Source organism: Lichenostomus cassidix, chromosome 1, assembly GCF_008360975.1.
Source record: "Lichenostomus cassidix isolate B80296 chromosome 1, HeHo_3.0, whole genome shotgun sequence".
NCBI lineage: Eukaryota > Metazoa > Chordata > Aves > Passeriformes > Meliphagidae > Lichenostomus > Lichenostomus cassidix.
In genome coordinates, this window is record NC_139479.1 from 33,833,733 (window position 1) to 33,905,821 (window position 72,089).

The following is a 72,089-nucleotide window of genomic DNA, read 5'->3' on the forward strand; positions in this document are numbered from 1 at the left end:
CTTCACACTTGCCAACCCTGATTTTCCAAACATTTGTGCTATCCCTCCTACTTTTGGGTGTGTTGCATATACCCTAAGCATCACTTTAGAGGAGCAATACTCTGGTTGGTATCAATGTAGACTTCAGGTTATTTTAAACACTTTGAACTGGAAAAAAGGACAAAAAGTGACGAGTTGAATTCGGAATGATCTCTGGCCCTCTCATGTATCAGCATATATGTAGCCAGACAGATGCTGAACCCAAAATGGAACACAATCAGCCTAGGGAATGTTTATCAAAGCACAGCATCACCAGCCTGTTGAGGGAGGTGATTGTCCTGCTTTTCTCTGTGCTGCTGTGGTCTTACCTTATGTCCTGAGTGTCACAATGTGAGAGACTTGAAGTTCTTAGAGAACATCCAAAGGAGGGCTAAAAAGATGGGGAAGCGGGGAAGAGGGGAAGCTGCAGGAGGAGTGGCTGAGGTCACTTATTCAGTTCAGCCCAGAGAAGAGTAGACTCAGGGGAGACCTCCTTCCAGTCTACAACTTCCTTGAGAGGAGTAAAGGAGGGGAAGCACTGATCTCTTCTCTCTGACGACCAAGAATAGGGCCCGGTGGAATGGCTTGAAATTGTGTCAGGGGAGGTCTAGGTTGCATATTAGATAAAGGTTTTTCACCCAGAGGGTGGTTGAGCACTGGAACAGCTCCCCAGGGAAGTGGTTGCAACACCAGCCTGACCGAGTTCAAGAAGCATTTGGACAGCACTCCTGGGCACATAGTATGACTCTTGGGAATGGCGCTGTGTAGGGCCAGGAATTGGACTCAATGATCCTTGTGGGTCCCTTCCAACTTGAGATGGTTCAATGATTCCATGACTACTGACCCTGACTGTCCCTGCCCAGCTTCCCCCAATGCCCTGCTCCAGGCTGGGGGTGGGACAGGCTCTGACTGCTAGGCTCCTTCAGAAATGCATAGAAATTAAAAGAATAGATGTATTGGTGCACCTATTGGGCAAGGAGAAGGATTCAAGTTAGCCAACACTTCACAACATTTCATTAAAGTATTTCTACTTTTAAAAGTTGTGTGAAGGGGTTATGACAATGCCAATGCCAACTTTATATATATATATATATATATATATATATATATATATATATATACACACATATATTTATACTGAAGTAAAAGGAAAAAAAATGAATGGATATGCAAAGAAGAAAACCCTCAATCTTCAAAATGCATGGGAAAAATAAGAGACTTAATACTATAGAGAAATCTAAAAAATCCACAACAACGAGAAGCAGATTAATTTTATTTCATAACTTGAATTCCTTGCCCTCTTCTATGTTTGGAAGTTTTTCACACATGGCAGGTAAAAACAAGGGAATGAATCTTGAAACATGGGCTTTTTATTTTTCTTTTATTACTATCATTATATATAAAAAAAATTAAAGCATATTCATAGATTAAATTTCTATACAATAATTACAAAAACAAAACCAAACACAAACTCCCTTCCCAACCCTGAAAACAAACAGAAGCATTTACATTCTTGTCTTTTCAGTAAAATTACAATAAACACAGAGTAATGCTTACAAGTAAGCAAGTTGCCCAGGGCCTATATTCGCCAAACAGAAGGCAATATGGACATGAACTTCTCAATAACCTCACAAATTGCAATGTACATTTATGTTTATATATTTATATGCTTACATATATGGATATCAACTCACACCCACTGATCAAGGAGGTTAGAAGTCATTATTCTTATGATGCCCCAGAAGAATATGTTTCCAGGATCAAAGAACAGTGTGATGGACCACTTCTAAAAATAATTTATTCTCTTCCTCTTTAATAAAAACCCTCCAAGGCTTCACAGTACATACCATCAGACTCAAAGGATTGCAGTGGCTGGGTTCATTTTTGTTCCTTTCTCAAGGAACAATCCCGCTGACCCAAACAGGAGTCTGAGCTAACTAGAGTCTAGTTAGTGAAATGGCATGAAGTGTACTTGAACAAGGCATCCTTCCTGTTCCTTTTCAAACATTGCCAGGAGAGAGATGAAGCATTTTGAAGAGTTGCATGAGGCTGGAAAGAACATTTTCAGTCAGTTGTGAGCATCTTTTCTCTCTTGCAAAAGAAGCAATCCACTATTTTTCAAAATACAGCAGGTGATGGTCAAAGTGCAAGTTTTCTGCCCTTTTGGCTCTGTTTTGTCAGTTACAGTTCAGGCACTTTGCAGCATATTTGAGAAGGGGCTGTGCACTTGAGGACCATGTTCAAGGTAAAACAGAGTGAAAGTGTGCATTAGTAGTAGGAGAAGTAAAGAGTTTCATTGTAAAAATATTTCCATGTTAAAAAAAAGGGAAGAGATTTCAGTATAAACTTCAAAAAAATTTCTGCCACAACAAAATGTGGGAAACAGTTAAATAATTGAGATAATGAGAAAGCTGCTATCATATGAAAGTAAATAGTGAAGGGTAGCTTCCAGGCAAATTGATGGGAGACTTTAGGTGGCTTACATATCTCCAAGGTTGGCCTTGTATGCAGAAAAAGTGCAGATCAATTAAAACTAACATTGTGAAATACCAGAAAACATTCAATGTTCTCATTGGCTTGTGAATGGTAGTTCTAGGTCCACTCACATTTATTCTGCTCCAAAAACTGACAATACTTTAGCAGAAGATAGGAGATTCAAACATCTCACAGTGTATTTTGTGGTTTTCGACCCTCTATTGTGAAGAAATTCATTGTGATTAGTGGTAGAAAATTGGTTTTTTATCCATGAGATACACAAAGAAAAATGGCAGATTTTAAGGGCCTTGGGTGTTGCCTATTACTTAGGCACAAGAGCTCAGGAATCAGTGCAGCATGTAAGGTCTGAGTCAACTATCCACAATGCTGCAGACAGCCTCCTCCTCAGTGATGGATGGAGTTACAGTGCAGAAAAAATACAGTGTAGGTTTGTCTTGCTAGTGAGGGGAGCTTGACTGGTGTTCTCAAGTGGTTTGTGGCTCTCTTCTGTCAGTGAGAGACAAATGTAGGTAAAAAGCTGTAAACACTACAGGAAAAGCTTTTTGTCTGTCCCCAGTGCATGTTCTGTAGCAGTTGTCTTTCCAAGCACACAGGCAGTTGTTGAGATGAGAGGAATTAAACATGTCACAGTGTATGCAAACAAGCTGTAGAAGGATGTTTCTGAGATAGGTTCCAAACACAGGACTGTACAATTCACCTGCCATAAATTATTTCCAGGATGTTTGGTACAGCTCCCATTCTCAAGCCTTATTTTCCTTTTTCTCTTCTTTCTGTTTGCCTGCCTGAAATAAGTTCGTTTCTGATATCTGGCCATAGGGACAAATTTTCAGCAGGTTTCTGCTGGCATAGAATCACTCTCCAGTCTGTGGTTGAATTTTCATTTATCCAGCTGAAAATCTGATTTATGTCCACACCATCTCTGTAAGGAAGAAAAACTCACTCCCTGGGCACTGTGTAAAGCTAAATTCTCAGCTGGGGGGGATGGTTCTTCCACGTGTAGCCTAGAGTGAGTTAATGAAAATTACTTGTTGATACCAACCACATACAAGCAGCATTGGTACTATAATATGTTAATGTGGGAAAGTCTGTTTCCTTAAAAAAAACTGCTCCCCACAGTCCTGAGAAATTAATAACTTCAAGAAATGGTGAAGTATTTGCAAATGTTTGTTGTAGCTTTCCTTTCATTGTATGAGATATTTTGCTATATAAAATTGAAATAAATATGAGTCAATCTAACCTTTTCAAGTGTCAGTGTAGTTTGACTCTGATAGGCAGTTAGGTAAGTGTTGTGGTGAATTCACAGTGGCTGTGCATTACGCATTAATGGTAAAATGTCATGCTACTTTTATTCATTCTTTTATAAAAATACAACAAGAGAGAAGGAAATATAATAAAAAAACAAAACAAAAGCTTAGTATATTGCTTAGAAAATCAACTCCCTTACTCCCAAACCAGCTTCAGTGTATGCTTTAATTAATGTACAGTAATATTTCACATTCAGTAAGAACAAGTCTTTGGTTAACTGCGATACAACCTGAGAGTAACTTTTGTTCTGCACCTATCCCTTGGTCTTATGCAGCAAGGCTACTCCCAGGCTAACCCTGCTGGGGTTGCTTCAGTGCCTTCTTGAATAAACTCAGTTCTATTAGCACTTTAGCACTTCCATTTCTAACCACAAAATGCTGAAGTACAATATAAGTGTGGCTTGGGTTCTGTCAATGGAGCAAGGTATTTTGAGCGTGGCCATTTAAAATGAAGTGTTTTCTGTGTCTACCCATGAGCTTCACAGGTGTTTTTCTTCTGGGAATATCTAAAGCTAAAAAACACTTTCCTGCCTTTGCAAATTGACCTTTACTCCCTCTAACCCATCCATAGGCCCACTTGACATCGATCTGGCTGACATGGTCCTACCAGAGAATACACTTTCCCTTCTGTTTTCCAAGCTGTCACTGAGCAGTACCCTAGGGCGAAACACTTGCATGAATTTCTGGTAAAATTCTTTTGATGCAAAATAATAAATGAAGGGATCTATGCAGTTATTGAAGCAACTGAGGCACAAGCTGAGCTTGTAGGCAGGATACAAACTGCTGTTGTAAAATAGGCGGATGATCATATGCGCAAGTAGGATAAAGTTATTGGGGGCGAAGCAAGTGATGAAGCACAGAAGGACAATTGTTGCCAGGTATATGGATCTAGTCTTCTGCCTATTACCATATCTGCTTGATGTCTGAATGAGCTTCCTAATGATACCAATGTAGCATCCAACTGTTATAACAAAAGGGATCAGGAAGAGCATGACGAACAATGTGAGGAGAAAGGCTACCCAAGCTGCAAAGCTGGGCAGCATATCCCATTTTAGGACATCAAAACAGGTTATAATTCCTAATTCTTTCACTTCGTAGGTCAGATCTGTAGTTTCTAGTGGGTAGAAGGCTAGTAGCAAGCAAATCCACATAGCTAGGCAGGCAGCCAAGGCGTATCTTTTTCTTCTCCACTTGATCAACTTCATGGGGTGTACCACACCCATGTACCGCTCCATGCTGATAAAGGTCACGGTCAGTATGGAAGAATACATGTTGGAGTAGAACATCACTGTCACAAGGCTGCAAAGGGTCTTACCAAATTTCCAGTGATTTCTTTGGATGTGATAAGAAATCTGGAAGGGAAAACAGCTGGCCAGCATAAGGTCTGTGATGCTTAAGTTGATCATGAAGATAACAGAAGGTGTTTTGGGTTTGATGTGCCAGCAGAGCACCCAAAGGGAGAACAAATTGCCAGGGATGCTGATAAGAGCCACCACTGTATACACAATTGGGAGGGTGATGGAGACAGTTTCATTCTGGAGCATTGCCAGCGTCAAAGCATCCAGGTGGGATACGTTTTTAACCATTATTCCCAAGTGGGTTGTTGATGCCTGTAAGCCAGCTGGATCATATCATGAACACTTGGCTTGAAAACCTAGAGGAGAAATGTCAAGTGAGAAAAGCAATATGTCAAAACAGAAATTAAGAACATAAATTCTCTATTAATCATCTTGGAACAGCTACTTTTTCCCTGCTATATGGCTTTCTGATACTTAGAATCATAGAATAATAGAATTATTAAGGCTGGAAAAGACATCCAAGATAATGGATTGCAACATTTGACCAAACACCACCGTGTCAATTAAATCATAGCACTAATGCCATGTGCAGATTTTTATTGAATATTTCCAGGGATGGTGACTCCACTACTCCCTGCACCCTGTTCCAACGCTTAACTATCCTCTCAGTGAAGAAATTCTTCCTGATGTCCAATCTGAACTTTCTCTGGTGCATCTTAGGCCATTTCTTCTTGCCCTGTCACTGGTTGCCTGGGAGAGGAGGCTGACCCCCACCTAGCTACAGCCTCCTTTCAGGTGCTTACAGAGGTCTCCCCTGAGCCTCCTTTTCTCCAGGCTTAACAGCCCCAACTCCCTCAGCTGCTTCTCATAACACTTGTGCTTCAGACCCTTCGCCAGCTCCTTTGCCCTTCCCTGGATATGCATTCCAGCAGCTCTTTCTTGTAGTGAGGGGCACAGAATTGAGCACAGCACTTGAAATGTGGTCTCATCAGTACTGAGTACAGGGGAACAATCACAGCTTTGGTCCTGCTGGCCCTACTGTTTTTGGTACAGGCCAGGATGCCATTGGCCTTCTTGGCCACTTGGGCACATGCTGGCTCAGGTTCAGCAGTTGTTAACCAGCACCCCTGGGTTCTTTTCCACTGGGCAGCTTCCCAGCCACTCTACCCTCAGCTTGCAGTGCGGCCTGAGGTTCTTGTGACTCAAGTGCAGGACTTGGCATTTTGCCTTATCGAGCCTTACACCATTGACCTTGGCCCATCAATCCCTCCCATCCAGATTGCTCTGCAGTCTATTTGTTGTCACATCTCCTATGTAACTGTAACATAAAGAAATCACATATCACAAGTTGAAATTAAATTGATGTCTGCATGAGAACACTACTCCACATAGTCTCCATGAGTTAAAGCCATTGTGTCTATTCTAGATGTCATGATCTTGATTTCTGTAATGCACAGTATCTTCTGACTTTGTCCCCCCAAATAAATAGTGATCCATTTCAAGTAAGGGCTGGATTTTAATTTTTTTTTCATTTGTTTTCAACGTAGGGGAAGGAAAACATGCATTCAATTACTCGTTATATTTATAATATAAACAGAATATAAGGAAAAAAACATGAGAACTGGGGAGAGATTGCAGTTGCTTGGACTGGTTTACAGGCTGGAGAAGCCCTCTTCTACCAAGAAGAAAAGCTATTGAGCTTCAGTTTCTGCAAAATATAAGTTATTTTAAAATGTTCTGTTCGCAGCTGTCGTATTTGCATCATCTGTAATTCTGCAAAATTAGTTTCAGTTTTGCAGTCTGCAGAGCACAGCCATGCTTTCACTGTTTGTCTTACATAGATCTTTCTTGTCAGATGAAATAGCTCATGGTTTACCCTATTTATTTTAAGCAGTGTAGTAGCATTCAGCAGCTGCAGGCAAGAACCCACGCCTCAATGTGCTACATGTGTGCTTCCTTTTGTTAAGCTGCAAGTACAGGGAGGCAGTTTCATTAAAGTACGGGGTTGAAAAAGTCAAGAAATGGCAACAATTTCCCAGAAAGGCGGAGAACGGATCTAGAGTAGGTTCTGTGAAGAGTGACAATAAGCACTGAAGAAGTGCTAAGCTAAGTCAGCCAATAACTGTGAGCACATCTCTGCTGTGTAGTAATAGGCAGAGAGTGGTTTCAGGCACACTCCTGCTTGTGGACTCTCATCACCTGCACCATTTATTCCAAGCGCCTTGTTGCAAGACAGCCCTGGGGTAGAAAGTTAGATTAAAAAAGCATAGGTTTTAGTTGGTGTCACTTAATCTCATATCTAGTTTAAAAAGTCCTTTAATTTGTGTGGTCATGAGCACTGTAACTGGTCAGTCCCTCAAAGAGCCCAGCCCACGGTGCTGGGAACCTCTAGAGCTGGACATAACCATTCTGACAAAACTGTGCTTTCTGAGAGAAGCTCTGACTCAGAAACTTGTTTTTAACAACAAAACCATTGATGGTTCCTGAGACCTGGCAAATGTGAAGTCTCTACTGGAGGCTGCAGTGCAGTAAAGAGATAATCAACTCAGAAAAACCTGAGTGCAGATCCAGAGAAAGGTAGAGGTACAGAAGCAAGCAGCTTGGTGGGGGCTTATTGAGGTTCTTTCTTGATCTGATCTATTTGACATAGTGCTTCGAATGTCAGCTAAAACTATTCAGAAGTGATGAGAGTCAGTATCAAGCAAGTGATATTGACTAATGTTGCTTCCAGCTGAGTTGTTGGAAGCCTAGAAAGAGGAACAAGAAAATAGGAATTGCAAAGAAGTCAGAGATGTACATATATCATGCACATGAGAGAGAGCAAGCATGTTTCAAGTTGTGATCATCAGATGGGCACAATTTCAAAAAGCCCTTTGAGCCAAAACCATTGATATGAACTTCAGTTCTTGTCAGGGGAGATATAAGAAGAATTAAATGAATTCTTCATTTTTCAGGATAACTTGAAAAAGCAGTCACTGTCACATAACTCTTGGAAAAAAAGCCTTAATACTCCATTTGAACTAATCTTCTGTCTGTGACTTACCATATCAAATACTTACTCATGAAGTATATTGCCTCAAAAATCCTTCTCAAGTAGCACCCCTTTGTGCCTAACAACTCTGTGCTTCTCAAAACAAACAGAAGATTGTTGTCTATATCAGAGTATCCACAGAGCTCTAATAATATACCTTTGCAAGTGAAAGATATTTGCTATCACAGGCCCCTAGATACTATTTCTATGGAAATTATAGGTACTTGGTAGGTACCTATAGGTGGTAGGAGTATAGGTGAAAATTTTCATTAAATCTGTCACACTGGTCATAAAGCTATCAAATATGTATCACATTTTGGTTTGTGTTAATCTCAAATGTACTTTCTTCTATACTTGTTTTTTCTGAGAGTACATCTTGATAAGAATTAGATAAAAATGCACACATATGTGCTGACGAACGCAAAACAGTGTTAGCATTCATGGCATGGCTAAAGGCAAATTTTATGCACTCATGGAACATTACTATTGGTAAAATGTGCCTCCAAATGTAGGCACTTCTTGAATTGGAGATGAAAGACACCAGACTTTGTAGTTAGGTGTCTGGAAGAGCTCTCCAAAAAGGGTCGGTCTCCTTGACATGGTTTTCAGTAATAGAGATGTCCATCACAATGAGCAAAAGAAGAATGATGTGGTGGCTCCTTTAGAGTCTTCTTCAGGGGAGAAGAGGGCATGCAAAAACACATAAGACTATGTTGCGTGTCATTCTTGAGGGCATATAGCCTCCTGGGGAAATGCGGAGTACTGAGAATCCTCCTCCCAATTTTGTCTTTTTTTTTACCAGATTCTCTCAGACTCTAATACTAATACTGAATTCCTTGTCAGGAAGGCCTGGACTAGAAGAAACTCCTGCTCTGATTCACCCTTACTGGTAATGATTTGCTTTTTAAATGCCCAGGTGTGTGGGTTTGGCTGGGATAGGGTTAGTTTTCTTCACAGTGGCTCGTATGAGACTGTGTTTTAGATTTGTGCTGAACACAGAGAGATATTTTTGTTATTGCTGAGCAGGGCTTACACAGAGTCATTACACTGCTTTTTGTAATGCCACACGGGCAAGGAAGTTGGGGATACACAAAAACCTGGGAGGAGACACAGACAGACAGACAGACAGGTGACCCAAAAGGACCAAAGGGATATTCCATACTTTGCTACATCATTACCAGTATACAAAGTAGAGGGAAGAAGGAGGAAGGGGGGACCATTTGGAGTGATGGTGTTTGTCTTCCCAAGTAACCCTTTCATGTGATGGGGACCTGCTTTCCTGGAGATGGCTGAACACCTGCCTGCCCATGGAAAATAGCAAATTAATTCCTTGTTTTGCTTTCTTTGCTTGTGTGCACAGCTTTTGTTTTCCCTATTACTTGTCTTTAGCTCAACCCATGAGTTTTCTTTGTTTTCCCCTTTCAGATCTTTCCCCAGTCCTGCCTAGTGGGGAGCAAGCGACTGTGTGGGGCTTAGCTACTGCCTGGAGTGAAACTGCAACACCCACTTAAGTGGCTGGAACCACAATCTACCTTTTCAATGTGCTTTACTGCTCCAATTATTGCATCTGCTGGGGTTTAGTTAATGCTGTGTTTACATTTTCATCTTGTTCAGGGTAACTTTGTCCCTCCCTCACTGTGCCCGCAGTCTCTGTCTGTCTCTTGTGGTTTAATTTGAAAATGTAATACATCAAGACAGAAAAGAATCTCTCTTTAGAGGTTTAGAATTAGAGTCCTCTTACATTTTATGAGTTGTTTCCTTTCAATTTCAGTTTTCCAACACAATTAGAATCAGTGAAGCTTGCATGGATTTTAAAACATCCACCCTAAGATATGGTTTCATAAGCATAATCTGTGAAGATATAGTTCTGTTACATAAATTTCCCAGTTAGAAATACATGGTTTTTCTTTATTTTTGGGTGAGCTGTATTTAAAATACAACAGACCAATGGACATACAGATAGACTGAAACAAAAACTCAGTAAGGATTCTTCAACTGACATGATTCAGTCTTACTGGCATTTACATCAGTCCTCAAGCTTCTGTCATAGAAGGAGAAATGTTAAGCTTCTCTGCTTGCCTTATTTCTGAAACATTCAGTGGATGGATGTATATTAATATCATATTAAGTACTAAGCACCTACAGCCTCTGGAGTAATACTGAATCCATGTAGGATTTTTTTTGCTACTTTTTGTACTCACTGGCTCATGGCACTCTGCACTGATAACTCACTTGGAAATTCAGTGGCATCAGGTTTTCATCCAAGCTGTAACCATAAGGTAAGGTGATGGCTGCTTAATGGTTTTTTGACAGGAATATTGATTTCTTTCCCTTCAATTGACAAAAGGTGATAAATAAAACATTAAAGAGTGTACTGAAAATCAAACAGTAAAAAATCACAAGATTTCTGTGTTATTTCTTTGCTAGGGAAGAGTAACGGTAGAGATGGCTCTACTTTTAGAGAACTGCTAAATCAAGCTGATGTGTTTTCCCTCTTACATCTATTATCTTCCTGTTGTCAATGTCAAGTGCACTTGTGAAAAAGACTGAAAAGCCTGTGAGTAAAATCAAAATGGGAATTGCCAATTTATAAAAACTTTTGAGATTTGTTTTGAGATTTGAGATGGAAAAATACATCTTAAAATATATCATGCAGCAGAAAGCTTTTCAAAACCTATTGTGTTTCATAATTTTTGGTTCCCTACCTGTCAAAGCACTACTGCATGGGGTAAAAAAGTTCTTATTTCATAAATTCTTTGATATTATTACACTTTTTGAAAGATGCCCTTCTAGTTGAAGAGTGTAGGATGGCACGTTTCAGATTACTGGAAAAACAAGCTGAAATGCAATTTCAACTCAATTGCAAATAGATTTAGAATGAAGCAAAGTGAAAGCACAGCTTTTATTGTAAGCACTTTAAAAATCCTATGAATAATTTTTCATCAATACAAGTGTAGCTGAAGAATGTATTTTGTTTTTTCTTAGAAGACTGCTTTTAAGAATATTTTTATTTTACATTATTTTTTACTTACTCTGTTTAATACTATTACAAGGCAGTAACAAGAGCTAAAGGGTTAGGATAATTTATGCCTACCTTGATTGTAGATAAAACTGGAGAAAAATTAGGGATTTGCAGTGCTGAGTGTTTCTGCTGGGTATTTAACCCCTCCTGGACTGTCTGAATTACTACTGAGATGACAGAAGCAAATACAAGCACATAAAACAAATGCTTAACTTCTATTGTAGACTGAGTGTGAGGAGAAGAAGGAGTTAGGAAGGCAAGAAGCCAAGAGCCAGTAATCTTGAACTATGGGAAAATGACAAACAGTTTGATATTTAGCTAGAGTAAGGGGTTTTAATATGAGGAACAAGAAGAAAAAGTGCCCTTTTGTAACACATCTCAAGTACTGTTCCTAAAGCATCATTCATGCGATTCAGAGAGTCACTTCTGCAAATGTTCAAGTTCACCAAACTGAGGAATGTAAATGACTCCACCTCTGATTGTGTGTTTCCTAAACTGAACGTGGGCCTTACGGAAAGAGGCTGCAGGTTTTGTCTTGATGGTTCTTTCTCACCCCTGCGATAAACTTACATGCAAATTTTAACTTGCGGGGTTACATATCTACATCTCTTAAAGCCAAGAGTTTGGTTCACTCAGTGAAGATATGAACCTACGTCTTCTAAGAAAATTCTTCGTATTTGGGCTTCCTTGTTCTTTCAGCTGATTTTTTTCCCTATTTTGCTCTGAGTATCATTATTACAAAGGTCAGAAACCATTGCCAAGCCTGTAGTTATGTTATAACAAAGGCATTATTTGATGTTTTAGCTTACCTTCTTTTAAGAAGAAATACATTTGGGAAATGAGACTTCTAGCCTCTGTGCATTTCTGTATGCAAGTATTACTGAGCAAAGAGAACAAAACTGAAAGCATCTAACTAGCTGTGATATTCCTGACCTGCCATGCCATTTAGCTTTATAAAAATACAACTGTTCTTTATTTCTTGTTTTTCACCAAAGATCACTCAGATAAAGGACATAAATAAACAATATATATACCTTCACTGAAAAAGCTGACATATTTTTTACAATGAAAACCATACACTATAATCATTATATTAATCAAAAACTCTTGCAGAGACAAACTTCAGTCCTTATCTTAGTAAACACAGTCAAAGTAAACCCTATGGTGGTTATAGCTCTGACCTCAAACAGTCAGGGCAAGGTAAAACAATAATGTCTGCTCTCCACAAGGATTTCACATTGAGAGGTAAAAAACCCTCTATTTTTTCAGCAAGAAAATACAGGAGCATGACCAGCTTTCATGTAGTGGAGTGGTGCATACCTGTTAGAGCTTGTTACCTGTATCAAACTATAGAAAAACAACTTTATTCAAAAGTGAGAAAAAATAATCCTGTCATTTCTGCCTACTAGTGAGTGCTTCTGTTCTCCAGCTTGACAGAGTGCAAGTGGGCAGTTTCCAAGATTGAACCAAAAAATTCTTACTGTGAAATTTAAATATAGAGATGAGAGGAAAAGAAACTCCACAAGCAAATAACGCACCAAATCTTCAGAACTAGCTAAGTAGTAAAATTAAATGTACATATCAGCTTTCAAATTTCCTGTGTCTGCTCTGGACTACACAGTTTTGCTGATAGTTGAATTTTGGTTCACTTGAATCTTCACCTTTCTAGCCATAAGTCAGCAAACTCAGGATTCTGTGCTGGTGTTAGCAACATTCACTCTAATTTAGGCAAGATTTGCATAAACACAGCCACTGTCATCCATGTCAATGAGACAGTTCAGAGCAAAATTCATCAATGTGGGCTTTAAAAGGGTTATTTCTGCAGTAGTCAGGTTCTTGGAATAGTAACTCTGTGGGTCAGTATTGACAAAAACCTCTCAGAATCTTAAGTATGATTTTACAGTTCAAATGCTAGTTAGATTACAAAATAAAGCAGTTTGCAGTTTTCTTTATCAGTGCGCAAGTCAGCTTATAAAAATACTATGAGCAAAGCCTTAGGTCAGTTGAAACCCAAGTTGTGTAACTCCACTGATAGATTTTGTAGGCTGGTTTAAATTTCAGTCAGAGTAAGCATCCTAAACTGGATTTAAAGAGATTCCAATTTAGGCGCTAATATTATATATATGTTGGCTTTCCTACATAATCAGACTTTGTAAGTTTAATTTTTGGAAGACTGATATTTTAAAAAGGACTAGCAAAGCTAATGCAACAGAAGAGGTCATCAGAACAGCTCTGGAATTCATTCTATAGGACCTAGAGTCCTCTGTGATCACTGCCCATATGCACACTCATATTTCACAACAGCACAAGGTAACTTGCCTCTGGGTGAAACAATGCTGTCTTGCATGGCGAGGAAGAGCCATGAAAGCAGTTCCTGAAACTGCTGATTCCTGGCAGGCAACCTTCACTTAAACAGACCACAGTGTTTGTCAGATTGTGCACAGCCATGAACAACCTGCTTGTGAACCTCCTTTTATCTGCTCTGGCAGACATCCTGCATAGTGTGGAGTTATCTTGTGCCAGAGGGCCCTCCTGCAGGTACCTTGGCCTTGACTTATGGCAAGGTGTTGAAGACATATGTTTTTATAGGACTTTGACCACAGGAAGAGTCAGATCTAGCTGAAATTTAAATAACACATGAACTGATTTCCTTTATAACTTTAAATTTTTAAATATTTTCTGTGTCCAGGATTGAGTGACAATGGCTTTTGGTCAGCAACTACTTCCCTCTACAAGTAATTGCCTCATATAGCTGTTGCAAGAGTCAGAGGAAAAAGTGTAATCGATCATTTCCTTTCTGACCTCAAATTCCAGGAAAAGATTTCAACAGTTTATTGGCACAAGGCATTTGAGGTAGACAATGATTCCTGAGAGAGAGTCCCTCAATCTTCAGAAAACTTGATGGTCTTACACTGAATCTGTATGGTCCAACTGGCATTTTACAGCAAACAAATATATATACATATACATACATATAAACATATGTGTGTGTATATATATTCTATTTGAAATCTCTACTTTCTATCTTTTCATCTCTCAGTTCTGTGAAGCTCTGTTCAAGTGTTTCCTCTCCTGTTCAGTCCACAAAGGAATTGAGGTAAAGCTGCCTGCGTGCTCTTAAAGATTATCTTTAGAGATTAAAAAAAAAGAAAAGATTAAAAAAAAAAAATAGAAAAAAAAAAGAAAGAGCCTCAGACGTTGTTTTTTCCTCATACTCGCGCTAAGACTATGACAATCAATTTAGCTCATGATGGATCCCATAAACAGGACAGGCCACCAAGTTTTGCATACGTACCTGAAAGGATAATTTGGTATGATATTTGGGAAATGTTTTGAGCAAAGAATGTAGGGTAATTCAAACATCTGTATAATGTACTGGGGCCAGAAATTGGAAGCAGTATTGTTAGGGGTGTATCAAATAACTTGGCTGAGCATGTAACTCTTCAGATGGGCCTTCTTCCACTGCCTCCACTAGTTGTTCTCACAACATTCAAAATGTCTTTCTACTTCCTAGACAAACAGACATGTCCCAAAAAGTCTGTGATCCATAACAACTGGTGACTTGTAAAAATACAGGATGAATTTTTGTTCCTCCTATTAAGAAAGATCTGTATGAATATGCAAAACTCTTTCCACAGTAGTAGTAGTAAGTGGCAGGATTTGGGTATAGTTGGTACTTTTCCTGCCTGGTCTTTGCTACAGCTATGGATTTGCCATCCATAGAAATCTAAGTACCTATTTCAGGGTGAGTTGGAAAGTGTGTACTGTACTGGGCGGATCTCCAGTGACTGCAACATTCACATACGTAGTCACTTCCACAGTAGATGCAGGTGTTTGAAGCTGATTCCAGCCTGTTTTAAACATCCTGTTGATTCAGATCCTGATTTCCTGGAGGCCCATGAATGCCTGGATTCTGTCAAAATCTGAACTAGTTCACTAAAACAGAATTGACCCCTTTTACACTTGGACCACTCAGCTGCTACTTTAAAATGACCAGGTCAGCTTCTCTGTAAAAATGAGCTGGCACAGAATAGGATCAAATGCATCATTTTACCTGTATCTGTTTCCTTCCACCTGTGTGTCAAAACCTACAGTCAGTTTTACATGATCATGAGGACTCAGAATAAGAATTATTTTGTTTTCTGTTGGTCCTGTTGCAGTTCTTGCTCAGCACATATAAGTAAACATTTACTGACAGGCCATACCAGAATGACCTCTCTGCTCTCTCCCCAGGTGCCTTCTGCAATGCTCTGGCAGTGAACTCTTGCAGACTGGGCATTCTCCTGGCTCTCATGTCAGTTTGAAGTAATTCTCACATCAGCGCTGCGCTAGTGAAAACAGTCTTGGCTGAAAAATATGAGACCAGGGGCTCTGTAGGAGCTAAACTGATGTGCACTGTGCAGCTTTCTTGCATATCTTATTCTCTGCTCCTGAAAAGGCAAGAGGAGGTAGATATACAGAAAGAATGGGCCTTGCTTCCTGTCAAACTGTATCTCTTACTGGAAGGCTTTGATTAAAAAATGGACTGCTGGAGGCTCTTTCATATGACTGGAGTTGATATTGTGTCCAGTGATTCCCCTGTACCTCCTGTCCACACCCACTGAAAATAGCTGACTGCATATATTTCAAGAGGAGAAGTGTGCCTGGGCTGACAAAGGACCAGGAGATCACAATGTATGCAGCCCAAGGCAGTGGGAAACATGAGTTCATTCCCTAGCACTTTGGACAATGCTTCCTTTCCAGCTTGGCCTGAAGGGGCTGGTGGTTGGGGCTCACCTCATCTCCATCTCCAGTACAAAAGATGTTGCACTATCACAATTGTTTCCTTGGCCCAGTTTATTTTCCTATGTGTTGTCACAGCTCAGAATGTGCACTCTGAATTGGACTACTGAGCTATATATGAGCTGTATTTTCCTGGAGTGATGTTCAGTTGCTCACATACATGGTCTTATAGGTGGTTGTGGCTCTCTGCTAGACAAAGTTTCTTCATTTTTCAACACTGCCATCAACAATCAATAATATTCAAGCTACAGTCAGGGGGTACCCTGGCTGATCCTCCCTTTTAATTATGATTATATCATCTATGGAGGCCCAATGGCATGACCAGGATACATTTATTGCAGGAGCAGTCCTGTAGGTCTGGTATTCATGCAGCTTGGAACACAGTCTGAGGCAGCTCTGTGTGTGGTATGCACAGCACCTTGGAGCTCTTTTCTTGGTAGGTGGAAGCCAGCTCATTGTTTCCAAGCTTGTGCAAAAATCACTGTTCACATGCTGAAAGAACTGAAAATTAGCTTCTCTGCAAAAGCTCACAGCTTATGTTGAACATCAATACCTGCAGCTGTGTTGCTTGTGGCTGGCACAGGGCACAATGTGCATTCACAAGTGCTTGAGCACTGTGGAGCACATGTACCCAAAGGCACAGTGCACAGGTAACAGAAACCTCAGAAACAGCAAACTACAGGAGCAAATATGACCTAGTTTTAAAAGCAGTGTTGTACATGCACAGATGGAGAAGTAAAGAGCCAACATAATTATTACTTTCTCCCTGACTTAACACTTTTTTCTTGACTTCTCTTCAGCTTGGTAATTTGATACCAGTTAGAGGTATGACTGGTGACATACAAGAAGCAGAGATTATAAAATGGGGAAAAAAGGAAAAAAAACATTTCTAAGAAGAGCTTCACCTCTATTTCAGTTTCTTTGTGACTACTTGAGATACCATGGTAATGCAAAGAGTTACAACAAGAATAGCACCCTGAAACCACATCTGCTTAATTCCTGTCAATATCCTCGAGTGCAGGTGAGACAGCAAGTCAAAATTCAGCTTTTCAGCTGAACCCAACTGCAAGTGCCAAAGTGTTCAGGGTTTGGTCTTCTTCTCCAGTCCTCTCTGCACTTAAATAACTTAAATGCATACATAAGAAAGAAACTGGATTCTCTCCTTGCCTAACATACTCTTTCTGCTTTGAGATGTATGTAACTGCCCTATGGTCAGATATATGCTGATAGATTATTATAATAAATGCTACCTATGAAATAATCACAGGCCGAAGCCAAACATGTTCTGCAGCTGGTTTTGTTGGGGAAGCCAGTCTCCAAAATCCATTAGAACAGCTTCTTTTTGGCATTATTTGAGTTCCTCTTTATTGCTAGCAAAATGCCTTGATATATCTTTATTTTGGCTGCTATGCAAATCATTACTGGAATCTTGCTGTCTTGAGAAAAAATGCCACTGAAGACACTGTGCATTGAAGGGTGGTATTTATTAACCTGTGAACTAAAAATTAGTGCCTTATCTATAATTTTTATGACCTTGCCATTTAGCTCCAACTGAATAGAGCTAGTTTTGTGAATTCCATTTGCCAACACTTTGTATCTCAAAATCACTTCTACTACATATATCTTGTGATCTGCTATTTTTAAGCATATGGGCAAACAAACACATTCTTGCAATGTAAGCAGAGGTGTGGATCCATATCTCATCAGCCACTCTGTGTACTTGATCACACTCATACAGGCAGAGGAGGCTGCATACCCCTCTTGGATGAACTTCTGCAAAACAGCTCCAAGTTACCATGGGAGAAAGTGTATATTCATTACTATACCATAGGACATAGTTTACTGCAGTCGATATATTACCACCTTACACCCTACTTTTTCTCTGCCATGAGTTGTCTGCACGTGGACACAGCACTGCAGATGTGACCTCCCCAGGGCTGAGAGGAGGGGCAGGATCACCTCTCGGGACCTGCTGGCAATGGTTTTCCTAATGCACCCCAGGACAGCATTAGGACACATTCTTGCCCCCAGGACACACTGCTGGCTCATGGAGACCTTTTTGTCCACCAGAACCCCCAAGTCCTTCTCCACAGAGCTGCTTTCTAGCAGGGGAGCCCCCAGCCTGTGCTGGTGCCCAGGGTTATTCCTCCCCAGGTGCAGGACCCTACATTTGCCTTTGTTGAATTTCATTAGGTTCATCTCTGTCCACCCACCCAGCCTGTCCAGGTCTCTTAGACTCACAGTACAGCACTCTGGTGTATCAGCCACTCCTCCCATCACAAACTTGCTGAGGCTGCAGTCTGTCCCTTCATCCAGGTCATGGATGATAAGTTGAACAAGATTGTACCCAGTACTGACCCCTGGGGAGCACCCCTAACTATAGGCTGCCAACTGGACTCTGCTTTAAGGCAATTTTCATGACTGGTGCAGTTATGCTCCAATAAGATACTTAGAGGAGTAGGAGACAGTACTTTGAAGACAAAATTTGGGTTGTTATGAGCTCTAGAGATCTCTAAGTGATGTCCTCTGAAATATTACCACATTCCTGCAGTTTTAGTGTGTAACTTGACAACAGATGCATAGAAAAATTTTATAGGTGCACTTAAGAATAAAGGAAATGTTTGGTGCAGATGGTGCCATCAGGAAAATATGGTTTGACCTAAACTAAAATAGGGCAAGGTTTCTGTTACTAAAAATAAAGGTTACAGTTTTTAAACTAAAAATTAGAGCCAACTGGGACAGAAAGGCATATAGATCAGGATGACACGTATTTAGTAGTGGGAATGTTGTTAAATCCTCCACAGTCTAAGAAAAAAGGACAGGAAAAGGTGTTAATAAAGTCCAGGAAGGAACCGGACAAACAGTTCCTCCATGTGAAGTGCGTGAAGCACATCACATAAAACAGCCACAAAAAAACCAAGATACCTAAAAACCCAATTAAATGAAAAATGTAAAAATGCTGAGGCTGATTGCCCTTGTTTTCAGCTGGGAATCTAACCTACTTTAGGCATCTGAGAAGTGTGATCAAAGAATGTGACTGTTAGGAATTGTGTGGTCAAGGCATGCACTGATACAGCCCTGCCAAAACTGGCCATGCCACTGGAGGATCAGTACTGTTGCATTACTTGAACCTTTGTGTCACATCCAGGAAACGATTCAGCTGCATCAACACATGAGAATTTCCATGAGCTGAAGGCTGTGACTGGAGGACTGCATCATCAATCACATAACAAGGATGGTAAATGTGGCAGTGATGTTTTTGGGATAGAAAAATCAGTTGTGAGAACAAACAATACAGAAATAACAAAACCTTTCAACTACCTGTAACCAAACTGGGAAAATGCACTGTGGTGTGATGTGTGTCTTCAGGCACATCAAATGTGATTCCTTGTGGAAACCAGCTGTTCAAGATCCAGTGGGGAGCTCCTCACAAGATGAGGATTAGCAGCTTTCAGCTCAGGCCTCTGTCATCTGAGTCTCCACAGCAGCAGGAGCACTGACCTGGGGTCTCCTCCTTCCCATTTAAGACACTAAAGAGCTTTGCCCTATTGACCATTGCAAAAAAATGTCTACAGCTTCAACGGCTTAACTGAGACTGTTAGCAAATGGCAAGCTTGAAACCTGGGCTCTCATGAGGGCTTCCCTATTGAAAGGTTTTGGTTCCCTTTTTCACTCTCTTGTAGTACTATAGGTCGTGAAGGAGAATTGCTGCTGGAAGCTCCTTTGCTGGCAGACACCTGATGCCGGGGCAGTGGCTGAGATGTGATCCCAGCCACCACAGCAGCCACCTTCTCTTCTGAAACCCCAAGGATGCCCTCAGCTACCTGGGAGTAGAGATAGGATGGTGCTTCTGAAAATGCAGCCTGCTCCCCAGCTCACAATGAAGAAAGATCAGCACCCGCTACTTTCTCACTTCTCTTTCTGAGAGTAGTGGAGGTTATCTATTTTTTGCTATTACTTCGTTCCCAGCTCTGTTTCAGGACTCCTTGCTAGTGCTTGCTCGTGAAATGTTCAGGGGCTCAGAGTCATCTCGGGGTTTTCCCACAGAACTGCCAAGACTATGCACTCCCCAGCCCTGCTGAAATCCCCTGGAACCTGGGCACACTTTCTACACACGCATGTGGTGTCCAGCCACCATCTGCATGTGGCATCAGCTTGGCAGTGCAGAGGCCTGGTGGGACATGTGAGATGAAGTCACCCGTGGTGGTGACACCCGCAGAGCACTGCAGCCTGTGGGGTGGGGTTAATGTGGTTTAGCAAGCAAATGATGGAAAAGGCCAATGTTTTGAAGCTCTTTCAGGGAACTGAAAGAAACAGGCCTGAGTCCTTTTTATTTTAACATCTCAGAAAGACTTTTATAAAAACCTAAAGGCAATGTACATTTCAGGAGAGCAACTTTAGCATGCTTTCTTTTTCTCTGTTTTTTTGTCTGTCTTAGATTGCCTTGTCATTGTACAGATATACAATGAGAGAGAAAGAAAGCAAAAGCAGAGTTCTCAGCTTTCAAATAAACCCATTTTCTTGAGGATTGTGGTTTAATAAAGATTGTGCATTACATTTTCATAAAAGAGCCTGGAAAGCAAAATAAATTCACACAATCTCTTCTAGCCCTGTCCATCCATCCATGCAGGTAAGCAAACCATAGTGCCAACTATACTGAAGATAAGAGTGCAGTGATAAAAGATGTTTCACCACACAACGTGGGGAAAGTTTTTTTACAAGTTAGGCCTAGCTGATCAGTGTATGTTCCTCTTTCAATTCTCTGAAACTCTTAAAAAAAAAAAACAACTTTCAAAAGCAGTTTCCTCAGTTCAGCCCTCCCTCCACTCCCACACCATCTCTATTGATGCTTCTAAGATGTACTATAAACTACATGTAAAAGTTGTGTTTGTACTGTGTGGGCTGATAATTTTTAAAGCATTCTGTTACAGCACAATGTAAACTAACCTACACAAAACTCTCAAAGCTTGTCATTCTGTTTTGTTTACCTGTTTCTGTAATGTAAAAGAAATCTATCCCTTTTTTTTTACCAAGAAAAGTAGAAAGAAAAGACACCTAGCAATTCATCAGCTTGAACCTATTCCTTCTTTTTAAAGATTATACAATCACAACAGGAAATATTTTGAAATGGTCACACTAATCACAAGACAAAGTACTTTTTAGTCTGAACATGTGTTTATACTAGTCTTCTATTTTTAGATCACATCACATGCCATCTCCTTGCCATTGTCATTCATGTTAATGGTAGTCTTTGCTGGTTTTTCACTTGTTTCTTTACACACGTGGCGCAAAACAATATTTGAAAAATACTCTAATTTTGGCTTAAGACCTCAAAAGGAATTAGACATCCAAATATTTCAGGGATCAGTCCTTAGCACCAGCATTCCTGATTAGTTTCCCCACACCCTTCCACAAAAGCAAAAGCAAAAGCGAACACAAACTTGTCTCCTGCTGCCAAAATTGTCAATGAGAACGTAGCAACAATACTTTGACCAATATGTCAGTGGCCTCTCCACAATGGCATGATATACAAAACAATATGACTTTCTAGATTAGAGTAGGGAGCCACCTTATTGAACACGCCCATGTAAAAAGATGGCTCTTACACTCCAAGAGCACTTCTAAAGTGCTGAGATGGACTGAAGGCAACATTCACAATGAGCTTCTGATTATTGCTCCTGCAGAGAGCCATGTCAATGAGATGAAAATGTTAATAACTTCTTTGTACCACTTTGTGATAAAGCAACCTGGCAATTACAAGAGGTAGATTATTAAGAATCAGATCTCTTCTGAGGGTTGTCTGGATTGTCAAGGTTTGGTAAGACTATAGGTGAGTTCTTGAGGATGACAAGCAGATCATCTTCAATTCCAGTGCTCTCTCTATCACTTGCCTTTTGAAAATTCACTTTCCTACTCTGATATAATATTTTCTTTAAATAATACTAATATATTTTCACACCTTGGTGACCTTGCTGCTGATAGTTCAAGAAATATTAGTGTCTTGCTTTGTAAATGCCACAAGACTTATAAGGAAAGCATTAAAAGTGGCTTTTGAAACGGAATACTTCCTTGTACTTTAACTGATGATGCCCAAATAATGAGACCTCCTAAATAAAGTATCAAAATAAAAAAAGTATTTCTTTTGAGGGAATGGATTTTTTTCTGCATGAATTATAATAATGTAATAATATCCTAAGAGGAAAAATCTCCACAAACTTTAAGGTATAATAAAATTTTCTGGTTCTCAAATCACTGAATACCTAATATTACAGAATCAGTGTATTATGTTGTATGCTGGATTTCTGATGTCTCGTTCTGGTCCTTAGTGAAGCAACAGTTCAGCTGAAAACCAGGTAAATGACTTTCTTTAGAAACTGCATGTAAAAAGAGATTGTGGTTAGTTTCGCTCAATCACAAAAAAAAAAAAAAAGAGAGAGAGAGAGAGAGGGAGAGAGACAGGAGACCACAGAGAAAGCCCAGTGTACCACCATCCACACCTACTCTGCCTCGGGTTTTAGAAACATAATTTTCTACACCTGCTTGCCTAGGAGTGTCCATGGCCCCATCTGAGTTGTCCCCACCTCACTGGCTCACAATTAGGGATTTTACCATGGGATCCACAAAACCAGGACACTGAGCAGCAAGAAAGCTAGGCAGAAACAGGAAACACCTTGCTCTCTGAGAAAGCTTCAGCTTTTGACACTTTGTGGAGGGTTTCAAGGAGAGCTCAAGATACAACCATGTATTACCATTGAAATTTCTGCTGCAGTGAGATTTTTGCATTCATCTTATCTCATGAAACCCAGAAGTATCTAAACCAGTAAGAAGAGTACTGTTTACACTTCCTAAATATCACACAATGGGGATGTGGGAGATATGAATTTATTTCTCTCTTCAGAGTGATGAAATTTAAATCTACACCTCCCACCAAGCAATAGAATTTTCTATTAGTAACTTCATATAAAATATATAAATTACATTGAAATGGGAACTGCATTTTGGATTTCTTCTCCTTTCAAGTACTAGACAAACACTACAGTTTGTTTTTCTCACCCATGGAATTTATATCCCAGTGTATCTTGCTTAAACTCCTTGAGAACAAATATCCTGTCCCAGCAGAGAAGAAAGACATTCAACAGAGAAAAGCTATCTGGCTCAACTCCGAATTTTTGGACCATTGTCCCAGGCAGAGTAGTCTGGATATGAGGTACTTGTTGGAAGTGTGTGAGGGTGAGTCTTGCATGTGGGTGTGATGCCTTCACTGCAAATCACCTGGCTAAGTGTTCATGTATCTTTCCCCTGAGACAGGCAGGGGTGAAGTAGGTCTGTTTCTTGTTGAACAAACATTTCTCATTTGCTGGGTTGTTTAGATGGATGATCACACGATTATGAGCCTCAGCTCACAGGGGTATAGGTATCTACTTGCTCTATGTCTTGCTACGATTCTTTACCTATTCCCCCTTCCTGGCTGGAATGGGAGAAGGACAGTATAAAGATTCTGTACTTTCACTGACTACATTTTCCTGCCAAGGGGGGAAATTACACAGGAAAATACCTAGGAAGCCAGGCCAGAGAAAAGGACTTCAGTGAGAATGAAAGCTGTGCTCATAGAGCTACAGTATGGCTCAGGCTGACCTCAGAGCAGCGACCAACCCAATGTTTTATTTTAACAGAACAACGCTCACAGATCATACATGGAGGAGTTTACACACACCTTCTTGCCCCAGCATCAGACCTCAGCTATCTCTTGTGACATCCTGTCATTGCTGGCATGACTAACTCCTATCAGTGGGTATGGGGGTGCATCACTGGAAGGACAGGGTTTGGAGAAAGCAGCAGATGATCAGTTAATTTTCACTGGTGACAGTGGTGACAATATGATGCTATCTGTGATGTAGGCTGTCAAAATAAAACTCTGTTAGAAGAATGAATGAGAAGACTATAAGATTTTCAGTGGTCAGAGTCTGACACCACCTCTGCCCCAACTCCTAGCACGCTGTTGTCAAGTCTTCAACCCTATCTTGCTGTTCTGATGAAAAGCTAACTTAAAATTTGCTTGGTTTTCACACTCCCAGTTGGTTGGGAAGATGCACAGATCTACTTCTATTCATAGTCTGCAAATGAAGAAGAAAAGCACAAGCAGATATTCTATATTAAAGAGTTAAGAGGAAGGGAGGAGAAATGAGGAAGTAGTGGTTGAAACAATCTGCTTTTAAGCAAAGAAAAAAGTTAAGAAAGACTTGATAACATTTTAAACGGTGTATAAACAACACAGAAGAGCCCCAACTAGGTGTTTTTCTTTTTTTCCTGGGGGTGTGGGTGTTCATAACTAATGGAAACTGCAACAAGAACTTCAGAAATGGAAACAATGCACTTTTAGCCAAAAAAACAAGCTCAGTTTTCTCACCTACCCAGATCGAAACATGAAGTGAAGAGATTATTTCTAATAAGGAGAATAGAGGTTGGTTTCCAAACCCTTTCAGTCTAGGGTAGAACCCTTTTTTCTATCAAGTTATTTAATTTGAGATTGAGTTGATCAAAACTATTTAAAACAGAGCAAGAACATTGAAACCCTTTGTGGGGTTTGTCACAAAGGACAGCTGGACTGTCAGTGTCAAAAAGTTAAATACAAACTTGTCGCTGTTGAGCAGCTAGCAGAGTAATGAATGCACCAGTTCTCAGTGGCAAGAAGGAATGACCTTTATTGTTTTGATTTCATCACATACATAGAGTTCTCAAAAGTCACCCAGATTGGTCAGTCAGAAGCCTTCCCCCAGGCCTGATTGGCCAGGCCTGCACTGCCCAAGTTCTGGGACACTGTTCCAACAACATCCAAACTTTATCTTTATTTATAAAACACAAGAAAATTTCTCATGGGAAAAACCTGTGCTAGCCACACAAACTGATTTTCAAAGAACATGAACATAGTCCGTAATTCTGATACGAAAATGCTCTAATGGCTTTTAAAAAATTGTACTATATTTGGCTTTTTCTCCACTGGGGAAATATTCTTGTCATCTGTCACGATTGACAGTAGTCATTCAGCAGCAGTATCATCCTTGTAGCCCTAACATATATATATATATATAAAAAATCTTAAGTCACTGTGTCTTGCAAATATATTCAAAAAATTTTTCAACTGTCTGTATGTAGGCCATTGCCAAAATCTGTGGCATAATTACTCACCAGTGTGAGTAGTTCTGGAAAGGATTTGGATTAGGGATGGTTTAGGAGTAATTAATTTCATAAGTGAAATAATTGTGAATAAAGTAAATATAAAAAGAAATAGATATAATTGAAAACATTTAATCTTGATCTTCAGAACTATTTAGAAGTTTAATTGCTGCAAGCTTAACTTTCTGTTTCTATATAATCCCATTTAACACTGTGCACGAAACAATAAGGCAGTGAGTAACAGTCTGCAAGATGTTTATTTACCAGCACTACTGTGAGCTATTTATCTTCAATGCCTTTGATGGCTACACATCAAGAGACTTAAGCTTTGGCTCAGATCTCCAAAAAGGAAATAAGTCCCCACAAGTCTCTACAGCACATTTCTCTGGAGGAGGAGGAGAGCATTAAGACATCAATGTTCAGGCAGAAAGCTCAGCCTGACTCTATTGTCTTCCTCCCAGTAAAAAGTGAAAGGGCACAATGGCACTGGGCTGCAGAAATGGAAGGCAGGGCTCAGGGCTCTGTGGAGCACAGTGGGGATAATGGAGATAACCTGCACCAAGATGCTGGGCCAGGCAATTCTTTCTATGAGTCAGTCAATAAATGCTGCTCTCAGAAACAGTGAAGGCTGCTTGGGTTTAGAAGCAAAAGACTTGGTATTTCAGTACACTTTCAGTGCGCTTTCTTACCAAACAAATGAAGTCTGTGGATGAGCATGTAGCCTCATCTGTAGGGGAAGGATGTGATATGGGAGAATCCAGAAGGGAATATGGGAGTCCTGGGTAACTATCAGCAAGAACAGGTATCAAGCACTTTCACCTGTTCACTTTATCATTAACATAGAAGCAAGAATATAAATTACACCCAAAGAACTACTGAGCCCAGCTGCTGTCCAGCTTTGTTTGAAAAGGATCTTTGGTCTATATACATGGGTCTGTATTTCCCCTCTCTCCCTCAATAAATGTGAATTGGTTGATAAAGGGTGAAGGTCCCAAGATTAACTAAGTTTCTGAGCATCGCATAAATTATTTGGCCAACTCGATGAAAACTTGGAATTTAGACATTTAAAATTCCACCTAATGTTTTTTAGTTCCTTTCCCTGATTACTGTGACTGCATATGGTTTTCTGTGTGTCATGGCCAAAACAGCTCAGGAGAAGGTTGTCGATGTGTGCAATGGCAATAATGACAATCTTTAAGTCACAGATCTGTAGTAAGAAAGTAAACCAGTGTTTTCCAGTGCCCACAGAGCTGCTGCCCCCACACATGTTGGTGTTATCTTCCCTTACAGGAGAATGCCACTGTGAGTCTCATCCAAACTGTTCAAAATGCCTTTCACTTGTCCCTTTTTTCATGCTGGAGTCAAAGCAAGAAAAGTGTGGCTCAGAATAGAAGCCAAAGTATTTCTTGTGGTTACAAATACCAGTCTGCAAATCCTACGTGAAATCCTGCTTGACCCAACATGTGACAGACCCAATTTATGAATGGACCAAGACAATGTGAATACATTTATCTTCCATTGAAGGAAGTGAAAGCATTTACATTCAGTTCTCTTGGGCTACAGGAGGACACTAAAATATCTTTAATATAGAAGCATGGCTTTATTTCTAACACCTGGCACGCTTTGAGTTTCCGGCCAATTCTTTGTGAACAAACCCATACTTATTTTTTTCAGATTTACTAGAAAAGTTTAAGCTGATGATCTATAGAAGGTGTGAACTTTTTTTACTTTGCTGTGGCAGGTGGGGCTAGGGGAGCGTTTACAGGTCCTGTAGCATGTTAGTGTGAACAAAAAAAATGGTTGGTAATGGCAAGCTGCAACACTGTAGTTTTTATTTCAAACTTGAGGATGTCAAATCTCCAGGTGACCACATTCCCTTTCGAAGCAGGCAAAGATTTTCAGTTTTGGGCCCCTTGCTACATGAAAGACATTGAGGTGCTGGAGAGTGTACAGAGAAGGACAATGGAGCTAGTGAGGAGTCTGGAGCACAAATCCTCCTTGGAACAGCTGAGACAGCTGGGGGTGTTGAGTCTGAAGAAAAGGGGGGATGTTGCTGCTCTCTACAGCCACCCGAAAAGAGGTTGTTGCCACATGGGGGTTTGGCCTCTTCTTCTGGTAACAGCTGATAGGACAAGAGGGAATGGTCTCAAGGTGCACCAGGGGAGGTTTAGATTGAAAACTAGAAAAATTCCTTCACTGGAAAGGTTGTCAGGCATTGGAACAGGCTGCCCAGGGGAATGGTGGAGTTACCATAGCTGAAGGTATTTAAAAGATGTGACACTTTGGGACATGGTTTAGCGGCAGACTTGATAGTGCTGGGTTAAGGGTTGGACTTAAAGACATTAAGGGTCTTTTCCAGCCTAAATAATTCTGTTTCTGACTACCTATTTTTCCTTCTAAACTCCTGACTACACTAGTCCCAAAGACAACCTAGAGCAGTCAGAAGAATAGATACAACCTATTGTGCCTATTCAGTTCTTAAAGGAACTGATATTTCTGTAGTACAGTTTCTGTCTTTCTGCTCTCCTGCTGCTAAGTGGCATATAGCAATAGCCTTTCCACATGCTGGTGTTCCACATATAACAAAGTGATTCCCAGGCACTGCTGGGAGAGTTTACAGCTGGTTTTTGCAGTACTGCAGCAGCAAAAACTCGGAGGTGCTGAGAATCCACCCCTCTCAGGGGAAACATTTCCAAGCCCAGGGTAGACCAGCCATTTATGTTGCTGATATCCATATTGGCTAAGATCTCTGCCCTTCCCATATGGGCGTAATTGTGTACTCAACCCACAGACATTAGCAGAAATAGACATATGAGTTGAACAAACCTATCGGCCTACTGTAACATGTAAAACTGTGCCATGTCCTGTTAGTTGCTCAGAGAACTGATGTTGGTGGAAAACTTTTCATCTAAAAAGCTGGAAAAATAACTTTCACAAGTATATATGGTTTTAAATGTCAAACATTTACCATACATTTAACCTGAAACACCTCAGTGGTGAGTTTTTGAGGTTATGTTATCCACCAAGACCAGATTTTAAGATTATATACATGCAAGCTGAGAATTGCTGAGGCTGCAAAAGCCAGACACATAGCAGGAAACTTCCTTTTTCCTTCTCTTAGAGGTGTTAAAGATATGTTTACACTACAGGGGAGAAAGGCATGACCAAGAAGGCACATCTTCATGTGAAAGAGTCGGTCCTGGTGATTTTCTTTGACAGGGATATACAGATTTAGGTCACAAATTGGGCTGAGAGGAAGAGATGTTGTATGCAATGTGCAAGGCAGTGTTTAGTCCAGCTTAAGGGCTTCATTTTGCTTCTGTTTAACTCAGTCTCACATACATTTGCTAGCAGTCAACTTCTGTTAGCTGCAATCATGGATAGAAAGCAAACTTTTCAATTATGTGTTTCTAAACACACCAACAGCTCTGATCAGTGCACTGAGGATTTAAACACTGTGTAGCTGAGATCACCAGCTTTGTAGAGACATGTGATTGAGGGGAGTGGAAGATGTCCCTAATGAACATGTTTTGTCTTTTCCTTCCATGTTAAGAAGCTCACAATGCTCATTTACCTCAGGAAGGTTACTGTTCTAGCAGCCTGAACAAATAAACAGCTGAGGGGCTTGGGAGCCAGAATTTCATCAGCAGGTTCTCCTGGTTGCTTTTAGTTGAATGATCCTACCAGTGAAGTGGTGGAAGTCAACAAGCTGAAGACAGGAAACCAGCCCAGCTGCCAAGAAACTCAACAAGTCACAGGCTGGAAAATGGACAAGTTTAAGCTTGCCCTTTTCCACTTGGTCTCTGTTGGAACCAATGCCTTCCCAGTAATTTTCCAAAGGCAATAAACCCTATCAGAAAAATTTAGACTTTTTTCTCCTGCTTGTTCAATGAAGGACAGTATGCCTGATGTATGATGCACTGTTCAAACTCTTGTCCTAGATACTAAATTAACAAGTGATTTTTGGTCATTTTTATGGCATCTAGTGTTGTAGCATGAAAGTACTTCAGAAAGACCTACAAATTTCTTATTTGCAGACATCCTCTAATATGAAGATTATTTAACCCCATATTACAATGAGGAAAGTGAGGAATGGAGGCCCTGAGTTGCCTAGGACCTGATTTCTAAGATCATTTGGCATTACATAAAATATTACTGTTTCAAAGCCACATTTCTATTGAGCATACCTGGATTTGTGAGTACTCAATACTCTGCAAGTCAGATCCAGATATCTTTAAATAAGCATTTGAAAAGTAGGAACTCAGAGTTGGTGCCTGTTTCAGAAAGCTTAACCCCTTGAAGCCAGATCTGAAACAGAATTTCAAGCTCTGTAAGATAAGCATCACATTGCTGGAAGGATGAAGGCAGCAATGAAGACTTAGGTGTCTCAGAATGGAATCTGAAATAACCAGCAAAATTATAAGGAACAGTGTGAACTTGGCACTCTTCACATGCCACATGCATAGGTTACCCAGGGCAGATGAAGGATGAGCCTTGAACACATGAAAAGTAGAGGCAAAAAAAAATAGTGAGTCTCACAGAACATCCTCTCTCTCACAGGAAAATGACAGGACGACCTGAGCCTTGAATCTCTTTGACAAAGTTCCTTCTATTAAAATTCCCTGTTGACTTTTCTTTCTGGGGACTAAATATAATTTGCTACAATTTTTAAAGATGGTTGATACAAGAAAAACACTTCTCTTCCCTGTCTGAATGATAAAGTAGTGGTTAATTTCAGGAAATACACACCTTAAGCTGCATCCCAAATCTGACCACGGGACGACTTATCTGAGCAGGAGATCACTTTAGCCACAAAGCTTCTGGGTAACACCCATATTTCACATCAGAGATGCACACTAATAACTCAGGGAAAGATGAAAACGCCATGAAGGAGGGCAAGAGATTCCATAGCCTAGTGACAGAGGCAGACATCAAGTGTAAGTGGACATGGGCTGGAATCTAGTCACTAGATTGGCTTTTGGAGCTATCCAGTGAGTACTGTGATACTGTGTCTCTGCAGATGAGACCAGAGATAAGAAGTCTTTAGCCTTCTAACTGAATGGCATTTTGGGCTTCTGCCCTCCTTTGTCCTCTTTTGCTTGCTCTTCCAGCTTCTACTGGCCAGGGGCAATTCAGCCCAGACCATAATTCTAGTGTACTACCCAGCTGGCAAGGAAGGAGGTGGATAAGCCTTTAAATACTTTCCAAAGACAGAATTAAATGTGCATGCTCTTTTTCCTAGGAGTGTGCTCTAGAGGAGGCATTACACTATTTCCTATTCTTTAATCTTTTGAAAGAAAGTACTTGTATTTGTAAAGAAGGAACATAGTCTTACTGGTGTGCTTTACACATTCTCCTACTGGCACCAGGCTAGCTCTCTCAGTCCTGTCAAAATCTATTTGTTCTGTAACTGCTAATGGATATCTTCTCTATACTTGTCCTGAAGTACATTAAGTACTGCTATTTTATGTTATAAGAAGCAACTACTATGGTATAGTTCCCCAGCAGTCACAGGCTGCATCAGAATTTTCTGTTAGGAGCTGAAGCTTGGAAGTTCGATCACAGCTCCATTTCAGGTATTTCACGTGTTCTTTTCTTAAGGAGGGGATCTTTTCTCAGCATCACAAAAGCTTTTCTCAGCATCTAGTTTCAGGTAGAATCAGTGGCAGAATCGTATTTCCCAGAACATCGCTCAGTCACTAAAATCACAAGGCTGCTTTGCCTTTTCCTGTAGTTCTACATCTCAGTCAGCATGTGTCCTCCAGCAGCAAGTAGGTGAGAGCAGAAAAATGAGACAGGAAATGGTCTCCCACTAAACAGGTTCTTCACTGATTTTTTAATTTTTTCTGAAGTATTATTCTGTAATACTCACACTTGGAGCTCTGAGGAATATGCCACCTGCACAAGGGATATTTTACTACATGTAAAGTAATTTCAATATTAGTAAATTTAACACTGTCAGGACAATGGCTCAGACCATGAAATTCAATTGCTTGGGCTGTTACAGTTCTGTCTCGCACCAACTAATGCTCCCTCAAACAATTCTGAGGCACAATCAACTTCTTATATGGTTCAGGAGTTATGAAAGACAAAAGACCATCCCAAAAAGAAGTCTGGATGCAGCCATCATGCTACAGAGGCTGAAAACAGTTATTACAGGTGTGTCAAATAAGCTAAAGATCAGGATATGGCTGGTCCCAGCAAATTAATGAAGTGCAAAGTTACTACTGGGTAAAAACATTCTCTGTCTAGCCCACTAGAGGGTGCAGATACCCGTGCTGTCTTCAAGATTTACTTTTAGGTTACTGACACCTGGATATTTCAGGGGCTTCTCCAGAGTATGAGATGAAAAGAGCTGAAAGAATCACACCTGGCTGTTCTCTACAAATCCACTTTCAGCATCAGCAGCATGTAATCCAAAGTCTGTCTTCCTTCTGTATCTGATGTCCAGATACCACCCTCTGTCCTCATCTGCCTCAAGACTGTACTACCAGTTTTTCTCTCTTTTTTTTTTTGGTCTCATCCTCACCATTTCAGTGCTTACTTATCCACAGTTTCCTACCCTGTCTCTTCCCACTGCCTGTGTTTCAGGGGGATTTCCCTTTGATGCCTGCATTGCTTAACAAGGTGAAGTGACAAGAGTTCAAAAGAGGCTTATTCTCACAGCTTTCAGCTGCTGAACCATTATAGCCCTGAAGTGGGGTCCACCCAGTGTATCCAGGATTCTGGGAGAACAAACTTTCAATTGGGCATGATTTAGAGAGTCTCAAAGACCAATCAGATTTTTTTAAAGTTGCGGGGGTGGTGAGAAAGAAAGAAAAAGTTTTTACAAGATTATTTCTGCCTTTATGCTTACTCCTCTACTCAAAGCAGAGGCTTGTGTTCCTGAATAGTCCCTCATTGCCTCAGCAATTGCCTCATACAGCTAAACTCTGCATGTAACATCCTGCCGAAGAAAATGCAAAACTTTTCATCTTAAATGTTGACCAGACTTACAGGCTTCCCTAAGGAATTTGTCTCGCCATCTCACCGCTGATGTTTCCGTGCTGCAGCGGATCAGATTTCCTCTATGAGTAAGAGCTGCAGAAAGGAACATAAAAGAAATCTTTTAAGAATCAGTTGTTAAAAAAAAAAAAAAAAAGACATATCTAAAGATAATTACGAACAGCGACAAGCACCGATAACAATGTCTTTCATAGCCTTAACTATATGGTTCAGAAGCTGTAAAACATACCTGTGCAGGACTACTAAAGATTCAGAATATAGACATCTGAAGATGAAGATAAAAGAGCTCATACTTTTTGTTGGCTTGCTATTTCCCCTTCTCATTTTTGCAGATGTGAATCAGGTGCAGTGTATCTGGCAGAAAGTAGCCCTAGCTTCTTCTTCGTGACCATAGCAGGGTGTAATTTCTGTTCTTATTTCAAGACTTAGTCAGCAGTTAGGAGAGCGAGGATTTTCAATTCACCAGCTGCTGAGCCTGAATTTTGCATGCAGTAGTGTGAAAATGTGAGAAAAATGTGCTGGTCTTATGCACCAATGACCAAGCTTATAGATCCCCAGCCCCAGCCTGAAAAACTCTTGGACCCTCATCAGTCTGTGCTTAAAAAGGTAGAATCTCTGCTAGGATATCAATAAGAGCTAAAACCCAGTATTTAAATATTGAGCTGTTTCATGAAGCATACGCAGATTTCTCTCTTTTTTTTGTTGAGTATTTAGCTTTAATTAAATATTCATTGACACTGAAAAGTAAGATTACCAATGAAAAATTTCCAGAAGGACAGAGGGCTTCCAATCAAAAATGTATGAAAAGAGACGGGATCAAACTGACATTACCAGATTCAAAGATGTAGAAAATTAATCCTGTGGGATATTTCTGATTGATTAGCAACTAAATTTAGACAAAAATTGGACTATATTTCCCACTTTAAACCTATTTTAAATAACAACCCTAACTCTCAAGCTGAGTTCCTCTCAGGTTTCCTGTGTATAAATAGTAAGCCCAGGAGGAACACTTGACTTTCCCATTTGAGAGCTGGCAATAAGAATAATCAAGCCAAAACAACAATCCCAAAGACCCTTAATTATAAATTGAGCTCATTCCATCCAGGAATTGTGGAGGCAGTAGTCAAGGGCCAAACACTCCCATTTCTGTAATGTCATTTTCCAGAGGAAAACTACATTTTCAAGCTCCTTTTGCACACTGTGAAAAGCAGGGGAACAGTGTCAATAAATAAGCCTGATAGAAAAACCACCCTTCTGTCTGACTGAAAGCTTTGCAAACATTGTCAGCAGTGAAGCCCCCTGACCTTCTGCTTCAAAACAACTTTTTATCTGGAAACTATGCAAATGTGAAATAAAATTTTTAAGCGGCAGTACATGTGCCAAACACCAGCACATCTTTTAAACATACTGTGATGCAGTCGTGGTGTGTCTTTTGTTTTTGAGCAGGACAGAGGTGTCTACCACAAGATAACGTCTTGAGGCTGAGTTATGTCTGGGTTTCTCCCCTCAAACCACTTGACCAGAGCACAGCAGTTACTGTGAGAGACCAAGCTTACCATGGAGGGAATGACCTTTCTAGTATTTGTTTGTTTTCAGTGCAGTTACACATAACCACTGTGCATAACGTATGCTGCCCTCCAACACAGACACGAGGAGTGCACCCTTTTCCCACATCAAACAGAGAAACTGATGCTGAAGGAGAGCACTGAGAGCAAACATTTAAAATCACCTAAGATGGCCTTTTCTGCACTTACAGTCATCAGTGAGAGCAAAATTATCTGCACAGGCAGATGTATCCAAATTGAACCCCAACCCACACTGAAAGACAGATGGTGAATGCGCATTTTCAATAAATGTACCTGAAGGGATGCTAAAAACTGAAGGCAGAAGCAGTGGGTAAGATGCTTGTTGGTGACAGGGGATGCCTGGGTTCAGTTTGCTCTTCCCACACAGAGCTGCTGAGCACTTTCCCTTGAGCTGTGCCTGTGCAGTAACTGGGAAATTCAACTGCAGGATGGTAGGCACACCACAGCCAGCTTTCCTCTGGCAAGCAACAGCACAGGCTGCAAGTATTTATCAGCTAAGGCCATGCAGACCTGTAAGGAACAACAAATTGCTTAGCACTGATGTTTAGACTGAGAAGACTAAGGCTGATGCAAATGCTTCTACCCATGCCATAGCCTCTTTCCTAACAGAATGGTGACATTCTCTGTGGTTGTGTCTAAACTGACATACAGCTGTTTGAAAGGGAAGACTGGGATTCTTGATCAGATTGCCTGCACTGGGGAGCTGCAAAATCCAGGGCACAAGTCTGGTGCCAGCTGGGATTCATCTGAATTCGCCATCTGTAAATGCAGTGACAAAACTTCACATGGCTCACTGAGCCTGTTGAGGGTGAAATTCATTACAGGGGTCCAACTGCTACCTTGACAGCAATCTCACAAGTAAGGTGGAAGTGATTTAGGAATGTAGTCCCAACATGGATGGAAATTATGTGTCTGAATCAAACAAATGCTGTTAGAAGTCCTAACTAGATTCTCCTGACCACTATGTATAAAATCCAGAAAGTGTTTATGCCAAACATTCAAGGAGCCAATGTCCAAACATTAAAACTGATTACAAGCAATGACTTAAAAAACCCACAAATGCAAAAAAAAACCCCCTGAGTCTTAAAAACGCGCAAATGCCATACCAGTGTATGATTTCACTCAGGGATCGGCATGGCACATACAGTTTCCCTTTCTGTGTGGCGACCCCACGATAGCACATTTTTACAATAACTTCCCCCCAGATTGCTATTTTATGCTTGTTTCTGAAGTATTAAACAAAACAGAAAGTTTTTCACACAAATAGTCTCTCTCCCTATCTATTAAGAGGCAACAAATGCTGTATGCAAAAGTTTAATGTGTTACAGGACTTCCTTCTGGTGCCTGTCTGTCTGAGTTCAGTTTTTATGCACCAAAAGACCCTGATGAAATTATATCATTTAATTATTTGGTTCCACAGTCACTTCTGTGTGTATGTTAGGCTACTGCAAACCTCAGGAGCAGTCCCAGGATGAGTAGAATACATGACTCTGCAATAGCTAAAGATAGATATCAGATCCAGATTTGCAACTAAAACTGGTCCAAAATTATCTGGGTTTGGTTTTTTTTTTCTGTCCCCCAATATGTAGAAGCTTATTCTTCCTCTTTTTAAAAACGCAATTGAATATACACAATGATTTTTACTACTCTCCTCACTAAAGCAAACTGCACCTGAGAACTCCTTATTTTGACAGTGGTTTTTGCAGAGTGAACTCCTTAAAATTGGCAATGAGAGTTTTCTTTCTCTTTTACTGCAGTATTTGCTGAAACAATTCTGACTTCTAAATATGTGCAGCAAAATTTCTCAATTATCTTTGCTCTATTATTCAGCCATACAGTTCTTCCTTTATTTCTACAGCTCACAATCATCTGGCACAGAGTGACACATGTATTCTTGGATTGCAATGAACTTTGTTCTTCCTTCAGATTTAAATAATAGGAGTGAGAAAAAAATCAGTCTTGCCTGAGCCTGGCTCCTCAGAAAAACGTTTTTGAATAAATGAAGAATAAATGAAGAAGTGAAAAGCTGTACTCCTTACCTGGTCTGGGATGCACAGTGCACCTTGAAAGCCTCTTAAATGACAGAGCTAGAAAAAGTTGAAAGTTTTTACTCATCCAACCAGAGGGCTCAGGAAATGACTGTGTATTTTGCAAGATTAACTCCTTCCTCACTTCTAAGTCTCTCTAGTACAATAGACAAAAAGTCCATCTTTCCCTTCCACTGCAGATTGGTAACTAATGCTCTGCCCTACACATGATTTCTGTTTCACACTGAGAATATGCAGGTGGCCAGGGGAGGAGCCTCTGATCACCTCCATGGAAGAGAAAAATTGTAGTGTCTTCTGCAAAACTGTGACTGAGTGCATTTTACTGGTGAGTGATGCTTATGTAATGAAGTGTAGAAATGACTGAATAATGGCTTGACCTCCCAACTCTCATTTATAGAAGAGGTTTAGAGCAATGGACCAATATTTTCAGTATGATTTGAGTGTTGTGGTGCCCAAGAGAGCAAGGTAAAAAAACTAGTCTATTTGAAGGAGTGGCATCCATTGCAGCCTGGACAGGCATTTGATGTAAATATAGCATAGGATACTTTTATACACAGAGGTTCTCCAGCTGAAAGTCAGGCATCCTGGAGCATCAGGAGTTAGTCCTCTGCACATAAAACCCTGTTTCCCTTGCCTAAATGTATCTGTTCAACTAAAAGGCGTTTCTGAGACTGAGTGTTATATAAACCCATTAGCCTGAAAGCTATTAAAGGCCAGCTCCCCACAAGAGCACAGGCTACTTCTGGGGAGTGGACACCTCCACACAGAATCCAAGGTGGCACCTGGGCTTCTGAGCCTGTGAAGAGACCCTGTGTTTGGGTTTTCTGAGACAGGGATGGGGTTATCTTACCTGCATTTGCACTGCAGATGTCTACACCAGAGCTTGTCATTCAAGGCACTCTTGAATATAGGTAATAGAAAGAATCAGACCTTTGAAAGATTCTTTATCTGGGAGTTTTAACATCCAAACAAGGGTTCCTTCTGCTGTACAGATATATACACTCACATAATTTTTCTATGCAATCAAGATTTTATAAAAACAAATAAAATCCTTATTATCTGCAAATTAAGTTTTACCATTGGTTTCCTAGAGATTATTTCCAGTAGCAATGACTTGAGGCATGCTCCCACAAGACACTGATGAGGGTGGTGTGCACTTGAAATCCATCCTTTTACAGTGTACCACAAAAATAATGAGGACACTTAAGATCCTTGGTCTGAGCAGGTGCTTAGTTGCTTTCTTGGAATGGAGGCCGAAACATTTGGGTGATTCCTCAAGCCACAGCTATTGATGATAGAGCTTCACATGCAGAAACACCAGGGCTTTTTACTTTGAACATGGTTGCAGGACAGAGACTCAAGTTCTTGCTTTGACTCCTCTCACTTCCACATACAAAATATTGAAACCCAACTGTCAGTCTTCTTACCATGAGCCCACAGGTAAACAGGAAGGAGTTTCAGTCTCACAGCCTCAAAGAGTGCATATTGAACCAGATCTCCTAAAACCTCCTCCTAAAAATGAGATTTGGTTTGCTGCTTTGGTTGTTATTCTTTTTAACAACAATCTTCTTTCAGTTCAAATACAGCAGGCTAGAAATAGAGCTTTTTATTTTACACTTTTTCATCCTTAAAGCTTCAAATATTTAAAATTTTGCAACTTTTAATTCACTACAGTTTTAAAAGAAGTTTTCCCCTCTAAAACTGAGAAAAAAACCCAAAACTTTTCAGAATGAAAAGACCCAGCATGTACTTTTGATAAAAAAACCATAAAATTCTACAGTCCTGGAGTATTATATGACATAATGAGTATATGCAGTAATTAATGCTGCAGTACAACATACTGTGTTATATAATGACATATTATAGTAAAAAGAAAATTATTTAATAATGAAATAATAGTAATAATAATTATTACTACTTCTACAAGCTAATCAATTTGATGACACTCATCTGGCCATTTTAAAATTTCCTCAGGAAGTGATTAGGTGCTAAGAAAAGATCCCTCTGAAGACTGGTCAAGTCTTTCAGAATGATTATGAGCAATGGTGTGAATTTTTATTGATGAGTTTCCTTTGGGTGAAGTCCACATTTAGCTTCTCATTGAGCTCAGTAGGCTCAGGAGTTCACTTTGAGAGTCTTCTCTGGATGTGTCTCAAGCAGTCCATGAATATTTGGGTTCTTGCCTTTGTTGGTAAGAATCTACAGTTTGACTTGTTCTCCTGGGAGACAGGGACATGACTTTTGTGTAAGATATTTTAGACTAGTCTGATGATGTTTTAGACTTTTTTTTTTTTTTTCAAGTGATGTTAGAAAGCTCATCAGTATCTCTCCAGTGCAGAGGTCTTCCTCTGGGGTCAATCTGCCACAGCCTCAAGGCTGACCTGAATGTGGCTCTGCTCCTGGAGCCCAGAGGAAGCAGATGCAGATGGGGATCTGATTTGCACAAAGCCCTGAGGGCTGCTCAGCATCAGGACATACCAACCCTTTGCATAAAAATAGAGAAAAAATAAACCATTTTGGGGAGCTGCACTAAGGCTAAAAGTGATAATTCATTAACAGTTATTCTCAGAGAAGCAAACACTAGGTTCTTTTTGGCAGCTGAAGAGGGTCTGGAGGAATGCAGAACTGCAGGCTAAATACAGGACCTGCTTTGGGGTCTCTCTGAGAGACCTAGCCTGGCATTCCATGAGCAGAAGAAGCTCTAACCATGGGATGACATGGTACAACGTTAGCTGTGACATGAAAACAAGACATGCAATCTGTCATTTCACCTTCCCAAAGGATTCTTCATCTCAGCTTGAGCTGAGCTGGGCAGCTCTGGTTGGAGCTCAGCGTTAGGTGCACTGGGAGACAAAGAGCTCAGCAGCTTGCACAGGTGGTGGTGGGGAGGTCTGTAAGTGCAGTGAGACGGGAATGTGACAGTGGCAACCTCAAAAAAGAAATTCGGTGATTTGGGAGTGAGAAGATGGAAGGATAAATCTGCATTGAAATGAGAGAAGGTGGCAGAAGCAAGGGAGACTGAGAGGAGTCCCTGAACTGTGGAAGGAGGACAAACAGAACAGAGAGGGAGGAAACAGTCTGGTGACATCCACCCTGTATCATAGCAAAAGGGAAAAAAAGGAGAGGAGTATTCTGAGAACTTAGGCTTCTCGGTCATCCAGCACTTGAGCAGGTCTCCAGGGCTCAGGTACTTGGTCCATTCTAGGCAGGCAAGATAACCATGGCATGAAGTGTCCCATAGTGAGGTGAGCTTTCCTGAGGGATAAATGGCAGGCAGACAACCAGCGAAAAGAACAAGGAGACCCCTGACTTACAACCAATCTGATTATCTCCAATCTGTGTAACACCCACCCATCCTCAGAATTCAGAAAAGAGCTGTGATGAAACAATGACCAGACAGAAAGAATACATGGCAGACAGAATGCATTACTTTGGTGCTCATCATCCAAGTGGTAAAATTCATTTTTCCCAATGCTGTTGACCTGTGTGCTATGATGCCATTACACATCTGAAGAAACTCCAGTCCTGAATTGTGACTGATTGTCCATTTTAGTGCTAACATGAAATCACCTGTGGAGCTCTCCAGAAAGGGGACATTCCTATCAACTCTTGGGGAAAAGCAGACGATCTTGGCCAATGACTTCCAGTTAGACTCATTACAGATGTTCTAGGCTCATGAAGGGCTGCTATGGTGAGAAAAAAAATGTACCTAACAGTTTTACATGAGATGTGACCTGGTTCCTTGCCCAATATCACAACCTTCAAGAGTCAAAACATTTTTTCTGTCAAATGGGGGGCTGTTATTCAGTCCCCAGATTGCAGGCTCATGTAATATTGCCCAAGAGCAAATGAAGGGGAAAAAACTCAAAGCAAAAAAATAAATGCCAGAGTTTTCAAACTGACATATTTTCATTCTAGCATGGGAAATTTCTGTCATAGGAAATGAGTGCTGCTGCCCAATTCAGTTGTAATGGTAGTACTACATGATATGGGTCTTGGCTTTGTTTGAGATGGGCCTTCCATCCTCTGGGGGAGCATTCTAGTTACTGCACTGCAGAATCTTTTGTGGCCAGGATCTCTTCAACTAGATCTGCTCTACCACAGCCAGAGAAAATTCCTACTTTTTTATATTGACGTGAGTGTCCTGGTCACACCCCTGAACTGAACTGTCTCAAGATTTTCAGTGTCAACATCTCCTCCCTCTTCAAACATACTCACACATGCCTTTGCTTTCTATGCAAAACTGGAGGGTTTCTCCAAAACGGACTCCTGGCATGTTTTTTTTTCTTGCAGCAAATGTTCAGGTGAGTGAGACCTTATTGCAAGCAAGGGGTGAGAAAAGGTCTGGGAAGGAATAGAGGAAGAGTGATGACAGATGGCAGAGGAGAGTTAATACTCTATGACGTGCAAGGGTGGTGGAGAAGGAGGGGAGCAGAGAAAGAGGAAAAAGCCCTTAGGTAGGATGAAGCAGGGGGCACAGACTGCAAATCAGGAATAACAGCCTCATCAGATGCATTGTGGCATGGCTCAGAGTGCAAATTCAGATGCAGCATTTGTCCTTCCTGTTTGATGTTGTACAGAATTTTGAACTACTCCCTGTGCAGAATGAATCTGTGGTGTGGTGACTGCTCCTGGGAGGGAGTTGATGCTTGGATTGAGAACCAAGAGGTGTCTCAATTTCCTGCAGCTGAAACTAAAACCCTTTGTGAAGAACCAAAGCTCTGCTTCCAGGTCTGTAGCTGCCACCTCACAGCACCCCTATGAATCTAGCTGTCTCTAGATTCCCTAAAAACACTTTTAGAAAAAAAACCAAATGAAAAAATGCATCTGACTGAAACTAAAAATTTATCAGCACAAAATAAAGTGCTCATTTCTGATTTCCTAGAAATTAAAGAATTTTTTTATGCCTGATCCTCAGCATTTCAAAGTTTTTAAGGTTTTAATCACTCTGTCATTGCCATTGTGATCACTGCCTGCATTGTGGTGGTTCACCAGCTCAGTCTGAATAAATCCACCTGCACAGCACAAAGCAGCTAGAGCAGAATTGACTCAGCTTTGAGAAAATCTTTAACTGCCTTTGAAACAGTTTGGAAAATTGCATGCTTGCTGACAGACTGCTGGTCTGACTAACCCTTACAAGGCAGATTTCAGTTTGATAATCCTGATAGTCAGACTTTAAAAGTGACTTCCCCTTGCTTTTATTTTTATTTCAGAATATGATCCCCACATAAATGAGTCTCCCTTAATTTTCCAGTCAGTGTAGAGGAGAAAAAACAAAAGTGCAGGGATCAGAATTTCTTACTTAGTATGTAGTTATTGGAGGTATTTTTCCATCAGTCAGGTAAAGCCCAATTCCTTTTGTCATTTGTCATTTTTAAAAATTGTATCTAAATTTCAGCCTAAGGCCCAGACTGAGGACTGGGAGCCTCAAGTGCTAATTCTGTGGGAGAAGTGTTGGAAGGAGGCAAGATCCGAGACCTTGGTCTGTCAGGTAACTGCATTTCACAGAGGGAACTTTCTCTCAGACAGAGACAAGCAGAGTGATCATAAATTTACCCAAGGTAACTTGGGTTGGGAGAGAATGCACTCAGTTGTTGCCATTCTCCAGGTACCTGTTGGAGCTGGGCCCCTAAGAATAGAGACATGGCCACACCCCACTGCTCTGAAGTCCTCCCAAAGTGTGGGTGAGTTCAAGAGACAAATCTCTGTGGTCCTGCAGAAAGCAGTGGTCCCTCCACTCTCCTGTGGTAGAAGGAATTGAGTGTTACTCCAGATCTAAACTCTGCCTTGGCTCTCTTCCCCATAGTTCTTAGGAGATGCTGGTAAAACCACATCAGCCAAAGCAGGCACATTCTTGGGCCTCAGTTTCTGGGCTCATGCCTTGAAATTTCTTGGGACTGAGAGCTGAAATCAGTAAGGGCAAGGCTTTGGTCGAAAGCTGTGTTACCAGGGACAGGATGTGCTCATCCAATCAATTCCTACTCCACCAAACCATCCACCCATTGAGTCCATCTTTCTCCAACTTAGAGAGAAAAGATGTTGGGAGGGACCATGTCAAAGGCCTTACAGAAGTCCAGACAGACAGTATCTCTTCCCTTGTCCACTGCTGTAGTCACTCCATTGTCAAAGGCTGCTTGGTTATTCAGGCAGAACATGCATTTGGTAAGCTGTGCAGACTGTCCTGAGTCCCCCTCTCCTCCATGTGTCTTAGCATAGCTCCTGGGAGGATCTGTTCCATGATCTTCCCAGGCACAGAGGTGAGGCTCACAGGTCCATAGCTCCCACAGTCCTTTCTACCTTTTTGAAAGATGGGTTTAATGTTTTCCCTTTACCCAGTTACCAAAAAATTCACCTGACTGTCATGATTTTTGGAATATCATAGAGGGTGTCTTGGCAACTACATTGCCAACTCTCTCAGGACTCTGGGGTGCATCTCATCAGGCCCCATAGACTTATACACAAGCAGGTTCCTCAAGTGGTCACAAACCTGATCTCTTACAATGGGAAACACTTTGCCCCCCTAGTCTGCAGGTATCACGGCTGTTTGGGTCCCTTACCCACAAGACTTGTTTTCTTGCTGTCCTCAATAGCCAGCCCAGACACTTCAGTGGCTGGTGGGCAGACTGACAGGAAACCAATGCTTCCTGTCTGCCTGGTCCCTGATTACCAAGGGCATGGATATAAGGACCTTTAAAGATCACCTAGTCCAACCCCAAATGAAGGATGTGCAAGTGGGAAAGACTTTCTTCAGGCTGAAGAGCTTCCTAGGACCTTGTAACCACTCTGTCTCACTCTTGGACAAAACCAGCAGGAAAATGGTCAGCTCTTGCGGAAGTCAATACCTAGGGAAGCAAAGTATCTTCTGTGGTTAAAAAAAAAAAAAAAAACCAAAAAACCAAAACATTTACAATGCTTTGGGTTTGTTTTTGCCTTTTGTTTTATCAGCTAAAGTGTTTCAGGTTTTTTTTTTTTGAAGCTATTTGAAAAATGGTTGGTTTTTGGTTTTTTTTTTGTTTTGTTGCCCAGATGTAGATGTGGCAAACTGAAATATGACCAGTAAATGCTTCAGATAAGCCATCTGCTCTCAAGCAGAGGCTGTTGAAAAAGGAGGCTGTGGCTGTTGCATACAGGATGGTGAGAGATGCCTGTAGGTTTTGGTTGTGTGTTTTTCCCCTTCTGTCCTCTTCTCACATCACAGCTGCTGGGAAAATGTATTCACCCATGTTTAGGTAAGCAGATTCTGTCAAGTCTTGAATGCCACCAAAAATCCCTTGAAGACACCTCTACTCTACCCCCAAGACAAGGTGGGCAAGAAGGAAGCCTGCCAACTGAACAAGAAGAGAAAACCACAGGTGAAAGGGTTACAAGGTATCCAGCACCAGGAATTCCACCTACTAAGACCGGGGGTTGTCATCCAGGTGTTTAAGAGAACTCAGGATTAGGCCCACCAGGGAGGTGGGAGAAACTTTTTTTTAACTGATAAAAGGTTGTTTTTCAGACGTTTTGTAAGACATCCTATTTGTCTCTAACTTCTCACTGATTACAAACGGATTACAGGAAGGAAGTACTCCACCCAATTTCTTAAATTATCATGCACCATTGCTTAAAGGTGTCATCTGTGTCGCAAGAGAAGTCTGCTTTTAGCCCTTCTTTTTAAGAAAAAGAAAAGAGGAAAAAAAAAAACCCAGATGATCTTACTGCTTATTAATTATTTATTGTATGGCTGTTACACAAGAAAAGCTCTTGATTTTTCCAGACACACATTTGCTAAGAAATCTTTTCTTAGCACAACACAAAAAATTTTCGCGGTATTTCTTGCAGAAAGGGAATGGGGTGTGTGAGAGGGAGAGGTTAGGTGGTGCATATTTCCAAAGGGCTCTGTATTGCAGTTTAAGTCAGGAATCGGGATTCTATTCCTATGCTAAAAACATCAGACTTGTACTATTAGCCTTGTAATTATTCCTGAGCACCATCACATAAAAAAAGCAAGCGTCAAATTATGTTCCCAGCTCTGCTAAGGTGCAAGTAAAGCCATAGCAGCTCCTGGAATGATTCCAGTTTTTCTGACATCCTTATGGGGCTACAGCCTTGCTCTGGATTTCCTCATTGCATTTGCTTGCAAAGCTGTGCATTCGAAATTCTCACATTCAGGGAAGGGCATGTGCTTCAAGGCGACTCAGGCAAAAGCCTGTTTGCTCATGGCTCTTGGGATGGAAGGGCAGTGGGAAGGGAAGAGGTGAGGAGGCAAGCAGCATGGCTCGGGAAGCTTTTATAGGAGTGCCCAGGCAGCTGGGAGGAGCCATCTGGGGTGCTGGCTGTGACAGGTGTCCTTTTAGCTGCAGGTCTCCAGAGGAGTGGCAGCTCACATGTAAACCTGCTGGCTTGCATGCCCACAGTGCTCCAGCTGCAGCTGGACTCAGGCTCCTATGGGGCACAGCTGAGGCCCTACAGAGCTGCTTTTGTGGCTGAGGCTTCCTGGCAGCAGATGTGGATCTGGGACCAAACTTTGGGCAGCAGGTGAGGCTGTAAGGCCAGTTCCTGGGGGGAGGAGAGATGCAGAACTCCAGGCTGATTTTCTGCTGTGCTGTGCTTTGCCATACACTAAAGATCCTTGGGGGTACATAACATAATGGGCCATGCCCACAAATGGCTGATAAAAGACCAACACCATTGGGAAATGTTCACACAATGTGTTAACACTCAATGTATCAACAGAGCAAATACTGATTGCAAAGAGGAAACTAAATTTACGTAGACAGACTAAAGATAATCTGTGGATCTTTCAGCCATTCAGTTTTTAACTGCAGGCTTCATCAACTCATCTGCACTTACCCTTGACCCAGGCAACAATGAATTTTGCTCTCAGTCCAGATATTGCTTTGCTGCATGACTGAATGTTTATTGTATTGTCTTGAGTCATTTCCTTTAGCAATGAAAAAGGAAAAAAGCTCTAGAAGAATTCTTTTAAACCCAAGAATGTAGTCCAGCAGTGTGCAGGGCCCCTGCACTAATATACATCTTGTATTTCTAATTCAGAATATGCTGGAGTATGCTGATGCCAAGGAAAATCATTAACTTTCTTACTTGAGCTATTTAGTGACGATAATTATCTCACAAAGAAGTTGCAATCGTTCTGGCAGAGAGCAGCTTACACTCTGCTGTATGTTTTACAATCTGAGCTCTAAAATAGCAGTCTTTTCAGGTACCCAAAAAAACCAATAATGTGTATCTATTCCAGATTAAGTGTATTTTTAGTTCTGCAATGCTTCTCTCTGGAAGTTCTCAGTTCCATTGCATGTCTCAGGAATGTACGTGCAGATCTTCATTTGTGACTTTAGTTGAAACACTTTGCAGCACAATAATAACAACAACAGTATCAAAGCAGAGACTATTTAATGCCAACAAAAGCTTATACAACCCCAAACAAACCATTCAGTTTGGCAATATAGGCTAACTGGATTATTGTTATCACTGTTTCAGTCATTAGCTCATCATAAAAATCCTACAAAAAACAAAGATGAAAACACCAGCGTGCTTTTTGCTTTCCCCAAACTGTGTACATGGGGAAGTGAAAAATATCCAGTAAGAAGTTTTAGGATAATTGTGATGCCATTGCTAGCGAATGGGGAGAGAGCACAGAGACCTGTGAGCCAAAGCAGCATCTCTAATGTAAGCAGTGTTAAGGAAAATATAGGTCAGGGCAACAAACACATCAAAGCGAGCTCCTGTCTGTCATTTCTGCACAGAAAAGTGCGATGCTTCTTCCTAAATTAAAGAGCTGAAGAAGGTGCACACCAGAGGAGCAGATATGAACATCTCAAATGGTTGCAATGTCAAGTCATCAGTTCCTGGGCAGAGCCCAAAGCTTCTGTGTGCAGCCTGAGCTGGTGCATCACCTCCTTGTGCAGAAGGCAACACCTGCAGGGTGACAGAGAGTGGGGCTGAGGAGCTGGCTCTTTCCTGGGGACAGCAGACAATGCAGGCTCTTGTGCTGTAAAATGAAGGGCTGATGGTCAGTTTATGGGGAAATTTCACAAAGGGAGCCCAAGGCATCAGGCAGCTACAGGGTACCTGCTAGAAGCCTGGGCTGGCAGGGAGTGAGCAAGCAGAGGGCTGTCAGGGCAGTGTGCAGATTTTGGCCTTGGGCATCTCCCCTGTTTTCGTAGCTAATGCTGCCACAGTGCTAGGAGGGATTTGGTGATTTCTACTCAAATTACTTTTCAAGAGAAAAATAGAAGGTCCTTCTCTTTGTAATTTTTTTAATGGAACTCAGCCACATCAGCAAAGAATAAACTCATTATTTTATTTCTTTTTCAAATTTATATATTATATATTTTTAAGGAACAAGTGCCCTTACCGATCCAAAACATTTTCATTTCTTTATTTTCATCTCAGAAAAAAAAATAAACATCTTCATCCATAAATAGTTTTTTCTAATAGTTATTTTCTGCAGTATTTAATATGTCCCCCAGTTGCAATAGCAATTTAGGTATTTGTCAATAATACATCACGAAAGTAAGTTCTCTTAGGCACTTTGAGTAGTTGTTCCAACAAATAAGTATTTCCTTTAATGCATGTTTTTACCCCAGTCAAGTATTATTTCTTTCTCTGTTAGGGAAGCACTCGCTAACATTGTGCTGGGAATACCTTTGAAGTGCCTGCCTTACTCTGTGCTAGAGGTGTTATTCTCAAGACCAGAGATGGGCAATCAGTCTAAAGGCAATCTCTTCTTTTTACACCACCCAGCTGCTCATTTTCTGGTGATTCCCATCACCCCTGTGAAGGTGTGCAGAGGTCACTGCTTGCTGCTCCTCACCCCACAGTTTGCTACAACAGAAGCTCGAGAAAAGAGGTGAGAGGAATTTGGAGATTGAAAAGCATCATCCCTGTGTTAATGCAGTGAAAGTCCCTCTATTCCTCCCTGGTTTATCTCCCTGTGCATTATGTGGATTTTCACTTTTTTTGTCCATCCTCTGAAAGGGACCCACTTGCCACCTCAGAAATTCTAATTTTTACCTGCCACAGGTCCAACTGCTGCAAAGTCAGTGAGATGTAGAGGGAGCCTTGGGCCACTCCTGAAGCCACAAACACAGGCATCCTCAACTAACTATTGGGCACCACAATGTAAGCAAGATATAAATTTATTATAAAATGTCCAAAGGATGGCTATAAAGATGGTGAAGGGCCTTGAGGGGAGGCTGTGTGTGGAGTGGCTGAGGTCACTTGGCTTGTTCAGCCTGGAGAAGAGGGAAGACTTCATCACAGTCTACAAATTCCTCATGAGAAGAAACAGAGGGGCAGGCACTGATTTTTTCTCTCTCATGACCAAGAATAGGACCCAAGGGAATGGCTTGAAATTGTGTCAGGGGAGGTCTAGGATGGGTATTAGATTAAAGTTTTTCACCCAGAGGGTGGTTGAACACTGGAACAGGCTCCCCAGGGAACTGGTCACAGCACCAGCCTGACAGAGTTCAAGAAGCATTTGGACAATGCTCTTAGGCACATGGTGTGATTCTTGAGGTGTCCCATGAAGGGCCAGGAGATGGTCTTCAATGATCCTTGTGGGCTTTTTCCAACTCAGGATATCCTGTGATTCTATAGTTCTCAGATTTGACAAGAATCAAAAACTTCCCACAGGCCATGTGCTGTCATGTGCAAATATTACTGGCCTGATGGCAGCAGCTAAATGCCAGCTAGAAACCCCTTCCTCCCTCAGTGAAGGGAGTAAAAATTCAGTCCAAAAGCATCTGCAACAGCAGTTTTTTTGGTTCTCATTGACCAATTCAGCACTGAACTCCTAAGAAGCAGCTAGAAGCCAAATGAGAAAAGGGAAAAAGAAAATATTCAAGAAATTCTTTGTTTCCTATGTAGTTGGGCACTATGGTTTTGCGAAAGGCTAGGATCTAAAACAAATTGTTCTTGGGTTTGTTTTTATTTTTCAACATCCAGTGTTGAAGTATCTTTAACCTTAATTTAAGGCCTTGATGGGAAGTTTAAGGATTTTTATTTTTGAACTCACAGTGGCATCTAGACAGCAGGTAGGTTTTCAAATCTCTGAGCACATGCAAGCTTTCACAAGACCAAAATATTTTGTGTTTCCTCAGTTTGAACTAGTTTGTCCTGGATTTTCTATCCTGCAGATTTCTCTTGCTTCACCTCAGATATGGGGATATTACTGACCTTCCTTCTCAACTTACACACACAGAGATGAATGGCTGCCTCAGCTTTTATTAACATATGTAGTGATCTGCTTGTAATCTTTGTTCTTAGAAACATACCTGCAAATGTGAGAGGCTGAGTCTTTAATGGCTGTGGATGATAAGGCATACTTCCTGCAGGTTTCAGCTCCATCTATTGTTTTTTGTAACAATGAAGAAAAATGAAATGTGTTTTTGAAATCAGCAATTTTATGACACATTTAGTCTGCATTTCCTAATGAGGAAGCATTAGGGAATACCAACATTTATAAAGGAGAAAGAATATGAGCAAATAGGATAAAAAATAAGGCTAGTGCATCACTAATTGCAGCTCACTAAGCTACACTGAAAACAATTAAATTTAATTATTCAGTAGGCTATTCACAAATGTAGAAGCCTCGACTGACACCCTGTACAAAAGCATGGACCTTCACGAGCAACAAACTCTGAAACTTTGCTCCCGCCTACATCAAGATCCTCCTTGAAACTTTGCTCCCACCTACATCAAGATCCTCCTTGTGTGCAGAACTTCCTGGCTCCCCACTTTTGAGATGAGCTGTGCTGTTCTTTCCCTACAGCAACAGCTGGCATCACAAACATCCTCCTGTTCCTGCCAGAACAAGGCAGGAGCAAACACTTGCTGTCCCAGGGAAGGGAAGAGACACAGCAGGAGGGGATGGCCAAGCCAGATGCTATTCCAAGTGTTTGCAATTCTCCTCTGTTGTTAGCCAGCTTCAAGAAAATCAAATTAGCTGAATTCCAAGTCTTTGCTTTTTCCTTCCTCTCCCCAGATTTCTGTTTCTTCAGCAGGCTCTGACTGGAGGAAATGGGTGGCTCTGTCCCCCAAAATACATTTTCAGACTGCTGCCCCATGAATTCAATGCCAAAGGGAAGTGTGCCTCTCTCAGGGCAGCTGAGACTGCAACCTGGGAGCCTGGGATGTCTTCAAGGACCTGTCTGGGCCCTCCTTTGTCAGATGCAACAGAAACTAGAAAGCTTTGACCACCACAGGGACCTGACTCCCCGCCAGCCCCCACCTCCTTGGCAGGTAATTAAATCTCTTTTCTAGAACTGTCTATCACTCCCCAGTTGTGAAGATTAACCCAGACTCTTGCATTTTAGACTGTTTAATTCACATGAGCTGAATCCCATCCTCTGTGACTTACTCCAGAAAGGCAAGTCTTAACTCACAGGTTTTTTAATGAGTTAAACTCATTACCTCCATTGCTGAGCAAATATTCAAGATGTAGGTTCCCAAAACAAGCCTTGGTATACTCAGTCTATGAAACTTAACTATTTTAGAGTGAAGCTTAGATGAAATCTGATAACAGATAAGTGTAAAAGTGATTTTCTTTCCACCATCCCCATTTCTCATAAAGTGATAAAACTATGACATTTCTGTGGGTGTACACATTAGAACAATTGAAACAAGAGTTTGAGTTAATACCAGTTGGTGCAACTGATGCTCTAGCAGATTAAGTCTCTAATATTGCTAGCTAGGTGTAGAGATCTTTCAAATTAAATGTGGCAGAATTAGAGAATGGGACAAGAAAGTAACACTTTTTTATTCCTTCCCACTTTTACCTGGAAGCCCTACTGCCTGTCTCATACATCTAGAAATCTTAGATGTGATAAGTACTATGAGATTGTTTTAAATAATTTATTACTATTTATTTCTTAAATAATTACTTTATGTGTTTTCATTCACTGAAATCCATATCTTGAAACCTTTTCCTGCAACTATGGGGACGAATAACTTTCTCTTAAGAATAAAAAAGTGTGAAGAACTAAGTTCAAGTTATAATTAAAAAGAATCAATTAATGCAATTAAAAAAGGATCTGAGGTGATATGGAGTTGAACCTAAACCTATTTCATTTATCTACAAAAGACTTCCCTCCAGTGAAATGAAAAAATCCAGCATCATCCACAGTTTGGAATATGACCAGGTGGAAGAATCCCAGGCAGCTGCACTGATGCATCATGCTGCTGTTGCAAGATGTAAGAGAATCCTTCTCTGAAGGATATTGTGGCAGCTGCAGCACACAGATATCAACTGCAAGCTAAATGTTTCCAGAACAACAGGAAAAACCAAAAGGAAAGTGAGCACTCGTTAAATGTAAAATGACACTTTTAAAAGTAGCTCGGAATGTCACATTGTGGAAACTAGGAGACCATAGCATGAAAACCACTCTCCCCCTGCACAAACACTGTGAGAAAGTTTGCTTTTTAAGTACATAACCATATTCCCCCTCTTCCCTTGACCTTGGTCACAGGATGGCTATTTCTAGGCTACCTCTGCTCTACTTGCCTGTATGAATTCAAAGGACTGCTGCTGTCAGTCCTACATGCTATAAAAGAAAGTTTTATTCATACCTTTCATTGAAGCAGAAGCTTCATTAATGCAATCCCAGCCCCACAACTCCATTTCTTTTGTGTCTGCTCACAAGACTAGGCTCAGTTTTGGCTCAGTATCTCCAGATAATCAGACTCAATTTGCAACGGGATGAGCCTGGAGTACACTTGGAGTGTGAGTAAACACTCACCTGTGCCCCATCCTTCTGAAACCTGGAGAAGGCAGGGACACTGGGAGAAAGTTTCGGGGACTTGGCTACACCTGTGCCCGATCATGGACTGGGGTGCGGGTGTATCTGGGCCCCATTGAAACACCAGCCGTAGGCAAAATGCAAAAAACGCGCCGGGGAATTGCCATGGCAGGAGGGATTTGAGAGCTGCGGTGACGAGCAGCTCCCACCAGGTGGTGCCCTGGAAGCACAGGAGTTGCCATCCCTCCAGCAGCACCTCGGCTCCTCCAAACTCTAGAAATTTGAGTTTGTGCTTTGATTTTTTTTTTTTTGTCGTTTGTTTGTTTGGGTTTTTTTAAGCAGAAATCAACCCTAAGAAATAATTTTTGCAACTCTGTTTCTAACCAGCTCTTTGGAGCTGTAATTCTATTTTTTCAGGAAACAATGTAAAGTAATCATGAAGGAAAAACAAGAAAGAAACTATTGATATAATTAATAACTTTTTGACACTATTGTAGTTTTTGTAGTTATTGTAGGATTACATTGTAATCCATGTAGTTTTCTTTCCCTCAGCATTGATGAGTATGTATTCAATCCTGAGATAAAAGCTTCTGATTTTCTGATGTTTTCTGAAAAAATTCTGATGTTTCAGAATTGAAAAGCTTGTGCTTACCAGCCATGAGCAGAAAAACTGGTGTTACAATAATGAAGAAGTTTTGGGTTGTGTTCAGAAAATACCCAGACTGACAGAACACATATTGGGATGCAAATATGTATTCTGCAGCCCCAGAGTAGGAGCTGAGCTCTGACAACCAGTAATGCTCTCTCTTTCTTCCACTTGTACTCACAATTACTTTTACTAGCATGCTCTTCCCCTCTTCCTCTCTTTCCCCTCTTCCTCTCCATCTTAATAATCTTTTTTTTAGAAACCAAAAAGGTTATCTTCAATCCTTGGCCTTCCATCTCCTTCCTGAACTTCCCAGCAGGACTGGTTACTCATCTGTACCAAGCACTTGACTTCCTTTTCCATTTGACTCATTCCTTCAAGATATCTACTGTGTCTGACTTCCTTTTCTGGATACGTCTGATCCTCAGGGCTGAGCAGCCACAAGCAGTAGGAAAATCTGGTAATTTTGAAGGCAGGAGATAAATAGTGAAGTATAGATAGAGGGTGAGAAGAGATTCTCAATACATCTCACTTTAGGGGGGCTCTTTGGGCTATCTGGAGATCTGATGCCAATTAGAGGAAGCGAGTTGGGAAAAAACTTATGAGTCCTCATAGTTTCACCCAGATAGCCCCGAAGTATAACTCAAAAAGCTTTAAAAAAATTATATGAAAAATCTTAAAGCCCAAGAAGCAATGGCCCATGATACAGTTCTCGAAGTTCAGTACTTTCCAATGAACAACTTCAAAGGCAGCCAGTCCAATTCACAAATGCTGCAAGGGATCAGTACTTGTGCAAAGCACAGGGATAACATGAATATAGCCATTTTGATGTAGGATCCTAAATACCCAGCTGAGGGGTGACAGAGTTTCCAGATGTTGAAAGCAAAACACTTGCAACTTACCTCAGACACTACCAGGCCCAGGGCTCAGCACAGCTGGCTTGGCTTCACGTCAGAGATCTTTGGATGAAGGAGCCTGAGACTCAAGGACAGGGAGGCAATGCCCTCATCTCAGCTGGTCAGAGAGCTGCCTCGGGTTGAGAAGGGTTACAGCAAGAGGTGCTGCTGACTCAGTTCTGGATTCCTGAGACTGGGGCAGTGCCACATGCTGAAAACCCCTGTTGTTCACTTCCAGGGAATAGCTGCCAAGGCAGGGCAGGAAGAACATGTTTAATGCCATGGCTCTGCTGTATGACTGAATTGGCAGGTTTCTGAGCCTCAACTGGAGGGTTGTAACTGAAAGCTCATTCCCATATTTACTGTTCTAGTGACAGTAATAAAACACCCAAAACACCACTGAAGAAAGGGGCTTCTTTACTCTGACTCAGACCAGGTGCCATGAGTCTTTTCATCTCAATGCTGTGGCTTCATGCTGATTTAACACTGAACTTTACACTCATAAATACAACACAAGGCAAAACAGAGAACTTCCTTTTTCTAGGTATTCAGCATTGGTAAGGACCATGCCCATTTCTTCATCTGTTTCACAAACAGATTTTGAAAAACAGACTTTGCATCATCTATACAAGAAGGCAGGAAAAATGGAAGCCCTGGATTGCAAATTATTCATTGCTTCCCTTTTCCTATCCTTGTGTTTTAGCAATGGGGCCTTCGACCTCTACAGCTAGCTCATGACTTGTCTCCAAATTGCAGCCAGGACTTTGATTTACTTCCAAGTCAGTTTAACATCCAACAGTTAAAAACTTCAAACTCTGAGCAGCTTCACTGGCACAGAATCCATTTCAAGCTGTTTAAAGCAAGGACACATCGCAATTTAACAAGCTCGATGTTCAACCAGTGTATTTAAGACAGGACTTACTTCCTGCCAGGTACACAGAAAAGATAGTTTCCACTGCACATGAGGCCATAGCAAGTCAAATCTATTGGCTTTCATTTTATGACATGGCCACAATCTCAATCCATAAATGAAACTGCATTTACACTGTCAACAAAGCTCCGTTTCTTCCCTCTAGGATATTGCCAGAAACAAGATGCTGTTAATTTTTACTTTGTGGTATCCAACTGAGGCTAGAACCCCATCCCTGTGGCAAACTGCCTGAAATAAAAGCCATTTAGGATGGGTCAGACAGACCATACAGACTAGTTCCTGGAATCCATTAAGACTTTTATATTGACGTGGTTTTGGCAATACAGCTGCTATTCCACCAAAGATTTTGTCCAAGTAACATCCCTACTTTTGCCTGTGTATGGTGAAGCAGGGATAAATATATAAAAAATAAAAAACCTTCTCTGATGTAAAACTAAAAAGGCTTGCATTGCTCGTATTAGATCTTTTTTCTGAGTGGAACTTGAGCTACATCACTGCCTGGAAAGAGACTTTAACATCTAAAACAAGTGATCTGAAACTCATTTGCACGCTCATAACTGTTATATCCACAGCAATATTTTTTTGCACTGAAGTATTAGGTAACACATTGAAACTTTGCACTGAAATAGAAATAAGCTGCACTGTTATCAACTAACATTTCTGTTATGGTCTAACCACTATCTGGAGAGAGAGATTTTCAAACTGTCTGTCTTTATCCCCTCCTGATACCAGTAACTCCATACCACAATAGAAAAAGTCATTATCTTTGTGCCTGTATGAAGTAAATGTAAATAAGGGTCATCTCAGCATTCAAGGCTTTTACCTGCTCCAATTTTTTCTGCCTCATTACAGCTTTAGAGTCCTCTCTTTTCTTTACCGTGAAAGTAATTTTTTTTAAATATTCTGTGCTGTAAAGTTCAGCTACAACCACAAGAGAACAACGCGCTTCCTGAAAAGGACTTGTGCAGAAATCAACTTTTTTTTGTTCTAAGGAACAAAATGGTGAGTGGCAGAGAAGAGAAGCCTTCTTCCAGGGATGATCAGAAAGGGTTCTGAGATTTCTGGGAAGTTCAGGTACTCTTAAAACTTGGGTTTGGTCTGAGTCAGAACAAAACCATACACATAATGATATTCTTTTTTCCCTTCATTTCTCACGAACCAAAGATTCCAAGAAATTATGATGCTTTCTCCAAGGAAATACAGTTTGGGTGGTACCCTTCTTCCAGGTGGATGATGTTTCTGAAAGTTTCCCTCATGGATTTTATTGAGTTACTTTATGCCCCTTGCCTGCTGCACAAACACCTTGAAGCCTCTGATTCCAGTACAGGCTCCACAGGCCATGGCCACACTGGCCCCTGCTGGACCCTAAAGCTTTTTCACACTGCTGGCCCCATGCTCCAGGACCTGCAGAGACCTGTTTGGAACCCAGAGACTCTGCTGATAATGCAATATGCTTCCAAGAAAACTCTTCAGGTAATGCAACAGCATTTCTCAGTGACACAAGAAAAGTTCAGTCCAGCTCTGCTGCTGAGCCCTGAGTGCTGCCCCTGGCTCTGCAGCCTGGCTGGATTCACACTGCTGGGAAGGAGGGCAGAAAGAGCCGTAAGTATCACTGAGGCAGCTTTCCATCTCCCATTTTGTTGGGAACTGCATCCATGACTAGATCCTCAGCTGTGGCCCTTTCCTGAGCTACACCAGTCTTTGCCCAGCTTAGCACCACCTGCTGGGCATCACCTACTGCTTCCACTGGGCTTCACACTTGCCCCATCACTGGGGCCTTGCCAGATGGTTGCAGGGCTCTCTGGCCATAATCACCATCCCTGTCTTATCCCTGCTCCCTTGCTGGGTACTGATGGACTGACCTGACACAGGAGGGCATGGCCCTGCCAGCCTCATGGCCACTCTTGGCTCCTGGCTTGCTCCTGTGGGGCAGCCCACCCTCACAGTTGCCATGACATCCTTATGGAACAGTGGAAGCAGAAAGGATGCACTTTTGCTCACTTCTCAGCTACTGTCATTTGTCAACATACCTGGTTTTACAGGTTCCAGTAACTTCCTAAATAAAAGTCAGGGCACAAAACTGAGAAAAAAACCCCAGAATACAGCTACTCTGCGTGTAGCACATGGTCAAAAGAGCTGAACAGAAAAGGAAGTATTTTGGACATTTCTCATTAGGACTTACCCTTTCAGCAGAGAGGTACTGGTATAGGCTATGGTGTGAACTTACTGGCTCTGCCATCACATCAAACAGGAGTGGAGAACAAAATCTATGAGACTTCAGACTCTGTTTTAATAATTTAATGGGAATTTTTACAGAAGGTATCAATTTCCTTACATAACATGTTATCTTTCTGAAAAAAGTAATATAAAAACTTGTGAAAACCAGTGGACTTTTTCACTAGCTCCCTGGGGTTTATCCTAAGTTGTCAAGTAATTGCCCTGTGAGAAAAACAGTGAAGAGAGAAACCAGACTTTTTCACATTAACTCTTTCATAAGAAAAACAGCTACCAAAAATCACTTCTATACTAGCCTTTCTCTGTGGAAAGAACTTTTTGCCTAGTTATAATTGATTTCTTTATCTGATATCCTTGAAAAGCTCTGTATATGGTCAACCTGAGTATTCATAATCTTTGCATGCAGTGAATATTAATTCAATGTCTTTACCAGCTTCTTCACAATGATTAAAGTCACAGATGTCTGTCCAGAACAGTGAAAGCTTTCCACAGAAAAGCCAGTTTTCTCCCACATTAACCAGCTGGCCATGGTGTGTTGAGACAAGTACAGGTCATCTCCCTGTACTCCACTGTCCCTCCAGTATCCACATCTCACCCATCTTCCCTTACTCTCACCACCTCAGTTTGACTTCCCCTCTTGGTAGCTTGTTGAATTCATGTGTATACAAGTGGACAAGAACAGCCCCTCCCCCTGCAGCAAACTTGTGAAGCACAAGCACAATAAACTGAACAGCTTTTTGAGGTTTGGGTTTTGTTGTCACAGAGTCCTCATCCTACTAACTTCTGCTGTTGCGGGCACCTCGCCCACGTTTCACACTAGCAGGTTTTTGGAAAGAGGCACTGAGGAAAATGTTTCTATATGAAGCCTAAAAGGGACTTCAGAAGGCAAAATCTGACTCAGGCTCTTAAATCACAAAAGCAGTTCTGAACACTTCAAGCCTTTTTCTGAGATGGATTTATGTATGTAAAGTACTTGGCATCACAAAACACTAGTGGAATTACACAACTGAGCAATAACAAAATACATAGCTAAATAAATTAACTGGATCAGTAGTTATAAAAATGAAACCCTATTTTCAGAAAAGAGCTTTTGCATCAAACAGGGATTCTTTCACAACTTTATTTAACCATGGTCAAACCTGAATTCCATACAGACATTTTCAAGAAAATGTGCGTTGTTACAGTACAGCTTTACATAATTATACAATCAATATAGCAAAATAAAAGCACATCACTTACAATCCATGGGAATCTGGGTAATTTATAGATCAAATATTTCTGGGGGGGAGGGGCGGGCATTTACTCGTCTGGAATTTGTTTCACTGACAGATAGAGCAAAGGTGGACCAAAATGCCAATTTAGTCTTGTATAACTTGTAACAAAGTATAACAAATAGCAGCCACAGTTTCACAAAACAAATTGGGCTGGATGGAGTCCTATTTCTTCATATCCTTTCCCTATAACAGAATCAGTTCAATTTCTAACATTAAATGTTTATCTAACTTTTTTTTAGACAGAATGATGGGGAGTATAAGCTTTTCAGGGAATTTGTTCAAATGCCACCTATAAATGAGTAAAAAGAAAAAAACTCTTCCAGATATGACTCTTTACTCAGTGTAGAGCATGCAACTCCTGTCTCACCCACCCTGAACACAGAAAATGAGTTCCTTCCTACATAAGCCCTCCAAACACTCTTCTCCAGTCTAGACAAACCAACCTTTTCAAACTACAAATACTGAACAAATACTACCACTAATCAAACACTCCTGTCAGTCAAAAACAAAACTGCGGAAAGAGTTATTTCTGCTCCTAATGACTTTATAAATTCTAAATAAATAAATAAATGTCTTACCTGATTTTTTAACATACATTAAATTTCCTCGGTCTTTTCTTACTGAATGCATTTCTGCTCTAGGATGCCAATAAAAACATTTGTTATACTATTACACCTACTTCTTCTTTTCATTTCTTTTAAGCACTGAAAAAGCTATTTTGGAATATTTACTGAGATATTCCACTTCAAAAACCTATTTTTAGATGATGAAGACATTACTCATGGAGCACTGTATGGCCGTTTCACTCACCTTGCATCACAAATGCCAGAGTCACCAGCAGAGGTATTTTTCCAGAATTGACATAAGGTTTGCAACACGGAAATTCCAATGTATAAGTACCTTCCCTTTAAAGACAGGAAAGTTGCGAAGAATTTATTAAAATATCAAGTACTATCCAAGTAGAAGATGGAGATGAGTATGAGGGGAGCAATATGTTTTCTCTGTATTAGCAGCCTGATCTGATCTGCCACTCACCCATAAGATTAATTTTCCATAGTGGAAAGAAAAGGTAACCTGTTTCAGTAGTGCTACTTGAGGTTAACCACATAAGGAGTCCTAATCTGCACCAAGGTTCATGCTCTGCAACTGATCTGGACAAACATCCAGTGCAGGATGGCTCCAATATGACACAGGTCTCTAAACTTCTTTGATCATGCACCCCAAACAAAAAAAAAAAATTGAGCACAATTGCTCAATATATGTATATTTATAAATAAATGATATAGGTGTATGTTTGTACTAGTATGTACATTATAAAATCTACAAAAAGTAAATTAAAAAGGATAATATAAAGATTAAATAAAAAGTACTTTAAAACCTCATATTTATATTTCATTTGTTAATGGTACAAAAATATATTATTCTTGCAGCCCGCTGTATTGTCTTACACACTCCTTGGGGTACAGACACCCTGTTTTGGGGACAACTGACAAAGACATCTCATTAGGTAATGTCAGCAATGCCTACAGGATCCTTAGCAGACCTGTGCTGTCTTTGTAAAATCTATTTCTATGCTAAAGCTTCTTCCTAAATGATAGCTTTTTGCACTTGTTTTCTGCTCTGGCAGAAATTTCTGCTCTGGCAGTAGTGCCCCATGCTAAACAGATCAGGCAAGAATCCTTCCTGACTGGTGCAAACGTCTGAGATTGTCCTCTTCAAGGTCTAGCTGGGATGCTGAAAGAAATTATTACCTCAGCTATTCATCTGTTCCTTAGCAAACTGATCATTTAACATGAGCTTCTCTATGGAAACGTCATGTATTAAGCAGTAGAAGATAGAAGCAAGGTAGTTTGGAGTAGTAATGTATATAGTAGTTTTCAAAATTAATAAAAATGAAAAAAAAATTACATATGTCCAGCATGGCTTTTTTCATGTTAATAAGAAATACAAGAACCCGAAAGCATCAGAGGTGAAAAGATTCAGAAGTGAGAAGTAAGATGGGACTTTCCAAGAAGCAGAGTCAGAAAGCCTGATGACTAAAACCAGGAGCATAGAGTCAAAATTTCAGTGTTAGTTTTAGGTGTATTACTCTTGACAAAATTAGAAATATCTGGTAAAAATAGCGGTGCTAATAATAATTTCTCATAATTAATACAGTTCTGAATTAGTAATAGAAGTGCTTTACTTGCAGATATGTCTCTCTCTCTTTCACTGGGCTAGAGTTCATGCTACAGCACCCATGCCTAGCACTCCTCAGCCCTCTTGAGGTTTATTCACTCAATTTAAGTTACATTCCATTTTTCCTGCATTAGGCTGTTCTCCTGCTAGTGACCTTCAAGGTGAAACTTCAGTCTTGAATATTAATATTTGTCTTCTTTCTAGGCCATTATCAATATAAGCTACATTTCGTACTACAGTTATCTAGGCATTCTTTGTGTTTTGTCTGTATTTCATTTCTCTTCAGTGAGGCACTGGAATAGGCTGCCCAGGGAAGCAGTCACAGCACCAAGCCTGAAAGAGTTCAGAAAGCCTCTGGACAATGCTCTCAGGCACAAGGTGACTTTTGAGGCTTGTGGAGGAGTTGATCCTTGGATGATCCTTGTGGGTCCCTTCTAACTCAAGATATTCTATGATTCTAGGATTCTTGTTTTATCATATGTCAGATACATCTCTTCATCTGTTGCTATGAGAGCCTAGTTACTCTGGAGCACACTGCTTGAACCCTTGTGGTTTTTAGATTATAGATGAAGGTCAACAAAGAGAGCAACATGCTCTGTGTACAGAAACCTTTCTAAAAAATACTGTTATATACAAGAACTTTTCTTTGCTTTGTTGAAACATCAAAATTTTCAACCAACTTCCTGTATAGAGAAGTAGTGAGAGGGAGATGGAGAAAGAAAAATAGAAGTTTTGTCTTTCTGCTGTTTCTCAGATTTACTTTAGTGCCCAACTTAATTAATGTGATTTTGAATCTGGCAGCAGTGCAGAACCCAAAGTCACATGCAGAAGCAATTGACTCAATTGTGCACCAATAAGTGCACTTATTGGGTCAAGAGTTACAAGTGTTGGCTGCAGCAGAACTAAGTGTGGCATGTGCCCCAGCTCCTAGAGTTAAACAGGTTGGGCTGTGCAGGAGGGCAGCAGAGATGTAAACAAATACTAATTCTTCCTTCTGCTTGTGGTATTTAATCTCAGAGAGGCCAAGCAGATTGGTGCAGCTGATAGCATCTTCACTTGAGGTAGTGGCTTCTGCCTGACTCTGTCAGGGAAAGAGAAGGCAAGACTCCCCATGATAACAGACAAAATCAATTAGGTCAGCCAGGCTGGAGCTGGCTGACTGGCATTGGTCTTCTGCGTGGGAAAGAGCTCATAGGGTGTGCTTCACTGACAGATCAGCAGATGTGGTTGTCTTTGGCATCACAGAGCTCAGCAGAGGATGTCTGGACCCAAAATAAATAAAATACTTGAAAAAGAGTTGAAGCCAATGTGAAAATAATTGAAAAAACACAGTGTATGCACATGAAAATCTCTCTAAGTCTTCTTACAAATAACATCACATGGATTCAGACCTCATCATCACACAGGCCATAGAATATACCCCACTGATTCATGCCCTGAGGTCAGTAACTGCTGTCTGTTAACAGGCATCTCAACAAATTTTGCATACTGGGAAACTTAGGTGCTAACCCAAATTTCCTTTTTCTTTTGAACTCATCAGTTAACGAACACTACCACATTTCTGGTGCCCAGAGCCTGGACTGAAAGGCAGAGCTCGCTAGAAATTAAACACCTCAGGTTCAGAACAGTGAACAGTGTTAACAACATCCGGTTTTGACTGTGTTGTAAAAATGTGCCCTGACAATTTTTGTTGTGGGCTTGTTTCCCTTGGGGCTGAGATAGGAAATGAACTTAGGCTTCCTACCTCACCTGAAGAATCCTATGAATCATAGAAGTCCTGTGATCCTCCCACTGAAAGGATCTTCAGAAAAAAAATCAACTGTTCAATCCTTGGGGGAGACCGATTCAACGCTCATCTCCTGCAGAGAGCTGAGATGAAGACCTCAAATCTGTACCTGACTGCAGCTGTGAGTAGTTTAGGCTCCTCCCAAATTACTTTTTAGAGCCTCACCTGAGGTGTTTGACTCCCTCCATGCAGGTGTGCCTATAGGAAGCAACAGCTTCACACTTAAAATTTAACTACCACCATGCTTAATTCTTTTAGCTAGAAAGTCTTTATACAGAAGTTTTGACGGGGAAGGAAATTCAATTTCAGTCTGTTGGACAAAGAGTTCAACTATCAAATTGCTTTTTCTGGATACTCAATAGTCACTATCAGCTGTCATGAACTTGGACTTGGCAGGCCTTTAGAGTTTATCCTTACCAGGATGCTGCTTTACTCTCAAACTGATGTGCCATATCCCTAAACTCACTATTTTAGTAAGAACATGCCAGAATGCCAGCGAAAGAAAGTCAAGCGCAAAAAAGGAGAGCTGAGCTGAGAATCAGAAAAACTGCAAATGTTTGCCTAAAACTACACTTCCCTGAAATCTTCTGATGAGAAGAACTTGTTTAAAAAAAGTCATGGTCCTTGAAAAACTGATTGAGAACACAGGAATGATATCTGTATTTGTAAAGAAAATTGGGGTAACCCAGCTCTGTAGGGAAGGGTGATAAAGTTGTAGATAACCATGGTCATAGAATACAAGTTCTTCAAGTCCTCTTACAATACCATAATCCACAATAAAAAATATTGTGGCACTTGTGCCATATAAATGTAAAATATTTAAACACATCATAGAATCACAGAATGGTTTGGATTGGAAGGGACCTTAAAGACCATCTAGTTCCAATCTGCTGCCATGGGCAGGGACACCTTCCACTAGGCCAGGATGTTCAAAGCCTCATTTAACCTGGCCTTGAACATTCCAAGGAATGGGACATCCACAACTTCTCTGGGCAACCTGTTCCAATGCCTTATTAGCCCTATAGGGAAGAATTTCTTCCTTATACCTAATTTAAACCTATGCTCGTTCAGTTTAAAGCCATTCCCTCTTGCACTATCACTACATGCCTTGTACAAAGTCCCTCTTCACCTCTCATGTTGCCCCCCTTTACATGCTGTTATAAGGTCATCCCAGAGCCTTTTCTTCCTCAGGCTAAAAAACTCTTTCAGCCTTTTCAGTTTTCACAGGAAAGGTGCTGCAGCATTCCGATCATCGTCATGGTCCACCTTTGGACCCATTCCCAGGGGTCTGTGTCTTTCCTGTGCTGAGGGCTCCAGAGATGGATGCAATACTCTGTGTGGTACTTCATGGGAGCAGAGCAAAGGGGCAGAATCCACTCCCTCACCCTGATGCCCATGCTGCTTTGGATGCAGCCCAGGACACGTTTGGCTCTCTGGGCTGCAAATGCACATTGCTGGGTCAGATCCAGCCGCTCACCCACCAGCATTCCCAAGTCCTCCTCAAGAGTGCTCTCAATCAATTCTCTGCACAGCCTGTATTTGTGCTTGGAATTGCCCTGATATGGGTGCAAGGAGAGAAGGAAAGAAACATAAAAGAATTTCAGCTCACTATGCAAAGGCTTTCTAAAAGAGGTAAAAAGTGTTCTGGAATACTAGCAAGCTTGTGAAGCCAGAGAAATATCACTGAAATTTAGTGGACATACCCATGTATTATACCACCTCTGCTTACCAGCAAAGGGTAAAGGGGGCAATTGGAGCTAAAGACAAAAAGTTTTTAGGCTTTGCAGCTTTGCCCAGACAGATATATTTCCCCCAAAGTCTTTTAAATCTGGCTGTTATGATGCCTTTCCCTTTTTATAGGTCAAAGGATCTTGCAGTCATGACATTTGCCCTTTCTAAATCATACTCTATGACTCATAATTCGGTTCCCTTGCACTAACCTAAATAACTTTTTTCTTCCTTTGGTGCAAAACTTGCTGCATGTGGTTATTTTATACCAAATTAGAAGTAAGACAACAATTAAACCGTAGTGTAAGTAGCTGAAAATACACTGTTATGTTAGAATTAATTACTTCTTCTATACTTCAAATTATTTCATAAAATCTTATTCTCTCCCCACTTGCAGAAAACTGTCACTTTATCCTTGAAACAGGACTGTCATTATATTAGAGATAACCACCACCCAAAGACATGAAATATATGGCAATCTCTGTCTTCTATTCCCATCATGCCTATAATATTGCTACCAACAGAACAGAGAAGTACAGGTTAAATAGAAATAATGAAAAAATGCTTATTCCATCCAGTCATTGCACTGTTAGGAAAAATAGCTCACCTACAGTGATGTTGTGGGTCTTGCAGCCAGAATAGTAGAAACTCCCAGGATTTATGTGAGTGTCTAGACATGGACAGAATAAGTAAATTCTACAAAGATGTGTGTTAGACTTTCCTGTGGTGCAGCCCAAAACAAACTACACTACACCTGAATCTGATGTCACTAAACCAGCTTTATGTCTCCTTACTTTTACATTTTCTGCTGCTTCTGGATGACACAACAGGCAACAATACCTGAATATCTGCTTATTTGTGGCAAGTTCAACAACCTTATCTATTTGGGAGCTTTCAGTCTCTGGCTGGAAGTCATTTTCTGTCCAATATTAGCCATATGTAGTACCTACATGACTTTCTGAATTGATTCTGACTACCCAGTCTTTTTTTCATATCTAAGTTGTCTCTTTACCTGCTGATATACCTGGGGAGGGAAGGGAGGAGAATATTTATGAATTAATCTTGGGGTGACTTGTCATACTGTAGCACAGAATCACCAGAACACCTGAGGCCTTTTCCTTACACAAACCTGAGTGTCTCTGTCAGCTGCAGAAGGACCTTCAGAGGAAATCAGTTTGTGTGTATATATATATATGCGTGAATGTTTGTATATATAGATTGACGGATAGTGATAGATATAGAAATGTATGTGTATATATATATATATGTATTATGGGCCAGAAACAAACTTTGATAAAACTTTGTCATTGATTTGGACCACCTAATGATTATTTCAGCAGTTTTAATCTGCATCCTAGTATAAATTCAATATCTGTTAATAGAAATAACCAGAAAAGATTTTTTAAGATGTAATTAATGAGCCCGGGCAGCACAGTCTAGAACATATTGACCTACTTATCTTCATGAAAAGAGCAGTGTTATGTGCAAATCAAATGTGACCTGGTTTGGTCATCCTTCCTTTGTTTAGCTTTTCAAATTTCACAATCAGGCCCTGAGAAATGAGAAAGGATTGCCAGGAGCAAAAAGAGTGAAAACTCAGCAGATCATTTCGCCACTGATTCCCCAGACATCCCTGACGAGTGTGTTGGGAAGAAAGGCTAGGATATAGACATTGATGCTGAAACATGATGCCAGTCATTTATACTTATGCCAGCTCTACCATAATATCTCTGATCTTTCTCTATTAGGTGAAACTAATAGTGAGAAGGGCAGGGGAAACTTACAGAGAGGATCTTTTCTGCTTAAAAGATCTCATTTTCCTCAGAATTGTAATTCTTCAAATGAAATAATGCAGTTTCACCTCTTTAAAAATAAAAAATAACCCCAAACAAACTCTTTAGGGTGTCAACAGTTGCACTAGTAAGGAATCTTATGGAATTTGTTAAGAGAAACCTGAGGAAGATTAGTGTCATTAATCCACTGTTCTTCTCTGCTTCAGAAAGGCCAACAGCTTTTCACTCCATAAATTATTAAGAAAATTTCTGTATTTAAAAAGTCTATATAAAAACATGAGATGCTTTTATGATTGCTGTCAATCTATAACATGTAATACTATGGAGTTAATACTTAATTTTCAAGTGTTAATTTGAATCACATTCAAATATTTCTCTCATGATAGATAATGGAAACGAAATAGGAAAAAACACTGGACAGAGTGTAGCCCGCTCCGATGCGCCCGGTTGCCTCCCGCTCCGGGACACCCCATCAGTTTCTTTCTCCCCTCGTTCGGGTGAGGAGGCGCCCCTTACCCAGGCTCCTTCCCTTAACCGTCTTCCCTTGCCCCTTTGTTCCTCAGCCCCATTGAGTTGTATGGGCCAAGATGGCGCCTGTGAAAAACAAAATGGCGGAGTTTCCCGCCTCGAGCAGGCAAAGCGTGGGAAGTCGCGGTCCCTCTTTTCCCCTTCCCAGAATCCTTCCTCCTCCTCCTCTTCCCTCCTACCTACTTCCCTTGACTTAGACCCTCCTTCGACCCTGCCCCTTCCGGTGCTGTCATGCCCTGCCCATCTGACGTCAGGGAGTGGTGTCGACCCGTGGGAAAATTCCATCCAAAATTCCCACGGTGCGTCCACATCTGGCTGCCATCTTAGTGGTGCTGGAACTCCCCGAATGTCAATATCCAGTTGCCATCTTGATGGCACCAGAAGCGAGGAAGATGATGCCATCTTTGCCGCCCCAGCACGCAGGCAACAGCACCCTCCCCCTCCTAGCCCTACTCCTCACCGCCTTGATGGAGGCCGCCCAAAGGCTGCAGTGTGGCAGCGCATACCCCTAGCCAACAAAGAAAAGCTGTGCAAAGCAGCAAAAAGTTTCGGACATAACTCGGCTTATTTCCATTCATTGCTACAATCTCTTTTAGAAGAAGAAGCCAAGTGCCTGGCCGACATTAAGGCACTTATTGAATGCCTGTCGACCAAGACACAGCATAAATTATGGAAATCATCATGGAAAAAAAGAGTTCAAATTCTAATTAGTTCTTACAGGGACAATCCTGATTTACAACACTTAACTTTAGATTGTCTCTGTGACTTAGGGGAGTGGTCTCACCCACAAGATCAAGTGCGTGTCATTCCAGATTCGGTAAAATCAGACCTAGCTGCTGCCACTCAAAAAGCACTTAAAAGTATACCAACAAAATCAGAGGCGCAGCTCCCTTATATGTATATAAAGCAAAGGAATGACGAATTATTCACTGACTTTATTGATCGCCTTTCAGCTGCAGTCAAAAGGCAGTCCAAAAATCCTGATCTGCAGTAAGAAATTGTTATCAATACAGCCTCCGTCAACGCAAATTCGAAGTGCCGACAAATCATAAATTCACTATCCCCTGAAACCCAAATCACCCTTTCCCTTCTAATTGATGCCTGTTCCAAAGTTACCCTAGATCCTCCTTCCCATTGACCCCATGATAATCCCAAAGCCTTCCCTTCTACCACACCCACAAATCAGAGACCCAAGTCTCCTAACCCTAACCAAACCCCGAACACCCAGAAAAGACCCTTCCGACCCCTTTCCCAAGTGATTTGTTTACATTGTGGCAAGCGAGGCCACATCGCGTGATATTGTCCTGCATCCTGCCCTGCTAACTCCTCTCTCTTTTTGAGTTCTTCCACCCAGAACCAACCCGCGACAACCACTTCAGCTTCTCCTGCACCTGCCTGACATGTGTCCTGGCACCCTTCCACCTTGTCAGGACCTGATTCAAAAAACTAAGTGGGCAGCGTGAAGAGGCAATGTGCAAAGAGATAAAATGTCATCTCAGCCTGGTCGAGTGATGACTCCATGGACATGCCTTCTTATTTACCAGACGATCCACAAGTTGACCCGTCGCTCCTGGACACATCTCATCTTTACGCTTTGTGGGCCCAGCGACTTAGCGATGAGCGGCCATAAATGACTTACACACTCACTGATGGTGACTTTAATAAAACAATAAAAGGTTTAGTAGACAGATGTGACCATCCTGTCCCGCAGTGTCTGGCCAGGACATTTGCCATTGAGACAGTCCTCATTCCCAACTGGGGGCACAGGAGGAAATGTACTCGCGCACCAGAGCACCGATGTCGTGACAATCACAAACATTGAGGGGACACAAGCGCGAGTGCGTCCATACGTTATGGATGTAACATTCAATCTTTGGGGGCGGGACTCGCTCTCCCACTGAGGGGCGCACATACACATCCCATCCCAAGTCCAAAATTTTTAGGAAGGGCCACTGATGAGCGCGCCACCCCACAGCTCAGTTGGCTAACAAAAGATCCTGTGTGAGTGGATCAATGGCCTTTGATGGGAGACAAATTAGCCGTGCTCCAGTCCCTCATTGAGGAGCAGCTGTCCAAGGGCTGGATTGTTCCATCTACCAGCCCTTGGAACTCCCCCATCTTTGTCACCTGCAAGGAGGGCAAGGATGAGTGGAGGCTCCTCCATGACTTGCGAGCTATTAATGCAGTCATGGAGGACATGGGTCCCCTGCAGCCTGGCCTCCCATCGCCAGCACTGCTCCCCAGAGATTGGAAATTACTCGTGATTGATCTAAAAGATGCTTTCTTCCACATACTGTTACATCCTGCGGACTCACCAAAATTTGCCTTCTGGGTGCCATCCAGGACCAACGCGGCACCAATTAAATGATATCAATGGACAGTGCTCCCACAGGGGATGAAGAACTCGCCCACCATTTGTCAATGGTACATCGACAGAGTTCTCGCCCCTGTGAGGAAGCAGTCACCGAATGTTAAAATAATACATTACATGGACGACATTTTACTCTGTGCACCCACAATGGAAGAAGTGCACGTCACCTTAGCACTTTTATCCAATGCTCTAACACAATCCGGCTTTACCATCCGGCCGGACAAGATACAACAGATGAGCCCTGTGAAGTATTTAGGGCTTGTCATTCGAGACAGGACAATCGTTCCACAACCTTTAAAGATTGTTGACGAGCCAAAGACATTAAGAGATCTACATAGACTCTGTGGATCAATTAATTGGGTTCGTCCCCTGCTGGGGATCACCACAGAGCGCATGGCCCCACTTTTCAATCTTTTGTGCGGCAAAGCAGACTTGGACTCACCTTGACAATTGAGACCTGAAGCGAGGCAATGCATCACAGATGTGCAAGAAGCAATCATAAAGAAACAAGCCCACCGATATGAGCCCTCTCTCCCTTTTGAGTTAATAATTATGGGGGAGAAAAAATTCACCCATGGGCTCATTTATCAGTGGGACCAGACTCTTAAAGACCCTTTGTTAATCATCGAATGGGTATTCCTGCCATACCAGCTGGCAAAGACTCTAACGACTCCCCGAGAATTGTCTGCGAAAAATCATTAAGAAAGCGAGGTTGAGGCTAAGGACCCTCGCAGGTCTGGATTTCACATGGATACAGGTGCCCTTCAATTTGGATGATTTGAAATTTCTAATAAAAACATGTGAACCATTACAATACGCCCTAGAGGGTTTCTCAGAGAAAATCCAATCTGGACACAAAAAGCACAAGTTATTCAGTGCAGATTTTAATCTGGTCCCAAAACCGATCCTTTCTAAGCATCCCATCAAAGATGCCCTAACCATTTTTACCGATGGCTCGAGGTCATCCCACAAGTCAGTTATGACTTGGAAGGATTCCAAGACTCGGCAGTGGGAAGCCGATGTCGAGGTGGTCAAAGGGTCACCTCAGGTTGCAGAACTTGCCGCAGTGGTTAGAGCCTTTGAAAAATTCCCTGAGCCTTTTAACTTGATTACTGACTCAACTTATGTTGCTGGAGTCACCCTCAGGGTGGAAAATGTGGCCCTAAAAGAGACATCAAATTTAACAGTCTTTGGCTTGCTTCTGAGGCTTACTGAAGCCCTTTCCCATTGGAAGCAACCCTACTTTATCATGCATGTACGGGCACACACAGACCTGCCAGGACCCATAGCTGAGGGCAACAAACGAGCAGATACCTTGGCAGCTTCAGCCTTGAAACCAAACACCCCAGACGTCTTTCAATAAGCTAAACTGAGCCATGGCTTTTCCCACCAGAACAGCGCAGCCCTGATCTGAATGTTCGAAATCTCTAAAGATCAGGCGCGCAAATATCACGACCTGCCCAAATTGTTCTTTTGATCAGTTGCCCGCACACCTATCAGGTGTGAATCCTCGTGGGACAGAAAGCTGCCAAGTATGGCAGACAGACGTTACCCACTGCCTGGAATTCGGTCGCCTCAAATATGTACATGTTTCCACCGATACTTTTTCTGGAGCGATCTTCGCCTCAGCACATGCAGGAGAGAAAGCACGAGATTGTATTAACCACCTTTTAATGGCTTTCTCAACGTTGGGAGTCTCCCAACAGATAAAAACTAACAATGGGCCAGCTTATACCTTGGACAAATTTCGAGATTTTCTAAACGAGTGGGCGGTATCACATGTTACTGGTATCCCTCACTCTCCCACTGGACAGGCCATAATAGAGCGAGCACATCGAACTTTGAAAACAACACTATCTCGCCAAAGTGGGGGGAGTCAAGTAACCACCCCTCACATGAAACTCTCAAAAGCTTTATATACGATAAATTTCCTCAATAATTCCTATGACGAGCCTCTCCTGCCTGTCTTCAGGCATTTCACCAATGACAAGAGAGGCAAGTTAAAAATTCAGCCACCAGTCTTGGTGAGAGATCCTGAGTCACTGAAAATACTAGGTCCCTTCCCGTTAATGACATGGGGACGTGGATACGCTTGCATATCCACCCCCTCTGGACCAAAATGGATCCCAGGAAAATGGGTCAAGCCATATACGGTGGAAGACAAAAAGAGAATGACCCATTTTGCCTACAAGAGGCACAAACCAGACTGGACTTTATAAAGTTTGTTAAACTTTATTGGATAGAAACACAAGAAGATAAAAGAAAAGAAACCCCCTGATCATAGTAACCTAAAGGAGATTCCCCCTGAATCGTACATCTATGCTTTAGTTAATATTGATTTCCCCTTACCCCATATAAATGAAGACTCTAGTCATGTTTTCCCTATTCCTAACCCTTTTCCCGAAAATTTTTAATGATATGTTCAATTGCAGCAGCCACCAAAACTACCTGAAAGACCACGGAGATGAGCCCCATTGGAACAGCTGGGGCCTCTCAGGGTGGACTGCTTCCCTCATTAAGTCGATCATTTTGTTTATAATTGTAATTTCTTTAATTATTTTCAGTTTGTGTGTTTTCAAGTCGCTTTTCATAAAGTTTTTAGTTTCGTCCTTATTAAAAAAAGAATGGGGGAGATGTTGCGGTAGCCCTTGCAGAGCTATCTACTCCAAACTTATCAGCAAGCGCTTGGGCACCGGAGGAGTCCTGGGGATAGGAGAACATTTAACTTAGAGTGACTTCGTAAGTCACTCCCAGGATGCTCCGGGCCCTGCCTCATGAATATGTGCCTTTGTAACACCTGATTGGCTACCTGCTTCTCCTCCTCCCCAGTTCCCTATTTGGTTAATTTCTAGAATGTTCGTCTTTGTTCTGAGGTTAAGTTAACTGTAATTGGTTCAGTCTAATGTTCTCCCCTCCCCTGAGTAAAGTTCATTTGTTGCTACAGTTGTCAATCTCCCCTACTAGTAATCCTATTGGCCTGCGAGCCAAAAACTCCTCCCCTCTCTCAGTGTCAGTTAAAAACCATTACACAATCCCTCTCGAGGCTCTTCGGTAGATGCCTCCAGCCCTTCTCCATCCCCTCGTCTTGTTCCTTCTCCCTAAATAAACCTACTGGAGTCTTCACCAAAGGGTCTACATCTCCTGTTTTGTCTGCGCCTGTGCCTTCTGCTGCTACGTTCTGTCCGAGAAGCTCTGCACCGCCTGCAGACTCACTTGTGAGCTCCCTTCGGGGCCTGATGAGACTGAGCTTCCATGAATCCAGGTTTGGCAGCTGTGAGAAAAGCTGCCACACCTGGATCCTTTAGTTTTCAACTTATTTTAAGTCATAGATTTAAAAATCTGTCAGCATGTGAAAGCATCTCATGGGCACTTGTATAAGAACTGACATAACCAGTAATGCATCTGACTACATGGTACTAAAACTATTCAAAAAACACTCTGTGCTAACAAGCATAGTACAATGTATCTTTGCAATTAAATATAATTTTTATGTTTTACAGGCTACAGCACACTCTAGATTGACCAGATAGTTAATTAAACAACACCTCAATGGATGCCAATTCTGCCTTGGTGAAAGTAAAATGCAGAAAATTTGCCATTTGTGTTTAGAGTGAGATATCAATGGGCATGGGCACAGAGATAAATTAGTAGAAAATTATCTGCTCTGCATCCTAAACAGTGCTAACAAGGCTGATTCTCTGCCATGAGGCAGAGTTAGAGAAGGTGAAACTGGATCTGTATATTGTCATATTCGATTACTTTAAGCAGAATGCAACAGTTAGATCTGTAGAGAACCAGGCACAGGAAGTGATGATTAATTCTAGTTAATTGAATGCCTCACATCAGCATAAGTATTATTGCTAATGCTATGTATTGTTTCCAAGGCAGATAATCTGTCACACCCACAACCTTCACTGACACACAGAAAAATCCAAACAATAAAGAGCAGAGCTAATGAAAGGAAATGGAATTATATGTGGAGCCAATTCTTACCACGGAAAATAAATCAATATATTCCAGGTTCATTCCTCTGTTCCTACCCACTTCAGGGATTAATTTTGCTTTGTGAGGAGAGGCTACTTAGAGCCTAAAACCAACATTATAATGTCCCTTCAACAGTGTCGGGGGTTGAGTACCTTTGGAATTTCTTCCCATTCCTGTTACTAAGCAACAAATAGTTGGGTGTTTTAGAGCCATCAAGTCTTTTGTAAAAGACAAAGGTGTGCTTGGGAGGGCACGGTAAGGGAAGAGCTGGCCCTGGGAACTCTCACTTGTGGTTCGGACGCTGAGAGGAGAGGCTTCTCTTTTTCTGCTCTTCGCCTGGGATCAAAGCGAATCCAACTGTGCCCTGTTTTTTCCCTTCTCCTGGCTGAGTGAGCTTTGATTCAACCTTTCTCCCCACGGGGAAGGGCACGTTTTCCCCCCGGGCTGCGTTCCCTCGCGGCTGCTGCCGGGAGAGCCCCGCGGCCTCTGCTGCCTGTCCCCGCCCTCTGCCGCACAAGACCGCGGCGTCTGCTGTGACTGCAGAAATCCTCGCTGGCCGGGGAGAGAGAGAGAGAGCCGGCGCCCGCCGCTACTGCCCTGCTTTGTCGCTGCTCCGAGCTGCTTTCGCTGCCCTGCGTGTTTCTCAGCCTGTCCGCCATTGCAGCTGCCGGACGCTAACCTGACCCTGCGCCACAGCGCCACCTGCAGTCGCTCGGGAGTCATCGCACCTGCCCTGCCCGGCCGGGAGCTCAACAGCGCCCCTGCTGCTTGTAACCGTGATTACACCACACGGGAGAAGGTTCAGCAGCTCACAAGTTATCTGCTATTGGTTTTCTGGTTCTAGTTGTGGTTGCTATTATTGTTATTGTTTGTTTATAGATACTAGTAAAGAACTGATATTCCTTTTTTCCCATACCTTTGCCTGAAAGCCCTTGATTTACAAAATTAAATAATTCGGAGGGAGGGGAAAAAAAAATCACATTCTCTGCTCTAAGGGAGGGTTCAACCTCTCTTGGCAGACATCTGTCTTTCAAACCGAGACAAACAGTTATGCAATCTTTTCATCTGAGATTCTTCTGTCCTCCTGCCTCCACTTTCAAATTCCATTCATAAATTGTTCAACTGCACAGTGAATCATTCCATTTTCCCTCTGTGGGAGAGAATAAAGAGATGTCTCCTGTTTAGATGAGAACAGGAGATAAATCATTCTCTGACAGAAACAGCTAAGTTTTAA

The 72,089-nt window shown here is 41.4% G+C and overlaps 1 protein-coding gene and 1 pseudogene across 3 annotated transcripts; both read right to left on the reverse strand.

The window, feature by feature from the left end:
* Window positions 1-1,274: 1,274 nt before the first annotated feature.
* P2RY8 (P2Y receptor family member 8) lies at window positions 1,275-35,958 on the reverse strand. Of its 3 annotated transcripts, XM_085056260.1 has the most exons (4): window positions 35,756-35,958; window positions 33,990-34,226; window positions 32,122-32,205; window positions 1,275-5,472 (listed from the first exon to the last, which is right to left on the reverse strand). In XM_085056260.1, the coding sequence occupies exon 4, from the start codon at window positions 5,402-5,404 to the stop codon at window positions 4,331-4,333; it is 1,074 nt and encodes a 357-aa protein (XP_084912386.1). In that variant the 5' UTR covers window positions 5,405-5,472; window positions 32,122-32,205; window positions 33,990-34,226; window positions 35,756-35,958; the 3' UTR covers window positions 1,275-4,330. The 3 variants fall into 3 exon arrangements, with proteins under 3 accessions (XP_084912386.1, XP_084912395.1, XP_084912404.1); XM_085056269.1 differs by lacking the exon at window positions 33,990-34,226; XM_085056278.1 differs by lacking the exons at window positions 33,990-34,226; window positions 35,756-35,958 and adding an exon at window positions 32,360-32,384.
* Window positions 5,479-46,861, reverse strand: LOC146444509 (uncharacterized; annotated as a pseudogene).
* Window positions 46,862-72,089: the final 25,228 nt, after the last annotated feature.

Excerpts from the sequence above, each read along its gene's own strand:
- P2RY8 (XM_085056269.1), bottom strand. The coding sequence starts at position 5,404 with ATGGTTAAAAACGTATCCCACCTGGATGCTTTGACGCTGGCAATGCTC.